At 38.6% G+C, this 72,089-nt stretch overlaps 2 protein-coding genes across 2 annotated transcripts; one reads left to right on the top strand and one right to left on the bottom strand.

Moving 5' to 3' along the window:
• Positions 1 to 25,183: 25,183 nt before the first annotated feature.
• LOC133542163 (uncharacterized) lies at positions 25,184 to 36,732 on the bottom strand. The gene is made up of 5 exons (XM_061886042.1): positions 36,552 to 36,732; positions 31,864 to 31,977; positions 26,275 to 26,412; positions 25,546 to 26,177; positions 25,184 to 25,466 (listed from the first exon to the last, which is right to left on the bottom strand). Exons 3-4 carry the CDS (start codon positions 26,316 to 26,318, stop codon positions 25,613 to 25,615), a joined length of 609 nt encoding a protein of 202 aa, XP_061742026.1. The 5' UTR covers positions 26,319 to 26,412; positions 31,864 to 31,977; positions 36,552 to 36,732; the 3' UTR covers positions 25,184 to 25,466; positions 25,546 to 25,612.
• Positions 36,324 to 61,273, top strand: osr1 (odd-skipped related transcription factor 1). Its single transcript, XM_061886041.1, has 3 exons — positions 36,324 to 36,595; positions 51,896 to 52,591; positions 60,652 to 61,273. The coding sequence occupies exons 2-3, from the start codon at positions 51,924 to 51,926 to the stop codon at positions 60,782 to 60,784; spliced, it is 801 nt and encodes a 266-aa protein (XP_061742025.1). The 5' UTR covers positions 36,324 to 36,595; positions 51,896 to 51,923; the 3' UTR covers positions 60,785 to 61,273.
• Positions 61,274 to 72,089: the final 10,816 nt, after the last annotated feature.

Below are 72,089 nucleotides of genomic sequence, written 5' to 3'. Positions count from 1 at the left end.
CTCTGGTTTGCTGTGGAACACGAGCCTCCTCCCGCACACCACTAGTAAAAAAGTGTGACAGACACCCTCGGACGCTCAGCTGGACGGCCACAAATGTTTTCCTTTCCCACCAGCGATGGGAGCCTCGCATGCGTTCATTTTGTTTGAACAGAAGTAGAAAATGCAAAGCATATGTTACAGCTTTTATTTTCCCAGCAGATTTTCTCATGTCAAAATAATAAAACATTTAAAGAGCTGGCCCTAAAAAGAAAACACTTACAGGAGTGTGATGAAGGATGCCAGAGAAACGACACAAAAAGGAGCAACATATGACATTTATGTTGTGGAGGGGGGATACGGGTGTGGATAAAGATGTAACTTTCATTTTCATCAGCAAGGTTTCACAATTGCAATGTTTTTAAAGCCCTGATGGACACTTTTGTGTCTGCAATTAAAAAAAAAAAAGAGTGACATTTTTAAAGAGAGGAAGAGTTCAACTCAATAAAAAAAAATATATAAAAACCATAAATGATTGTTTCTAAATATAGATGTGGGACTGACCTCACCTACACCTGCGACACCTCACCATTTAGGTATGGACACTACACTGTATTGTCAAAAGTATTTGGCCACCTGCCTTGACTCACATATGACCTTGAAGTGCCATCCCATTCCTAACCCATAGGGGTCAATATGACCTTGTGCAGCTGGTACAGCTTCAACTCTTCTGAGAAGGCTGTCCACAAGGTTGCAGAGTCTGCAACCTTGTCTAGGTTGGTAGAAGCTGGGGATCAAACCAGGAACCCCTCAGGTTGCTGGCACAGCCACTCTCCCAACCGCGCCACACTGTCCCTCATCTTAGTTTGGGCTTGGTAAAAAGAGGGGAGCTTACCGGTAGCCACTTGGATGTGTTCCTGTGTCGCCATGTTGCTGCTCTGCTGCCATGTTGCTGCTCTGCTGCCATGTTGCTGCTTTGCTGCCATGTTGCTGCTCTGCTGCCATGTTGCTGCTTTGCTGCCATGTTGCTGCTTTGCTGCCATGTTGCTGCTCTGCTGCCATGTTGCTGCTCTGCTGCCATGTTGCTGCTCTGCTGCCATCAGCTGCTCTGCTGCCATGTTGCTGCTCTGCTGCCATGTTGCTGCTCTGCTGCCATGTTGCTGCTTTGCTGCCATGTTGCTGCTCTGCTGCCATGTTGCTGCTCTGCTGCCATCAGCTGCTCTGCTGCCATGTTGCTGCTCTGCTGCCATGTTGCTGCTCTGCTGCCATGTTGCTGCTCTGCTGCCATGTTGCTGCTCTGCTGCCATCAGCTGCTCTGCTGCCATGTTGCTGCTCTGCTGCCATGTTGCTGCTCTGCTGCCATGTTGCTGCTCTGCTGCCATGTTGCTGCTCTGCTACCATGTTGCTGCTCTGCTGCCATGTTGCTGCTCTGCTGCCATGTTGCTGCTCTGCTGCCATGTTGCTGCTTTGCTGCCATGTTGCTGCTTTGCTGCCATGTTGCTGCTCTGCTGCCATGTTGCTGCTCTGCTGCCACGTTGCTGCTCTGCTGCCATCAGCTGCTCTGCTGCCATGTTGCTGCTCTGCTGCCATGTTGCTGCTCTGCTGCCATGTTGCTGCTTTGCTGCCATGTTGCTGCTCTGCTGCCATGTTGCTGCTCTGCTGCCATGTTGCTGCTCTGCTGCCATCAGCTGCTCTGCTGCCATGTTGCTGCTCTGCTGCCATGTTGCTGCTCTGCTGCCATGTTGCTGCTCTGCTGCCATGTTGCTGCTCTGCTGCCATCAGCTGCTCTGCTGCCATGTTGCTGCTCTGCTGCCATGTTGCTGCTCTGCTGCCATGTTGCTGCTCTGCTGCCATCAGCTGCTCTGCTGCCATGTTGCTGCTCTGCTGCCATGTTGCTGCTCTGCTGCCATGTTGCTGCTCTGCTGCCATGTTGCTGCTCTGCTACCATGTTGCTGCTCTGCTGCCATGTTGCTGCTCTGCTGCCATCAGCTGCTCTGCTGCCATGTTGCTGCTCTGCAACACCCGCCACAAAGTCCTGAGCAGACAAACTTTTATGGAGTGTTGGTGTGAGCTGACAATTAGTCTGATTGTGCTCACCTGTGTGCTCCACTGTGGAGAGGTGAGGATGATGTCATCAGTACACGCTCATAAGCCAACTACCCCAACATCATCACCACAACACATATTGAAGGTGTCTGTTACTACATGATATATATACTTGCGGTGTGTATATTGTATATATTACATATTGTTATGAAAGTGTCTGTTACTACATGATATATATACTTGCAGTGTGTATATTGTACATATTACATATTGTTATGAAGGTGTCTGTTACTACATGATATATATACTTGCAGTGTGTATATTGTATATATTACATATTGTTATGAAAGTGTCTGTTACTACATGATATATATACTTGCAGTGTGTATATTGTATATATTACATATTGTTATGAAGGTGTCTGTTACTACATGATATATATACTTGCAGTGTGTATATTGTATATATTACATATTGTTATGAAGGTGTCTGTTACTACATGATATATATACTTGCAGTGTGTATATTGTATATATTACATATTGTTATGAAGGTGTCTGTTACTACATGATATATATACTTGCAGTGTGTATATTGTATATATTACATATTGTTATGAAAGTGTCTGTTACTACATGATATATTACTTGCAGTGTGTATATTGTACATATTACATATTGTTATGAAGGTGTCTGTTACTACATGATATATATACTTGCAGTGTGTATATTGTACATATTACATATTGTTATGAAGGTGTCTGTTACTACATGATATATATACTTGCAGTGTGTATATTGTACATATTACATATTGTTATGAAGGTGTGTGTTACTACATGATATATATACTTGCAGTGTGTATATTGTATATATTACATATTGTTATGAAGGTGTGTGGTACTACATGATATATATACTTGCAGTGTGTATATTGTACATATTACATATTGTTATGAAGGTGTCTGTTACTACATGATATATATACTTGCAGTGTGTATATTGTACATATTACATATTGTTATGAAGGTGTCTGTTACTACATGATATATATACTTGCAGTGTGTATATTGTACATATTACATATTGTTATGAAGGTGTCTGTTACTACATGATATATATACTTGCAGTGTGTATACTGTATATATTACATATTGTTATGAAAGTGTCTGTTACTACATGATATATATACTTGCAGTGTGTATATTGTACATATTACATATTGTTATGAAGGTGTCTGTTACTACATGATATATATACTTGCAGTGTGTATATTGTACATATTACATATTGTTATGAAGGTGTCTGTTACTACATGATATATATACTTGCAGTGTGTATATTGTACATATTACATATTGTTATGAAGGTGTCTGTTACTACATTATATATACTTGCAGTGTGTATATTGTACATATTACATATTGTTATGAAGGTGTCTGTTACTACATGATATATATACTTGCAGTGTGTATATTATATATATTACATATTGTTATGAAGGTGTGTGTTACTACATGATATATATACTTGCAGTGTGTATATTGTACATATTACATATTGTTATGAAGGTGTCTGTTACTACATGATATATATACTTGCAGTGTGTATATTGTACATATTACATATTGTTATGAAGGTGTCTGTTACTATATGATATATATACTTGCAGTGTGTATATTGTACATATTACATATTGTTATGAAGGTGTCTGTTACTACATGATATATATACTTGCAGTGTGTATATTGTACATATTACATATTGTTATGAAGGTGTCTGTTACTACATGATATATATACTTGCAGTGTGTATATTGTATATATTACATATCGTTATGAAAGTGTCTGTTACTACATGATATATATACTTGCAGTGTGTATATTGTACATATTACATATTGTTATGAAGGTGTCTGTTACTACATGATATATATACTTGCAGTGTGTAAATTGTACATATTACATATTGTTATGAAGGTGTCTGTTACTACATGATATATATACTTGCAGTGTGTATATTGTATATATTACATATTGTTATGAAGGTGTCTGTTACTACATGATATATATACTTGCAGTGTGTATATTGTATATATTACATATTGTTATGAAAGTGTCTGTTACTACATGATATATATACATGCAGTGTGTATATTGTACATATTACATATTGTTATGAAGGTGTCTGTTACTACATGATATATATACTTGCAGTGTGTATATTGTACATATTACATATTGTTATGAAGGTGTCTGTTACTACATTATATATACTTGCAGTGTGTATATTGTACATATTACATATTGTTATGAAGGTGTCTGTTACTACATTATATATATACTTGCAGTGTGTATATTGTATATATTACATATTGTTATGAAGGTGTGTGTTACTACATGAAATATATACTTGCAGTGTGTATATTGTACATATTACATATTGTTATGAAGGTGTCTGTTACTACATGATATATATATACTTGCAGTGTGTATATTGTACATATTACATATTGTTATGAAGGTGTCTGTTACTACATGATATATACTTGCAGTGTGTATATTGTACATATTACATATTGTTATGAAGGTGTCTGTTACTACATTATATATACTTGCAGTGTGTATATTGTACATATTACATATTGTTATGAAGGTGTCTGTTACTACATTATATATACTTGCAGTGTGTATATTGTACATATTACATATTGTTATGAAGGTGTCTGTTACTACATGATATATATACTTGCAGTGTGTATATTGTATATATTACATATTGTTATGAAGGTGTGTGTTACTACATGATATATATACTTGCAGTGTGTATATTGTACATATTACATATTGTTATGAAGGTGTCTGTTACTACATGATACATATATACTTGCAGTGTGTATATTGTACATATTACATATTGTTATGAAGGTGTCTGTTACTACATGAGATATATATTTGCAGTGTGTATATTGTACATATTACATATTGTTATGAAGGTGTGTGTTACTACATGATATATATACTTGCAGTGTGTATATTGTATATATTACATATTGTTATGAAGGTGTGTGGTACTACATGATATATATACTTGCAGTGTGTATATTGTACATATTACATATTGTTATGAAGGTGTCTGTTACTACATGATATATATACTTGCAGTGTGTATATTGTACATATTACATATTGTTATGAAGGTGTCTGTTACTACATGATATATATATACTTGCAGTGTGTATATTGTACATATTACATATTGTTATGAAGGTGTCTGTTACTACATTATATATATACTTGCAGTGTGTATATTGTACATATTACATATTGTTATGAAGGTGTCTGTTACTACATGATATATATACTTGCAGTGTGTATATTGTACATATTACATATTGTTATGAAGGTGTCTGTTACTACATGATATATATACTTGCAGTGTGTATATTGTACATATTACATATTGTTATGAAGGTGTCTGTTACTACATGATATATATACTTGCAGTGTGTATATTGTACATATTACATATTGTTATGAAGGTGTCTGTTACTACATGATATATATACTTGCAGTGTGTATATTGTACATATTACATATTGTTATGAAGGTGTCTGTTACTACATGATATATATACTTGCAGTGTGTATATTGTACATATTACATATTGTTATGAAGGTGTCTGTTACTACATGATATATATACTTGCAGTGTGTATATTGTACATATTACATATTGTTATGAAGGTGTGTGTTACTACCTGATATATATACTTGCAGTGTGTATATTGTATATATTACATATTGTTATGAAGGTGTGTGGTACTACATGATATATATACTTGCAGTGTGTATATTGTACATATTACATATTGTTATGAAGGTGTCTGTTACTACATGATATATATACTTGCAGTGTGTATATTGTACATATTACATATTGTTATGAAGGTGTCTGTTACTACATGATATATATATACTTGCAGTGTGTATATTGTACATATTACATATTGTTATGAAGGTGTCTGTTACTACATTATATATATACTTGCAGTGTGTATATTGTACATATTACATATTGTTATGAAGGTGTCTGTTACTACATGATATATATACTTGCAGTGTGTATATTGTACATATTACATATTGTTATGAGGTGTCTGTTACTACATGATATATATACTTGCAGTGTGTATATTGTACATATTACATATTGTTATAAAGGTGTCTGTTACTACATGATATATATATACTTGCAGTGTGTATATTGTACATATTACATATTGTTATGAAGGTGTCTGTTACTACATTATATATATACTTGCAGTGTGTATATTGTACATATTACATATTGTTATGAAGGTGTCTGTTACTACATGATATATATACTTGCAGTGTGTATATTGTACATATTACATATTGTTATGAAGGTGTCTGTTACTACATGATATATATACTTGCAGTGTGTATATTGTACATATTACATATTGTTATGAAGGTGTCTGTTACTACATGATATATATACTTGCAGTGTGTATATTGTACATATTACATATTGTTATGAAAGTGTCTGTTACTACATGATATATATACTTGCAGTGTGTATATTGTATATATTACATATCGTTATGAAAGTGTCTGTTACTACATGATATATATACTTGCAGTGTGTATATTGTACATATTACATATTGTTATGAAGGTGTCTGTTACTACATGATATATATACTTGCAGTGTGTATATTGTACATATTACATATTGTTATGAAGGTGTCTGTTACTACATGATATATATACTTGCAGTGTGTATATTGTATATATTACATATTGTTATGAAGGTGTCTGTTACTACATGATATATATACTTGCGGTGTGTATATTGTATATATTACATATTGTTATGAAAGTGTCTGTTACTACATGATATATATACTTGCAGTGTGTATATTGTACATATTACATATTGTTATGAAGGTGTCTGTTACTACATGATATATATACTTGCAGTGTGTATATTGTATATAATACATATTGTTATGAAAGTGTCTGTTACTACATGATATATATACTTGCAGTGTGTATATTGTATATATTACATATTGTTATGAAGGTGTCTGTTACTACATGATATATATACTTGCAGTGTGTATATTGTATATATTACATATTGTTATGAAGGTGTCTGTTACTACATGATATATATACTTGCAGTGTGTATATTGTATATATTACATATTGTTATGAAGGTGTCCTGTTACTACATGATATATATACTTGCAGTGTGTATATTGTATATATTACATATTGTTATGAAAGGTGTCTGTTACTACATGATATATTACTTGCAGTGTGTATATTGTACATATTACATATTGTTATGAAGGTGTCTGTTACTACATGATATATATACTTGCAGTGTGTATATTGTACATATTACATATTGTTATGAGGTGTCTGTTACTACATGTATATATACTTGCAGTGTGTATATTGTACATATTACATATTGTTATGAAGGTGTGTGTTACTACATGATATATATACTTGCAGTGTGTATATTGTATATATTACATATTGTTATGAAGGTGTGTGGTACTACATGATATATATACTTGCAGTGTGTATATTGTACATATTACATATTGTTATGAAGGTGTCTGTTACTACATGATATATATACTTGCAGTGTGTATATTGTACATATTACATATTGTTATGAAGGTGTCTGTTACTACATGATATATATACTTGCAGTGTGTATATTGTATATATTACATATTGTTATGAAAGTGTCTGTTACTACATGATATATATACTTGCAGTGTGTATATTGTACATATTACATATTGTTATGAAGGTGTCTGTTACTACATGATATATATACTTGCAGTGTGTATATTGTACATATTACATATTGTTATGAAGGTGTCTGTTACTACATGATATATATTCTTGCAGTGTGTATATTGTACATATTACATATTGTATGAAAGTGTCTGTTACTACATGATATATATACTTGCAGTGTGTATATTGTACATATTACATATTGTTATGAAGGTGTCTGTTACTACATGATATATATACTTGCAGTGTGTATATTGTACATATTACATATTGTTATGAAGGTGTCTGTTACTACATTATATATATACTTGCAGTGTGTATATTGTATATATTACATATTGTTATGAAGGTGTCTGTTACTACATGATATATATACTTGCAGTGTGTATATTGTACATATTACATATTGTTATGAATGTGTCTGTTACTACATGATATATATACTTGCAGTGTGTATATTGTACATATTACATATTGTTATGAAGGTGTCTGTTACTACATGATATATATACTTGCAGTGTGTATATTGTATATATTACATATTGTTATGAAAGTGTCTGTTACTACATGATATATATACTTGCAGTGTGTATATTGTACATATTACATATTGTTATGAAAGTGTCTGTTACTACATGATATATATACTTGCAGTGTGTATATTGTATATATTACATATTGTTATGAAAGTGTCTGTTACGACATTATATATACTTGCAGTGTGTATATTGTACATATTACATATTGTTATGAAGGTGTCTGTTACTACATGATATATATACTTGCAGTGTGTATATTGTACATATTACATATTGTTATGAAAGTGTCTGTTACTACATGATATATATACTTGCAGTGTGTATATTGTATATATTACATATTGTTATGAAAGTGTCTGTTACTACACTATATATACTAGCAGTGTGTATATTGTACATATTACATATTGTTATGAAAGTGTCTATTACTACAACATATATATATACTTGCAGTGTGTATATTGTACGTATTACATATTGTTATGAAAGTGTCTGTTACAACAAAATGCATATATACTTGCAGTGTGTATATTGTACATATTACATATTGTTATGAAAGTGTCTGTTACTACATGATATATATACTTGCAGTGTGTATATTGTACATATTACATATTGTTATGAAGGTGTCTGTTACTACATGATATATATACTTGCAGTGTGTATATTGTATATATTACATATTGTTATGAAAGTGTCTGTTACTACATTATATATACTTGCAGTGTGTATATTGTACATATTACATATTGTTATGAAGGTGTCTGTTACTACATGAGATATATACTTGCAGTGTGTATATTGTACATATTACATATTGTTATGAAGGTGTGTGTTACTACATGATATATATACTTGCAGTGTGTATATTGTACATATTACATATTGTTATGAAGGTGTCTGTTACTACATGATATATATACTTGCAGTGTGTATATTGTACATATTACATATTGTTATGAAGGTGTCTGTTACTACATTATATATATACTTGCAGTGTGTATATTGTATATATTACATATTGTTATGAAGGTGTCTGTTACTACATGATATATATACTTGCAGTGTGTATATTGTATATATTACATATTGTTATGAAAGTGTCTGTTACTACATTATATATACTTGCAGTGTGTATAATGTACATATTACATATTGTTATGAAGGTGTCTGTTACTACATGATATATATACTTGCAGTGTGTATATTGTACATATTACATATTGTTATGAAGGTGTCTATTACTACATGATATATATACTTGCAGTGTGTATATTGTATATATTACATATTGTTATGAAAGTGTCTGTTACTACATGATATATATACTTGCAGTGTGTATATTGTACATATTACATATTGTTATGAAAGTGTCTGTTACTACATGATATATATACTTGCAGTGTGTATATTGTATATATTACATATTGTTATGAAAGTGTCTGTTACTACATTATATATACTTGCAGTGTGTATATTGTACATATTACATATTGTTAAGAAGGTGTCTGTTACTACATGATATATATACTTGCAGTGTGTATATTGTACATATTACATATTGTTATGAAGGTGTCTGTTACTACATGATATATATACTTGCAGTGTGTATATTGTACATATTACATATTGTTATGAAAGTGTCTGTTACTACATGATATATATACTTGCAGTGTGTATATTGTATATATTACATATTGTTATGAAGTGTCTGTTACTACATTATATATACTAGCAGTGTGTATATTGTACATATTACATATTGTTATGAAAGTGTCTGTTACTACAAAATATATATATACTTGCAGTGTGTATATTGTACATATTACATATTGTTATGAAAGTGTCTGTTACTACATGATATATATACTTGCAGTGTGTATATTGTACATATTACATATTGTTATGAAAGTGTCTGTTACTACATGATATATATACTTGCAGTGTGTATATTGTATATATTACATATTATTATGAAAGTGTCTGTTACTACATTATATATACTTGCAGTGTGTATATTGTACATATTACATATTGTTATGAAGGTGTCTGTTACTACATGATATATATACTTGCAGTGTGTATATTGTACATATTACATATTGTTATGAAAGTGTCTGTTACTACATGATATATATACTTGCAGTGTGTATATTGTATATATTACATATTGTTATGAAAGTGTCTGTTACTACATTATATATACTAGCAGTGTGTATATTGTACATATTACATATTGTTATGAAAGTGTCTGTTACTACAAAATATATATATACTTGCAGTGTGTATATTGTACATATTACATATTGTTATGAAAGTGTCTGTTACAACAAAATGCATATATACTTGCAGTGTGTATATTGTACATATTACATATTGTTATGAAAGTGTCTGTTACTACATGATATATATACTTGCAGTGTGTATATTGTACATATTACATATTGTTATGAAGGTGTCTGTTACTACATGATATATATACTTGTAGTGTGTATATTGTATATATTACATATTGTTATGAAAGTGTCTGTTACTACATTATATATACTTGCAGTGTGTAAATTGTACATATTACATATTGTTATGAAGGTGTCTGTTACTACATGAGATATATACTTGCAGTGTGTATATTGTACATATTACATATTGTTATGAAGGTGTGTGTTACTACATGATATATATACTTGCAGTGTGTATATTGTACATATTACATATTGTTATGAAAGTGTCTGTTACTACATGATATATATACTTGCAGTGTGTATATTGTACATATTACATATTGTTATGAAGGTGTCTGTTACTACATGATATATATACTTGCAGTGTGTATATTGTACATATTACATATTGTTATGAAGGTGTCTGTTACTACATTATATATATACTTGCAGTGTGTATATTGTATATATTACATATTGTTATGAAGGTGTCTGTTACTACATGATATATATACTTGCAGTGTGTATATTGTATATATTACATATTGTTATGAAAGTGTCTGTTACTACATTATATATACTTGCAGTGTGTATAATGTACATATTACATATTGTTATGAAGGTGTCTGTTACTACATGATATATATACTTGCAGTGTGTATATTGTACATATTACATATTGTTATGAAGGTGTCTATTACTACATGATATATATACTTGCAGTGTGTATATTGTATATATTACATATTGTTATGAAAGTGTCTGTTACTACATGATATATATACTTGCAGTGTGTATATTGTACATATTACATATTGTTATGAAAGTGTCTGTTACTACATGATATATATACTTGCAGTGTGTATATTGTATATATTACATATTGTTATGAAAGTGTCTGTTACTACATTATATATACTTGCAGTGTGTATATTGTACATATTACATATTGTTATGAAGGTGTCTGTTACTACATGATATATATACTTGCAGTGTGTATATTGTACATATTACATATTGTTATGAAAGTGTCTGTTACTACATGATATATATACTTGCAGTGTGTATATTGTATATATTACATATTGTTATGAAAGTGTCTGTTACTACATTATATATACTAGCAGTGTGTATATTGTACATATTACATATTGTTATGAAAGTGTCTGTTACTACAAAATATATATATACTTGCAGTGTGTATATTGTACATATTACATATTGTTATGAAAGTGTCTGTTACTACATGATATATATACTTGCAGTGTGTATATTGTACATATTACATATTGTTATGAAAGTGTCTGTTACTACATGATATATATACTTGCAGTGTGTATATTGTATATATTACATATTGTTATGAAAGTGTCCGTTACTACATTATATATACTTGCAGTGTGTATATTGTACATATTACATATTGTTATGAAGGTGTCTGTTACTACATGATATATATACTTGCAGTGTGTATATTGTACATATTACATATTGTTATGAAAGTGTCTGTTACTACATGATATATATACTTGCAGTGTGTATATTGTATATATTACATATTGTTATGAAAGTGTCTGTTACTACATTATATATACTAGCAGTGTGTATATTGTACATATTACATATTGTTATGAAAGTGTCTGTTACTACATGATATATATACTTGCAGTGTGTATATTGTACATATTACATATTGTTATGAAAGTGTCTGTTACTACATGATATATATACTTGCAGTGTGTATATTGTATATATTACATATTGTTATGAAAGTGTCTGTTACTACATTATATATACTTGCAGTGTGTATATTGTACATATTACATATTGTTATGAAGGTGTCTGTTACTACATGATATATATACTTGCAGTGTGTATATTGTACATATTACATATTGTTATGAAGGTGTGTGTTACTACATGATATATATACTTGCAGTGTGTATATTGTACATATTACATGTTGTTATGAAAGTGTCTGTTACTACATGATATATATACTTGCAGTGTGTATATTGTACATATTACATATTGTTATGAAGGTGTCTGTTACTACATGATATATATACTTGCAGTGTGTATATTGTACATATTACATATTGTTATGAAGGTGTCTGTTACTACATTATATATATACTTGCAGTGTGTATATTGTATATATTACATATTGTTATGAAGGTGTCTGTTACTACATGATATATATACTTGCAGTGTGTATATTGTACATATTACATATTGTTATGAAAGTGTCTGTTACTACATGATATGCATACTTGCAGTGTGTATATTGTACATATTACATATTGTTATGAAGGTGTCTGTTACTACATGATATATATACTTGCAGTGTGTATATTGTATATATTACATATTGTTATGAAAGTGTCTGTTACTACATGATATATATACTTGCAGTGTGTATATTGTACATATTACATATTGTTATGAAAGTGTCTGTTACTACATGATATATATACTTGCAGTGTGTATATTGTACATATTACATATTGTTATGAAAGTGTCTGTTACTACATGATATATATATACTTGCAGTGTGTATATTGTATATATTACATATTGTTATGAAAGTGTCCGTTACTACATTATATATAATTGCAGTGTGTATATTGTACATATTACATATTGTTATGAAGGTGTCTGTTACTACATGATATATATACTTGCAGTGTGTATATTGTACATATTACATATTGTTATGAAAGTGTCTGTTACTACATGATATATATACTTGCAGTGTGTATATTGTATATATTACATATTGTTATGAAAGTGTCTGTTACTACATTATATATACTAGCAGTGTGTATATTGTACATATTACATATTGTTATGAAAGTGTCTGTTACTACAAAATATATATATACTTGCAGTGTGTATATTGTACATATTACATATTGTTATGAAGGTGGCTGTTACTACATGATGTATATACTTGCAGTGTGTATATTGTACATATTACATATTGTTATGAAAGTGTCTGTTACAACAAAATGCATATATACTTGCAGTGTGTATATTGTACATATTACATATTGTTATGAAAGTGTCTGTTACTACATGATATATATACTTGCAGTGTGTATATTGTACATATTACATATTGTTATGAAGGTGTCTGTTACTACATGATATATATACTTGCAGTGTGTATATTGTACATATTACATATTGTTATGAAGGTGTCTGTTACTACATGATATATATGTATATATATATATATATATATATATATATATATATATATATATATATATATACATACACACACACACACACACACACACACCTATATATATATATCTATATATCTATATATATATCTATATATATATATATATATATATATATATATATATATATATATATATATATATATATATATATATGCAGTGTGTATATTGTAATTCATGTCTCTCATATGATTGTGAATGTTGGGCAAAAATCCCCCAAAACCTTGTCTAATGTATTGGACCACTTTTAAAAGTTTCCAGAACTGCTAGTAGACCTGCTGGTACTAACTAGGAAAATAAAGCATTAGCACAAGCGTGTGACTTCCTGACTTGTGTTTCATCAGGCTTGGGACGGGAGAGGATTGGAAAGTCAGATTGTGGGTGGATGCTCTTCTGGCTCGGCTTAGGTTCGCACAGAAATGTGTTATTTCCCCGGAATGCAGCAGTACAGTTCTCTGGGGGTCTTGCATAAACCAGGACTGTCTCCGCACATACTTACTAGCATCAGTAATGCTTCCACAGCCTTTAGCTGCGACATGGAAGGTGCTTATCCTTGCAGACTCACAGCAATGTTGCATTCAAGTCATTATTGCTCTCGATCCAATGTTGCATTCAAGTCATTATTGATCTCAATCCAATGTTGCATTGAAGTCATTACTGCTCTCAATCCAATGTTGCATTCAAGTCATTACTGCTCTCAGTCCAATGTTGCATTCAAGTCATTACTGCTCTCAATCCAATGTTGCATTCAAGTCATTACTGCTCTCAGTCCAATGTTGCATTCAAGTCATTACTGCTCTCAATCCAATGTTGCATTCAAGTCATTACTGCTCTCAGTCCAATGTTGCATTGAAGTCATTACTGCTCTCAATCCAATGTTGCATTGAAGTCATTATTGCTCTCAGTCCAATGTTGCATTGAAGTCATTATTGCTCTCAGTCCAATGTTGCATTCAAGTCATTATTGCTCTCAATCCAATGTTGCATTCAAGTCATTATTGATCTCAATCCAATGTTGCATTCAAGTCATTACTGCTCTCAATCCAATGTTGCATTCAAGTCATTATTGATCTCAATCCAATGTTGCATTCAAGTCATTACTGCTCTCAGTCCAATGTTGCATTCAAGTCATTATTGCTCTCAATCCAATGTTGCATTCAAGTCATTATTGATCTCAATCCAATGTTGCATTCAAGTTATTACTGCTCTCAATCCAATGTTGCATTCAAGTCATTACTGCTCTCAGTCCAATGTTGCATTCAAGTCATTACTGCTCTCAATCCAATGTTGCATTCAAGTCATTACTGCTCTCAGTCCAATGTTGCATTCAAGTCATTACTGCTCTCAATCCAATGTTGCATTCAAGTCATTACTGCTCTCAGTCCAATGTTGCATTGAAGTCATTACTGCTCTCAATCCAATGTTGCATTGAAGTCATTATTGCTCTCAGTCCAATGTTGCATTGAAGTCATTATTGCTCTCAGTCCAATGTTGCATTCAAGTCATTATTGCTCTCAATCCAATGTTGCATTCAAGTCATTATTGATCTCAATCCAATGTTGCATTCAAGTCATTACTGCTCTCAATCCAATGTTGCATTCAAGTCATTATTGATCTCAATCCAATGTTGCATTCAAGTCATTACTGCTCTCAGTCCAATGTTGCATTCAAGTCATTATTGCTCTCAATCCAATGTTGCATTCAAGTCATTATTGATCTCAATCCAATGTTGCATTCAAGTTATTACTGCTCTCAGTCCAATGTTGCATTCAAGTCATTATTGCTCTCAATCCAATGTTGCATTCAAGTCATTATTGCTCTCAATCCAATGTTGCATTCAAGTCATTATTGCTCTCAATCCAATGTTGCATTCAAGACATTATTGCTCTCAATCCAATGTTGCATTCAAGTCATTATTGCTCTCAATCCAATGTTGCATTGAAGTCATTACTGCTCTCAGTCAAATGTTGCATTGAAGTCATTATTGCTCTCAGCAAATGTTGCATTGAAGTCATTACTGCTCTCATTCCAATGTTGCATTCAAGTCATTATTGCTCTCAATTCAATGTTGCATTGAAGTCGTTATTGATCTCAGTCCAATGTTGCATTGAAGTCATTACTGCTCTCAGTCAAATGTTGCATTGAAGTCATTATTGCTCTCAGTCCAATGTTGCATTCAAGTCATTACTGCTCTCAGTCCAATGTTGCATTGAAGTCATTATTGCTCTCAGTCCAATGTTGCATTCAAGTCATTATTGCTCTCAGCAAATGTTGCATTGAAATCATTACTGCTCTCAGTCCAATGTTGCATTCAAGTCATTATTGCTCTCAATCCAATGTTGCATTCAAGTCATTATTGATCTCAATCCAATGTTGCATTCAAGTCATTATTGCTCTCAATCCAATGTTGCATTCAAGTCATTATTGCTCTCAATCCAATGTTGCATTCAAGTCATTATTGCTCTCAATCCAATGTTGCATTCAAGTCATTATTGCTCTCAATCCAATGTTGCATTCAAGGCATTATTGCTCTCAATCCAATGTTGCATTGAAGTCATTATTGCTCTCAATCAAATGTTGCATTCAAGTCATTATTGCTCTCGGTCCAATGTTGCATTGAAGTCATTATTGCTCTCAATCCAATGTTGCATTCAAGGCATTATTGCTCTCAATCCAATGTTGCATTGAAGTCATTATTGCTCTCAATCAAATGTTGCATTCAAGTCATTATTGCTCTCAATCCAATGTTGCATTGAAGTCATTATTGCTCTCAATCAAATGTTGCATTCAAGTCATTATTGCTCTCAATCCAATGTTGCATTCAAGTCATTATTGCTCTCAATCCAATGTTGCATTCAAGGCATTATTGTTCTCAATCCAATGTTGCATTGAAGTCATTATTGCTCTCAATCAAATGTTGCATTCAAGTCATTGTTGCTCTCGGTCCAATGTTGCATTGAAGTCATTATTGCTCTCAATCCAATGTTGCATTCAAGACATTATTGCTCTCAATCCAATGTTGCATTAAAGTCATTATTGCTCTCAATCCAATGTTGCATTCAAGTCATTATTGCTTTCAATCCAATGTTGCATTCAAGTCATTATTGCTCTCAATCCAATGTTGCATTCAAGTCATTACTGCTCTCAATCCAATGTTGCATTCAAGTCATTATTGCTCTCAGCAAATGTTGCATTGAAATCATTACTGCTCTCAGTCCAATGTTGCATTCAAGTCATTATTGCTCTCAATCCAATGTTGCATTCAAGTCATTATTGATCTCAATCCAATGTTGCATTCAAGTCATTATTGCTCTCAATCCAATGTTGCATTCAAGTCATTATTGCTCTCAATCCAATGTTGCATTCAAGTCATTATTGCTCTCAATCCAATGTTGCATTCAAGTCATTATTGCTCTCAATCCAATGTTGCATTCAAGGCATTATTGCTCTCAATCCAATGTTGCATTGAAGTCATTATTGCTCTCAATCAAATGTTGCATTCAAGTCATTATTGCTCTCGGTCCAATGTTGCATTGAAGTCATTATTGCTCTCAATCCAATGTTGCATTCAAGGCATTATTGCTCTCAATCCAATGTTGCATTGAAGTCATTATTGCTCTCAATCAAATGTTGCATTCAAGTCATTATTGCTCTCAATCCAATGTTGCATTGAAGTCATTATTGCTCTCAATCAAATGTTGCATTCAAGTCATTATTGCTCTCAATCCAATGTTGCATTCAAGTCATTATTGCTCTCAATCCAATGTTGCATTCAAGGCATTATTGTTCTCAATCCAATGTTGCATTGAAGTCATTATTGCTCTCAATCAAATGTTGCATTCAAGTCATTGTTGCTCTCGGTCCAATGTTGCATTGAAGTCATTATTGCTCTCAATCCAATGTTGCATTCAAGACATTATTGCTCTCAATCCAATGTTGCATTAAAGTCATTATTGCTCTCAATCCAATGTTGCATTCAAGTCATTATTGCTTTCAATCCAATGTTGCATTCAAGTCATTATTGCTCTCAATCCAATGTTGCATTCAAGTCATTACTGCTCTCAATCCAATGTTGCATTGAAGTCATTATTGCTCTCAATCCAATGTTGCATTCAAGACATTATTGCTCTCAGTCCAATGTTGCATTCAAGACATTATTGCTCTCAATCCAATGTTGTATTCAAGTCATTATTCCTCTCAATCCAATGTTGCATTCAAGTCATTATTGCTCTCAATCCAATGTTGCATTCAAGTCATTATTGATCTCAATCCAATGTTGCATTCAAGACATTATTGCTCTCAGTCTAATGTTGCATTCAAGACATTATTGCTCTCAATCCAATGTTGCTTTCAAGTCATTATTTCTCTCAATCCAATGTTGCATTCAAGTCATTATTGCTCTCAATCCAATGTTGCATTGAAGTCATTATTGATCTCAATCCAATGTTGCATTCAAGACATTATTGCTCTCAGTCCAATGTTGCATTCAAGACATTATTGCTCTCAATCCAATGTTGCATTCAAGTCATTATTTCTCTCAATCCAATGTTGCATTAAAGTCATTATTGCTCTCAATCCAATGTTGCATTGAAGTCATTATTGCTCTCAGTCCAATGTTGCATTCAAAACATTATTGCTCTCAATCCAATGTTGTATTCAAGTCATTATTTTTTTCAATCCAATGTTGCATTCAAGTCATTATTGCTCTCAATCCAATGTTGCATTCAAGTCATTATTGATCTCAATCCAATGTTGCATTCAAGACATTATTGCTCTCAGTCTAATGTTGCATTCAAGACATTATTGCTCTCAATCCAATGTTGCTTTCAAGTCATTATTTCTCTCAATCCAATGTTGCATTCAAGTCATTATTGCTCTCAATCCAATGTTGCATTGAAGTCATTATTGATCTCAATCCAATGTTGCATTCAAGACATTATTGCTCTCAGTCCAATGTTGCATTCAAGACATTATTGCTCTCAATCCAATGTTGCATTCAAGTCATTATTTCTCTCAATCCAATGTTGCATTCAAGTCATTATTGCTCTCAATCCAATGTTGCATTGAAGTCATTATTGCTCTCAGTCCAATGTTGCATTCAAAACATTATTGCTCTCAATCCAATGTTGCATTCAAGTCATTATTTCTCTCAATCCAATGTTGCATTCAAGTCATTACTGCTCTCAGTCCAATGTTGCATTCAAGTCATTACTGCTCTCAGTCCAATGTTGCATTGAAGTCATTACTGCCCTCAGTCAAATGTTGCATTGAAGTCATTATTATTATTATGGGGACGGCGTGGCGCAGTGGTAGAGTGGCCGTGCGCAACCCGAGGGTCCCTGGTTCAAATCCCACCTAGAACCAACCTCGTCACGTCCGTTGTGTCCTGAGCAAGACACTTCACCCTTGCTCCTGATGGGTGCTGGTTGGCGCCTTGCATGGCAGCTCCCTCCATCAGTGTGTGAATGTGTGTGTGAATGGGTAAATGTGGAAGTAGTGTCAAAGCGCTTTGAGTACCTTGAAGGTAGAAAAGCGCTATACAAGTACAACCCATTTATCATTTATATTGCTCTCAGCAAATGTTGCATTGAAGTCATTACTGCTCTCAATCCAATGTTGCATTGAAGTCATTATTGCTCTCAATCCAATGTTGCATTCAAGTCATTATTGCTCTCAATCCAATGTTGCATTCAAGACATTATTGCTCTCAGTCCAGTGTTGCATTGAAGTCATTATTTCTCTCAATCCAATGTTGCATTGAAGTCATTACTGCTCTCAGTCCAATGTTGCATTCAAGTCATTACTGCTCTCAGTCCAATGTTGCATTGAAGTCATTATTGCTCTCAATCCAATGTTGCATTCAAGTCATTATTGCTCTCAATCCAATGTTGCATTCAAGTCATTATTGATCTCAATCCAATGTTGCATTCAAGTCATTATTGATGTCAATCCAATGTTGCATTCAAGTCATTATTGCTCTCAATCCAATGTTGCATTCAAGTCATTATTGCTCTCAATCCAATGTTGCATTCAAGTCATTATTGATCTCAATCCAATGTTGCATTCAAGTCATTACTGCTCTCAATCCAATGTTGCATTGAAGTCATTATTGCTCTCAATCCAATGTTGCATTCAAGTCATTATTGCTCTCAATCCAATGTTGCATTCAAGACATTATTGCTCTCAGTCCAATTTTGCATTCAAGACATTATTGCTCTCAATCCAATGTTGCATTCAAGTCATTATTTCTCTCAATCCAATGTTGCATTCAAGTCATTATTGCTCTCAATCCAATGTTGCATTCAAGTCATTATTGATCTCAATCCAATGTTGCATTCAAGTCATTATTGCTCTCAATCCAAGGTTGCATTCAAGTCATTATTGATCTCAATCCAATGTTGCATTCAAGTCATTACTGCTCTCAATCCAATGTTGCATTCAAGTCATTATTGCTCTCAATCCAATGTTGCATTCAAGTCATTATTGATCTCAATCCAATGTTGCATTCAAGTCATTATTGCTCTCAATCCAATGTTGCATTGAAGTCATTATTGCTCTCAATCCAATGTTGCATTCAAGTCATTATTGCTCTCAATCCAATGTTGCATTCAAGACATTATTGCTCTCAGTCCAATGTTGCATTCAAGGCATTATTGCTCTCAATCCAATGTTGCATTCAAGTCATTATTTCTCTCAATCCAATGTTGCATTCAAGTCATTATTGCTCTCAATCCAATGTTGCATTCAAGTCATTATTGATCTCAATCCAATGTTGCATTCAAGTCATTATTGCTCTCAATCCAATGTTGCATTCAAGACATTATTGCTCTCAGTCCAATGTTGCATTCAAGACATTATTGCTCTCAATCCAATGTTGCTTTCAAGTCATTATTTCTCTCAATCCAATGTTGCATTCAAGTCATTATTGCTCTCAATCCAATGTTGCATTGAAGTCATTATTGATCTCAATCCAATGTTGCATTCAAGACATTATTGCTCTCAGTCCAATGTTGCATTCAAGACATTATTGCTTTCAATCCAATGTTGCATTCAAGTCATTTTTGCTCTCAATCCAATGTTGCATTGAAGTCATTATTGCTCTCAGTCCAATGTTGCATTGAAGTCATTATTTCTCTCAATCCAATGTTGCATTCAAGTCATTACTGCTCTCAGTCCAATCTTGCATTCAAGTCATTACTGCTCTCAGTCCAATGTTGCATTGAAGTCATTATTGCTCTCAATCCAATGTTGCATTCAAGTCATTATTGCTCTCAATTCAATGTTGCATTGAAGTCATTACTGCTCTCAGTCCAATGTTGCATTGAAGTCATTATTGCTCTCAGCAAATGTTGCATTGAAGTCATTACTGCTCTCAGTCCAATGTTGCATTCAAGTCATTATTGATCTCAATCCAATGTTGCATTCAAGTCATTATTGCTCTCAATCCAATGTTGCATTCAAGTCATTATTGCTTTCAACCCAATGTTGCATTGAAGTCATTATTTCTCTCAATCCAATGTTGCATTCAAGTCATTACTGCTCTCAGTCCAATGTTGCATTCAAGTCATTATTGATCTCAATCCAATGTTGCATTCAAGTCATTATTGCTCTCAATCCAATGTTGCATTCAAGTCATTATTGCTTTCAACCCAATGTTGCATTGAAGTCATTATTTCTCTCAATCCAATGTTGCATTCAAGTCATTACTGCTCTCAGTCCAATGTTGCATTCAAGTCATTATTGCTCTCAGTCCAATGTTGCATTGAAGTCATTACTGCTCTCAGTCCAATGTTGCATTGAAGTCATTACTGCTCTCAGTCCAATGTTGCATTCAAGTCATTACTGCTCTCAGTCCAATGTTGCATTGAAGTCATTACTGCTCTCAGTCCAATGTTGCAATGAAGTCATTATTGCTCTCAGTCCAATGTTGCATTGAAGTCATTACTGCTCTCAGTCCAATGTTGCATTCAAGTCATTATTGATCTCAATCCAATGTTGCATTCAAGTCATTACTGCTCTCAGTCCAATGTTACATTGAAGTCATTACTGCTCTCAGTCCAATGTTGCATTGAAGTCATTATTGCTCTCAGTCCAATGTTGCATTGAAGTCATTACTGCTCTCAGTCCAATGTTGCATTGAAGTCATTATTGCTCTCAATCCAATGTTGCATTCAAGTCATTATTGCTCTCAGTCCAATGTTGCATTCAAGTCATTACTGCTCTCATTCCAATGTTGCATTGAAGTCATTATTGCTCTCAGTCCAATGTTGCATTCAAGTCATTATTGCTCTCAGTCCAATGTTGCATTGAAGTCATTACTGCTCTCAGTCCAATGTTGCATTGAAGTCATTATTGCTCTCAGTCCAATGTTGCATTCAAGTCATTACTGCTCTCAGTCCAATGTTGCATTGAAGTCATTATTGCTCTCAGTCCAATGTTGCATTCAAGTCATTACTGCTCTCAGTCCAATGTTGCATTCAAGTCATTACTGCTCTCAGTCCAATGTTGCATTCAAGTCATTACTGCTCTCAGTCCAATGTTGCATTGAAGTCATTATTGCTTTCAGTCCAATGTTGCATTGAAGTAATTACTGCTCTCAGTCCAATGTTGCATTCAAGTCATTATTGATCTCAATCCAATGTTGCATTCAAGTCATTACTGCTCTCAGTCCAATGCTGCATTGAAGTCATTACTGGTCTCAGTCCAATGTTGCATTGAAGTCATTATTTCTCTCAGTCCAATGTTGCATTCAAGTCATTATTGCTCTCAGTCCAATGTTGCATTGAAGTCATTACTGCTCTCAGTCCAATGTTGCATTGAAGTCATTATTGCTCTCAGTCCAATGTTGCATTCAAGTCATTACTGCTCTCAGTCCAATGTTGCATTGAAGTCATTACTGCTCTCAGTCCAATGTTGCATTGAAGTCATTATTTCTCTCAGTCCAATGTTGCATTCAAGTCATTATTGCTCTCAGTCCAATGTTGCATTGAAGTCATTACTGCTCTCAGTCCAATGTTGCATTGAAGTCATTATTGCTCTCAGTCCAATGTTGCATTCAAGTCATTACTGCTCTCAGTCCAATGTTGCATTGAAGTCATTATTGCTCTCAGTCCAATGTTGCATTCAAGTCATTACTGCTCTCAGTCCAATGTTGCATTGAAGTCATTACTGCTCTCAATCCAATGTTGCATTGAAGTCATTATTGCTCTCAATCCAATGTTGCATTCAAGTCATTATTGCTCTCAGTCCAATGTTGCATTGAAGTCATTACTGCTCTCAGTCCAATGTTGCATTAAAGTCATTATTGCTCTCAGTCCAATGTTGCATTGAAGTCATTATTGCTCTCAGTCCAATGTTGCATTCAAGTCATTACTGCTCTCAGTCCAATGTTGCATTGAAGTCATTACTGCTCTCAGTCCAATGTTGCATTGAAGTCATTACTGCTCTCAGTAAATGTTGCATTCAAGTCATTACTGCTCTCAGTAAATGTTGCATTCAAGTCATTACTGCTCTCAGTCCAATGTTGCATTCAAGTCATTACTGCTCTCAGTCCAATGTTGCATTCAAGTCATCACTGCTCTCAGTCCAATGTTGCAGAGTCCACGGTGACAACAAACTCTGACAGCATATTGTGAGTTGGGATTGCACACATTCTTTTAAGCCAGGGGTGTCCAAACTTTTTCCACTGAGGGCCGCACACTGAAAAATCAAAGCAAGCGGGGGCCATTTTTATCATTTTTATTTTAAAAACCAATACAATATATGTATAAAAATTATACATTTATGCCTCCACTCAATTATGAACCCGGGGACCCCAAAAGGTTTTGGTCAAAAGAAATATTAAAAATGTGTCATTATTCAGTACTATTATTTTTATTCATATTCAAGTTTTAAATGTCTAGATCAACATTAGGAAAAAAAATGGAAAAAACACAAAATATGCAATATTTTCACCCAATAACTTTTTTAGATGGAATATTTGAGATTATATAATAATTGGAGCCTTAATTTTGGATTTTGATTCATTATTATTTTTTGAGCAATGACACTTAAAAACTTCAAATCCAGGCTCGGGATCTTTCTGTGTGGAGTTTGCATGTTCTCCCCGTACTCCGGCTTCCTCCCACCTCCAAAGACATGCACCTGGGGATAGGCCCCTCCCACCTCCAAAGACATGCACCTGGGGATAGGCCCCTCCCACCTCCAAAGACATGCACCTGGGGATAGGCCCCTCCCACCTCCAAAGACATGCACCTGGGGATAGGCCCCTCCCACCTCCAAAGACATGCACCTGGGGATAGGCCCCTCCCACCTCCAAAGACATGCACCTGGGGATAGGCCCCTCCCACCTCCAAAGACATGCACCTGGGGATAGGCCCCTCCCACCTCCAAAGACATGCACCTGGGGATAGGTTGATTGGCAACACTAAATGGTCCCTAGTGTGTGAATGTTGTCTGTCTATCTGTGTTGGCCCTGCGATGAGGTGGCGACTTGTCCAGGGTGTACCCTGCCTTCCGCCCGATTGTAGCTGAGATAGGCGCCAGCGCCCCCCGCGACCCCATAAAAGGGAATAAGCGGTAGAAAATGGATGGATGGATGGATGGACACTTAAAAACAAATCACACTAAAATAATTGGGGATTCAAAAGTGTTCTACTCAAAAAGTGTTAAAAATTAAATTATACATTTTTTTTTACTGTTTACTTTTAGCACAATAATCTCGAGATCAACTTCAGATCTATTCGTCAATTTTAAGTTTTATTGTTGTTTATGTTTTTTGTTTGTATGTTTTAGTACCTTCTTTAAAAAAAAAAAACAGCTCAGTTTTTTTATATGCAACATTTCCCCCCAAAATATCTCAAAGTGTAATATTTAATGTGACATAATTGAAGGTTAATAATTCATAATGACATAGATTTTGCTTCATTATTAAAAAAAAAAAAGAAAGAAACAGCCTGCATGGCAGCTTCGTGTTATTAAATCATTACAATATTATATATATATATATATATATATATATATATATATATATATATATATATATATATATATATATATTGATACCTTGAAAGTAGAAAAGCGCTATACAAGTATAACCCATTTACCATATATATAATAATCAACAATAATACTATAAATAAACTGGAGAATGGCATGTGACTAATTCAAAAGTGTGTGTGTGATTAGCTGCAGTGTTTTACCAAATGTTGAAGGAGGAGAAGGAACAAGGCAGGAAGGCAGTCTGTGAGCTGGCGGAGATAGTCAGGGAGAATGGCGAGGCGTCAGAGGTCCGTGTCAAAGCAGAGGCCGAGGATGAAGGGAAGCAGTCCAGAATCCACAGGGGAACAACAAGGAGAACTCGGGAAAGCACTGCGGGAGGACAACATGGACATTAGACACGGAAAGAAGAGCGAGTACGTAGGGTAGAAGCCAGACAAGGGGTGCTTACTAGGTACAGACGACTAAGTTCCAGCCAGGATCATTGGGTCCACTGGTTTTTATACCGCTTGCACTCATTAGTCCCGTGGTGCAGATTGCTGACCGCCCACAGCCTTGTCGGCATGTGGGCGTGACGTGGCCAGTGACGTGGCCAGTGACGTGGCCAGTGACGTGTCCAGTGACGTGTCCAGTGACGTGGCCAGTGACGTGGCCAGTGACGTGGCCAGTGACGTGGCCAGTGACGTGTCCAGTGACGTGGCCTGTGACGTGGCCAGTGACGTGGCCAGTGACGTGCCCAGTGACGTGGCCAGTGACGTGTCCAGTGACGTGTCCAGTGACGTGTCCAGTGACGTGTCCAGTGACGTGGCCAGTGACGTGTCCAGTGACGTGGCCAGTGACGTGGCCTGTGACGTGGCCAGTGACGTGTCCAGTGACGTGGCCAGTGACGTGGCCTGTGACGTGGCCAGTGATGTGGCCAGTGACGTGGCCAGTGACGTGGCCAGTGACGTGGCCAGTGACGTGTCCAGTGACGTGGCCAGTGACGTGGCCAGCGCGTGTCTCAGCGCGCTGCCAACGGAGGTGCTGGCAGACCCAGCAGCCGAAGAAAAGTGAGTTGGAGCCTGCGCCGTGACAGGCATATTGCTTTAAACAAAAGAAGTCTTTTTAGCTGCACTCGCCTTCTTCTGTTCTCCTTCTCCCATTCCCTTTTAAGTGATTAAACAACATGATTTTTACCCACCTGTCGTCTGCTGCATCTTGAGGTCTTGTGGCCAAAGCTGCCATCCAAGGTCGTGACACACAGGGAGGTCAGAACAGTTCCTTAGCAACGGACTGCCATTCAAGACCATTACATAACAACTTCCTGTTCAGCGAGAGTCTGTGGACACAGAGGAGTCCCAGTCACCAGAAACCATGTCAGAGAATGAAAGATGTAGGAAAGGTAATTAAAAGTAATCCTTAAAGGAATGCCCTTTCGCACCTAAAAAACAGGTTTTGATCTTTGGTTTCCTTCGTTCATACAGAAGTGAACTGTACGTATGTTTTTAAATCCACCAAAGTTTGAACTTTGAGAGTGTTTAAATGAGAGAAATGTGAGAAAATGTTAAAGCTTGTCTAGTAAAAGTTTATAAAGTGTGTGTTTAGGGTTTTACAGATTTAAATATATATAAGAAAGGAAAACACATTCATGAATTTAATTTTTTTAATTTCCAATTTGGCCTTCTGTAGTTCCTCTGTTGATTTGTTAAACTAAAAGTACAAAGAAAGTGAATGATAGCAAGATCATTTAGCAATTTTTTGTTGTTGTTGCAAATCTTGTTTTTGTTTGATTGCACACACACACACACATACACCCACACACACATATATATATAAATATATATATATATATATTTATATATATATATATATATATATATATATATATGTACATACATACATACATATATATATATATACATACTGTATATATATATATACATACATGCATAATATACATATACACTGTATATATATATATATATATGTACATACATACATACATATACACACATATATATATATATATATACATACATACTGTATATATATATACACATACATGCATAATATACATATACAATATACAATATATATATATATATATATATATATATATATATATATATATATATATATATATATATATATATATATCCATAGTTACATGGGAAGAATACCAGCAATCTTGGATTACAATAATTTTGCGTCATTTGTCACGTCGGGGTCGCATCTTTATACGGGGTTGTTCTCCCGGGATGCAGATGGACAACTCCGGACAAAGCGTGAAGGCAGGGTATGATTTATTGCTCATAAATCATACACCATAGATACAAACAGACAAAAACTGAACACAAGGGATGCGTGCCGATCACACAGGACGCTAAGGTAACCACTAAGCACAGGAATCATAGACGCTAAGGTAACCACTTAGCACAGGAATCATAGACGCTAAGGTAACCACTAAGCACAGGAATCATAGACGCTAAGGTAACCACTTAGCACAGGAATCATAGACGCTAAGGTAACCACTTAGCACAGGAATCATAGAAGCTAAGGTAACCACTTAGCACAGGAATCATAGACGCTAAGGTAACCACTTAGCACAGGAATCATAGACGCTAAGGTAACCACTTAGCACAGGAATCATAGACGCTAAGGTAACCACTAAGCACAGGAATCATAGACGCTAAGGTAACCACTTAGCACAGGAATCATAGACGCTAAGGTAACCACTTAGCACAGGAATCATAGAAGCTAAGGTAACCACTTAGCACAGGAATCATAGAAGCTAAGGTAACCACTTAGCACAGGAATCATAGACGCTAAGGTAACCACTTAGCACAGGAATCATAGAAGCTAAGGTAACCACTTAGCACAGGAATCATAGAAGCTAAGGTAAACACTAAGCACAGGAATCATAGAAGCTAAGGTAACCACTTAGCACAGGAATCATAGAAGCTAAGGTAACCACTTAGCACAGGAATCATAGAAGCTAAGGTAACCACTTAGCACAGGAATCATAAAGTAGGAAACCAGAATACCAACCTAACAGTTGCAAATGCAAACATTGAAGCCGGACAGAGTGTGGCGAGCAAGGTGAATAAATAGCTCTCTGATTAGTGCCCGGCAGCAGGTGAGTGTGCCAACCACTAACCAGAGGCAGGTGAACCCAATGGAACCCCATGGAAACCAAAACAAACCCAGAGGTGCACAAAGCAGGAACTAAGGGAGTCCAGAACTAACAGAACATAACTAAACAAAACATGATCCGGGCCACGGATCATGACATCATTAAAGCACTTTGATTTAAACGTGTTAAAAAGTGCTCCAAATTTGAAAGTTGAGATGCATCTTTAAAAAAAACTTTTTTTTGTACATGCCTAAAGACCTAAGCCCCTGACCTTCACCGATCCTAAACGTGCTCCTGTACGGAGCTGCCAGAAGTCGACAAACTGCCTCGAGTAGAAAGGTGGACTTTAGGGGTCAATTTAGTTTGTGAGTTAACGAGCTAAAAGCCAAGGACAAACGCTGACAACCACAGTGCTAACTATCAGTTATCCCTCAAGTAACTCACATACGAGGTAGCAACACAACTGCAACCATGTTATCCCTGAAGTAACTCACGTACGAGGTAGACATGTTGCGCCCTGGTCTGCGTGCCGGGGGGTCGAGTATTTTGGACATTTTTCGGAGGCGCTGTGAAATATTCCCAGGAAGAAAAAAGTGTCAGACTTGCCAAAAGTGGATTCCAATGGTCAATGTTCAACCAATAGTTACAATGCATTTTGTAAGAACACATCCCCAAGTAGTTCAACATACTCATGTTAGCATAACTCAAAGAAGATGTGGTGGCCCCACAAATACTACAATTAACCTTCTGCTGTTTGGCCTCCTGGAGCCATGTGGAGCCCATCAGCTCCACTGGAAATATGGCTTTGATACCTGAAGGTAGCAGCGACTAGCCGGCAGAGCCAGGCGCTCGCTCTGGGTCAATTATACCCACGACTTGAAGGTAGACAACTGGAGATTGAAGAGCAGCTCCTGGTTGATTTTGGATGTTTGACTGCAATCCATGCTGAGATCCTGTGGTGGTATCTCAGAACATCACCAGTGTGATTGATCACCCTCAGCCCAGCCGGATAAGCTTCACTTATTAGTCTGACTCAATAAAAAGTACTTTCAAACCAACTCTCTGCACAATGACTCGTTTTTTGAAATCACAGGCGTTCATCAAAATGATTCAAGAAGAATGAGAGAGAGAATATTTTGTAATTAAATATAAAACAATGCACTTTAACAACTAAATGTTCTCACAAACTGTACTGGTAAGGGTACCTTTTAAAATGTTTTTGTTTATAGCCTTACTCACCATGGAGACTTTCAGAAAGGCTAATCCTGTCAATGTTGTTGCTATCTCTTAAATATAATCACATTTTAGTCGTACATTTCACCGTGACATTATTCATCATCTACTGACAGAACCTGATATCAAACTGGATGTATGTCACCGCATACATATATACACATACTTATATACACATACATATACTTATACACACATACATATATACACATACATATATACACATACATATATACACATACATATATACACATACATATATACACATACATATATACACATACATATACATACATATTAGGGCTGTGAATCTTTGGGTGTCCCACAATTCGATTCAATATCGATTCTTGGGGTCACGATTCGATAATATATCGATTTTTTCGATTCGATTCGATTCTCGATTCAAAAGGATTGTGTATTCATTCAATACATAGATTTCAGCAGGATCTACCCCAGTCTGCTGACATGCTAACAGTGTAGTAAATTTTTTTTTTTTTTACTTTTATAATTGTAAAGGACAATGTTTTATCAACTGATTGCAATAATGTAAATTTGTTTTAACTATTAAACGAACCAAAAATATTATTTATTTTATCTTTGTGAAAACATTGGACACAGTGTGTTGTCCAGCTTATGAGATGCCATGCAAGTGTAAGCCACTGTGACACTATTGTTCTTTTTTTTTAATTTTTATAAATGTCTAATGATAATGTCAACGAAAGATTTTTTATCACTGCTATGCTGAAATGATAACTAATATTGATACTGTTGTTGATAATATTCATTTTTGTTTCACTACTTTTGTTTTGTTCTGTGTGGTGTTTGTGTCTCCTCTCAATTGCTCTGTTTATTGCAGTTCTGAGTGTTGCTGGGTCAGGTTTGGTTTTGGAATTGGATTGCATTGTTATGGTATTGTTGTGTACTGTTTTGTTGGATTGATTTGAAAAAAAAGAAAAGAAAAAAAAATTACAATAAAAATAAATAAATGGATTTTTGAAAAATTAGAATCGATTCGGAATTGCACAACGTAAATGATTCGATCCGTATTCGAATCGATTTTTTCCCACACCCCTAATATATATATATATATATGTATATGTATATATATATATATATATATATATATATATATATATATATATATATATATATATATATACATACATCTACACATATACATTTGCGATCAAAAGTATAGGTACACTTGTAAAGAACATGATGTAATGGCTGTCTTGACTTTCCAATCATTTCTTACCGTTTTGTGATGTAGTGATTGGAGCACATACTTGTTGCTCACTAAAAAACATTCACGAAGTTTGCTTCTTTTATGAATTTATAATGGCTCTACTGGAAATGTCAGCAATCAAAAGTATACATACAACAATGTTCATATTTGCTTCCATGTCCCTTGGCAAGTTTACCTGCAATAAGGCGCTTTTGGTAGCCATCCACAAGCAAATGGCAAGCTTCTGCTTGAATTTTTTACCACCCATCTTGACTTGTTTCTTCAGCATTGTCCACACGTTTAAGTCAAGACTTTGGGAAGGTCATACTAAAACCTTCATTCTAGCCTGATTTAGCCATTCCATCCACAAGCTTCTGCTTACATTTTTCATCACTAAATTACTGCAGTTTCGCACACAGACTCGGTGTGCGAAATTATTCTCAGCATTTGACTCATCATCCTTGATCAGCCCCCTGGGAGGTGAGGGGAGCAGTGAGCAGCAGCTGTGGTCACCCCAATTCCAAGCCGTGATGCTGAGTGCCAAGCAGGGAAGTCACGTCTCCCGTTTTTATAGTCTTTGGTATGACTCGGCCCGGGTTTGAACTCACAACCTACCCATCTCAAGTCCACATGAGTAGGTTGGTGGTCGTTAAGTTAAGTTAAAAGTTAAAGGTAACGTACCAATGATTGTCAAACACACACACACACACACACACACACACACACTAGGTGTGACAAAATGATTCTCTGCATTTGAGCCATCACCCTTGTTCACCCCCTGGGAGGTGAGGGGAGCAGTGAGCAGCAGCGGTGATTTATTTGGTGATTGGTAAGTGCTGTTGTGAGCTCCATGCTGTCGTGCTAATTAGATAAGAGGATATTTTGTTTATCTTACTTCTGTTGTGATTGGACAATATGACAACAACAATGCTAGTGCTAAGTAGTTGACTATTGTGTTATGTTCTCATCAATCTTTGCCTCCATCAGCCGTGTCCTAACAGCTGATACATAAAGCTGATCCTTTGGGGAAGTAGTCCTCCAACAGGTGGCAGCCTTTATTCACTCTAGTCACTTCCTGCTACTTCCCACATAATGAGCATGTGCAACAGTCCCAGTGTGTAATGTTGATGATGTACCATCCCAGTCATCTCTTCACTACATCCACACATTAAAGAGTGTGGCTCAGACCCAGGACTGACCTTCATATTCCATGTCCTCGCAGGCGTGTCATCAGGGAATGTTGCACAGAGCCAAGGTCTGGTCCACTTAAGTCCAGCACGCCGTGTGCAATATTCTTTTTAGGCCAAGTACCCCTGAAACCACAGAAGCAGTTTAAGTTGGAAACAAAAAAAAGAGGATTTGATTTATTACTTTGCAAACAGAGCTACACTGTAAAAAAAATATATATATATTTTTTTATGGTTAATTTACTCTGGGATGAGATGGCGACTTGTCCAGGGTGTACACCGCCTTCCGCCCGATTGTAGCTGAGATAGGTGCCAGCGCCCCCCGTGATCCCAAAAGGAAATAAGCGGTAGGAAATGGATGGATGGATGGGTTAATGTACTCTAAATTTCTACTGTAATTTTTCCATTTTTTTTTAAATATGTAGAATTGAAGCCTGTTATTTTAAGTAATATGCCAGTAAGGACAAACTATGTATATTTCTTTTTTTTTTTTTTTCTTACAGAAAAATACCAAATTAATTATACATACATTTTCTGTTTTCTCAAATTACTTTTAAATTCATGTAAAATTACAGTAATTAACTTTCATTAAATATGTACCTTGTTATATAAAAGTCTATGTCCATACTAACAATCTAACAGTTTTATATGTCATTTTAAGGTAAATCTTATTTTTTCAATATTTATGTGTATTTTTACATTCAAGTTGAAAAATATTTATAGCCATATTTGCTCCTACTAACAATTTTGTCACGTCGGTAACGCATTTTGTATTCTCGTTGAGTCCCCCCAAGATGCACGAGGACCAGGACAAGCAGGGATTGCAGGTAGGAGCTTGGTTTAAGACACAAAAGTAAAAGAACACTGGTGTAAAGCAGGCAAAAGAAAAGGCGTGCCTGCGCACGGAAAACTAACGTTAACTAGCATCCAGTCCAAAGGGTCCAAAGTAACGTGCCGATCGCACGAGAAGCTAAGACGTTACTTAGCACAAGTTTTCAAAACGCTCACAAAAAACTGAATAGAATAATCACTATTGATAATGAACAATACCAATAATTGACCTCTATTATCAACAATACAGTTGTTCAAATGCAACAATACATATATGTCATGATAAGTAGAAAAAAAGAGGTGAAGAAAGAGAAGCCAGCTATATTAACCTTGCAGATTGTTATAGTCACAACAGGTTAAGTTTGAAATGAACAGTAACCACGACCATAGTGTTTCTCATCTTCTTTATCTAATTGCTGTCGTCTCAACGTGTTTGGGCGAGGAAGACAGAGGGGGAAATTGTGGGGACAAGAGGGGTTTAAGACACAGAGACAACAACAACAACAATAGAACAACATCAGCAAATAAGATATGTACAAATAAGATGATAAAAGTGATAGCAAAGAAGCAGTTAGTGAAATAAATAATAATACAGAAATGACTATGAGCATTATTCAGTTCGCGAACGTACTGACACAGGGAACTGACTGTGTCGCGACGTGAATCCCGTTCGCGAACGTACTGACGCAGAGAACTGACTGTGTCGCGAAGTGAATCACGTGAATCACGTTGGCGAACGTACTAACACGGGGAACTGACTGTGTCGCGACATGAATCTTGTGAATCACGTTCGCGAACGAACAGACACGGGGAACTGACTGTGTCGCGACGTGAATCACGTTCGCCAAATGTACTGACGCAGAGAACTGACTGTGTCGCGAAGTGAATCACGTGAATCCCGTGAATCACGTTCGCGAACGTACTGACACAGGGAACTGACTGTGTCGCGACGTGAATCCCGTTCGCGAACGTACTGACGCAGAGAACTGACTGTGTCGCGAAGTGAATCACGTGAATCACGTTGGCGAACGTACTAACACGGGGAACTGACTGTGTCGCGACATGAATCTTGTGAATCACGTTCGCGAACGAACAGACACGGGGAACTGACTGTGTCGCGACGTGAATCACGTTCGCCAAATGTACTGACGCAGAGAACTGACTGTGTCGCGAAGTGAATCACGTGAATCCCGTGAATCACGTTCGCGAACGTACTGACACAGGGAACTGACTGTGTCGCGACGTGAATCCCGTTCGCGAACGTACTGACGCAGAGAACTGACTGTGTCGCGAAGTGAATCACGTGAATCACGTTGGCGAACGTACTAACACGGGGAACTGACTGTGTCGCGACATGAATCTTGTGAATCACGTTCGCGAACGAACAGACACGGGGAACTGACTGTGTCGCGACGTGAATCACGTTCGCCAAATGTACTGACGCAGAGAACTGACTGTGTCGCGAAGTGAATCACGTGAATCCCGTGAATCACGTTCGCGAACGTACTGACACAGGGAACTGACTGTGTCGCGACGTGAATCCCGTTCGCGAACGTACTGACGCAGAGAACTGACTGTGTCGCGAAGTGAATCACGTGAATCACGTTGGCGAACGTACTAACACGGGGAACTGACTGTGTCGCGACATGAATCTTGTGAATCACGTTCGCGAACGAACAGACACGGGGAACTGACTGTGTCGCGACGTGAATCACGTTCGCCAAATGTACTGACGCAGAGAACTGACTGTGTCGCGAAGTGAATCACGTGAATCCCGTGAATCACGTTCGCGAACGTACTGACACAGGGAACTGACTGTGTCGCGACGTGAATCCCGTTCGCGAACGTACTGACGCAGAGAACTGACTGTGTCGCGAAGTGAATCACGTGAATCACGTTGGCGAACGTACTAACACGGGGAACTGACTGTGTCGCGACATGAATCTTGTGAATCACGTTCGCGAACGAACAGACACGGGGAACTGACTGTGTCGCGACGTGAATCACGTTCGCCAAATGTACTGACGCAGAGAACTGACTGTGTCGCGAAGTGAATCACGTGAATCCCGTGAATCACGTTCGCGAACGTACTGACACAGGGAACTGACTGTGTCGCGACGTGAATCCCGTTCGCGAACGTACTGACGCAGAGAACTGACTGTGTCGCGAAGTGAATCACGTGAATCACGTTGGCGAACGTACTAACACGGGGAACTGACTGTGTCGCGACATGAATCTTGTGAATCACGTTCGCGAACGTACTGACGCAGAGAACTGACTGTGTCGCGACGTGAATCACGTTCGCGAACGTACTGACGCAGAGAACTGACTGTGTCGCGAAGTGAATCACGTGAATCACGTTGGCGAACGTACTAACACGGGGAACTGACTGTGTCGCGACATGAATCTTGTGAATCACGTTCGCGAACGTACTGACGCAGAGAACTGACTGTGTCGCGACGTGAATCCCGTGAATCACGTTGGCGACGTTCAGTCACTGCCAGCTGACAGACAGCGAGATCTGCCACTGGGGAAGCTGTTACTGACTGACTCGTGATTCGCTGAACTGCACACATTTTTTATTCTATTTTTCATATCGTGTTTATTATATGCCGCTTTTAGAGTGATCATAATTGTTTAAAAAAAAAACACATTGGATGTGATATAAAAGGAAGAGTGATTTTTATTACATTTTTAATATATGTATGTTTTATTAGAAACATAACATGTCAAAATAATAAAATGTAATGTGAAAAAAGAAAATTGTAACACATTTTAGAATCGTTTCTATCTTGTCAGATCCACTATGAATTGTTAAAATAAATATAATGTAATAATGTGGAAAATAATTGCATTTCAAACACATTCAAGACTATATTTCAATTTTGTCGTCGAGTCAAATGTTAAAATGTAAAAATAATAGATAGATAGATAGATAGATAGTACTTTATTGATTCCTCCAGGAGAGTTCCTTCAGGAAAATTAAAATTCCAGCAGCTGTGTACAGAGTTGAGATCAATTAAAAAAAAAAAAAAAAAAAAAAAAAAGGAAATAATGGGGGTTTTAAAGGAAACAAAATAGAGAAATATTACAAAATGAATAAAAACAATGGGAATAACAATATAACAGTAAAATAAGAATATAACAAGACAAATGTACAATAATACCATTTGTAAATTTCTATGTAATTTTTACCGCTTTAAAAAACGTTTTATTTATTTATTTTGTTTTCAGATCCATTTTAAAAGGTCATGGACACCTCATCATGGAGAGGACACAAAAAAAAAGAAGAAGGAAAAAAATGAAAATAATATTTGTCGCAAATTTTAAAATAAATTGTTATTATCTTGTCAGATTCACACACATTGAGATCTGCCGCTGGGGAAACTGATACTGACTGACTGATACTGACCTGACTGATACTGACTGACCATGACTAGCCGACCTGAAGTGATTCGGTGAACGAATCTTTGGAACGAATCAATTTAAGCAACTGATTCTAGTGATTCAGTCTAGTCTAATGAACTGCCGATCCCATCACTATTCCAAGTCAGTGTTAGTCCCCCCCCCCCCCGCATCAGAATGACATCGATCTCGACATCAATCATCCCGTATCGGCCGCAGTTACCGGTGTTGGTGGGTTGGCGGAGTGACTCGCAGGAGGAGCGTGTGGGTCCGAGCGCGATAAAGAGAGGAGGCGAGGAGCGGGCCGACATCACACCGCGGTGCCTGTCTGCCTGTCCTCCAGTCCTCCTGTCCGCCTGTCCTCCCGTCCGCCTGTCCTCCTGTCTGCCTGTCCTCCTGTCTGCCCGTCCTCCTGTCCTCCTGTTAGGGAGGAAGCAGCATGCCGGCGTCCCATTGAAGCTCACCTTTCCCCCGCAGAAGCTCGCTCACTCCACTCTGTTTTGGCGGGGTAAGTCTCTTCTTTGGACTTTCATACACCTTCACGGGTCCGCTTTGTTTTGGAATACATTTTGTGTGACAAGTGAAGTTTTATTCCTACTTTGACGCAGACGCGCCTCTGGAACCTAACAACAACAATAACACACTTCCGCCTCATCAACCAATCACATTCGCGCTGAGGTGCATTCGCGGGATATTGTAAAACACAGATAAAACTAGGAGCATGCCACGTGATCAAAGTCGGAAGTGTTAAACATTTTTGATTATATACACAAAAATATATATCACTTATAAAACATCATTTATATTTGGATTATCGACTGAGGATGTTTGGGGACCCAGAAAACATTGTAATACTAAAAAATAAATAGAATTGAAACGATGCTGTGTCTTTTAATTCGAGTTGAGTACTTTAACGTCCATCCATTCATCCATTTTCTACCGCTTGTCCCTTTTGGCGTCGCGGGAGGTGCTGCTGCCTATCTCAGCTGCATTCGGGCAAAATGTATTCAAAGTGGTTGGCCATTTAACAATGAAATAAAAAAATGACAAAAACAACAGCAGCAGCAAAAAAAAAGAAAAAAGAAAAGTGCAACATTGTTTAATAAGATGACGGAAAACAATATTTACAAAAATTAAAAAAAATGGCCTGCAACGCATAGTTGTTGTGAAATTTGCAAAATAAGTGGAATTAAAAAATATTTCATCAACACAAAATAAATTATTCCAAATAGATAACAAATAAAGTCTGCAATTTGGTGGTGATTTGTCCAGGATGTACCCTGCCCTCCGACCGAATGCAGGTGAGTAAGGCTCCATTGACCCCCAAAAGGGACAAGCAGTAGAAAATGGATGGAATGATGGATGGATACAATGTAGAGTGTTCAAAGTGGGGGCCATTTAAGAATGAAATAAAAAAGCGACAAAAACAACAGCAGCAGCAAAAAAAAAATAAAATAAAAAAAAGCAAAATTGTTTTAATGAAATGACGGAAAACAAATATTTAAAAAAGTACAAAAATGGCCTGCAACAGATATCCAGACACGTAGGCCTTGTGTATTTTGAAAACCAAGTAGGATTAAAAAAATAGTTAATCAACACAAAGTAAATTATTACAAATAGATAAGACATAAATAAAGACTGTGATGAGGTGGTGACTTGTCATGGGTGTACCCCGCCCTCCGCCCGAATGCAGGTAAGATAGGCTCCAGCACCCCCCGCGACCCAAAAAAGGGACAAGCAATAGAAAATGGATTGAATGACGGATGGATACAATGTAGAGTGTTCAAAGTGGGGGCCATTTAACAATGAAATAAAAAAGTGACAAAAACTACAGCAGCAGAAAAAAAAAAAAGAGCAACACTGTTTTAATGAGATGACGGAATAAAATATTTTAAAAAGTAAAAAATGGCCTTCAACACATATCTGGACACATAGGCCTTGTGTATTTTGTAAACAAAGTTGAATTAAAAAATAGTTCATCAACACAACATAAATTATTACAAATAGATAATATAAATAAAGTCTGTGATAAGGTGGTGACTTGTCAAGGGTGTACGCACCCTTCTGCCCGAATGCAGCTGAGATAGGCTTCAGCGACCCCCCGCGGGACAAGCGGTAGAAAATGGATAGATAAAGTAAAGTAACAACGTCGTCTCAATTTCTGAATACAACTATTTTGCGACGTTGTTTAGAAGTCCGTAAAAAAATGTACAATCACGGTTGTATCAAGTCTGGTGCTGCCAGAGCTAACCCCCCACACCCCCAACCCAGACCACAGAGACAGGAAACCCCAAAGAACAGAGAAAATAATACAAAACTAAAAACAAGACACAGGGAAATAGACTCAGACCCTTATCTTATATTAATCAAAGAAAAATGTTAAAGCAGGTTAAAGTAGCAATGATTGTCTCACACACACACACACTAGGTGTGGCGAAATTATACTCTGCATTTGACCCATCACCCTTGTTCACCCCCTGGGAGGTGAGGGGAGCAGTGAGCAGCAGCAGTGAGCAGCAGCCGTGGCAGCGCCCGGGAATCATTTTTTGGTTGATTCAACCCCCAATTCCAAGCCCTGATGCTGAGTGCCAAGCAGGGAGGTAATGGCTCCCATATTTATAGTCTTTGGGGTTTGACCTCACAACCTAGCCATCTCAGGGCGGACACTCTATATAGAAGTATTAGTGGTTTGAATACAAATATACTATGCGCTTCCTAACTGTTTAGGTTATGTTAATTAATACATTAAATCTATAAAAAAAAATGTATTTTTTTAAAATTTACATTTAGGCTTTGATCGCAGCACACATGGCGCCGTTTCCATGCTTTTGCAGCGTCAAAACATTGATGTCTGTCTGAGTTTTGCAGCATCTTGTATTGATGGCGAGAGATTCAGAGCGTTTCCACCCGCGTCCCTCCACCGTTTGGAACTTTTCTGTAGTTTCAGCAATCCCCTGCCGATATTCTGGACTCTTCTAAAACCCACCAGTGTGTTTCCCGCTGCATCGTTTAAGGCACAGGTGTCAAAGTCAAGGCCCGGGGGCCGCATCTGGCCTGCCACCTCCTTTTTGAATGGCCTGTGAAAGCTTGCAAGTAATATGCATCAATGAAGTACTTTTACTTTCAGTCTTTTTCTACTTTGACAAGAAAAAAATACCTGTAATGCATGCATTTTTATATATGTTTTAAACTTGATCCATCTAATAATACATCTAATAATGCATAATGCAAATGTATCTAATAATGCATATCATCATAATGAGTTTTCCTTGCCCTTTTGTGGGTTCTTCCGAGGATGTTGTTGTCGTAATGATTTGTGCAGTCCTTTGAGACATTTGTGATTTGGGGCTATATAAATAAACATTGATTGATAATGCATATCATCATAATGCATATCATCATATATTCTAAACATTTTTGGGGTAAAAACATACGTAAATATCTACATAGCTGCACGATTTCAGCAAGTTATTCACCAAATTGTACACTGTAAACATGACTATATATATATATATATATCATGAGAAAAAAAACTGTAATATAATAATAATAGATTTTATTTGTAAAAAGCACTTTACATTGAGCAAACAACCTCAAAGTGCTACAGTGTATTAAAAAAATAAAAAATAAAAAAAATAATAATAAAAAGACAATAAAAATAAAAAAAAATAAAAACTAGAACAGCCTAAGTTTGCCTATATCTATAAAAAGTTTTTTTTTTATTTAAAAGAAGGTGTTTTTAAGCCCTTTTTAAGTCTGTGGTGCCCTCAGGTGGTCAGGGAGAGCGTTCCATAGACTGGGAGCGGCGGAGCAGAAAGCCATGGTTTCTCATAGTTCGTAGCTTTGTCCTGGAAGGTTGGAGAAGGTTAGCCTGTTTGGAGCGGAGGTGTGGTGTGGAGGATTTGGGGGTGAGCAGTTCTTTGAGGTAGAGGGAGGGCATTTCCACGGAGGCACTTTTGGGTTAGTAGGGCGACTTTGTATTCAAACCCGAGTGGATCAGGAAGCCAGTGAAGGGATTTGAGAGTTGGTGTGATCAGGATCCTAGCAGCACTATTCTGTAAGTAGTGCAGCTTCTGTGGCACTATGTTTACATTCACAGTAATACACTGAGAAAACAGCAACCATATTTTTTTAGGCAAAAAAAACAAAAACTGGACGCTCACCAAAATTTTACAGTAAAATAGAATGTGAGCATTTTACTGTCAATTTCTATGGTAAAATTCTGCCTTTTTTTTTTTAAAGCGCAAAGTCCACATAGTTTTTCCTCACAGTGTAGGTGAAATCTACACCTGGTAATCATGTGGTCAATCTTCATACATGGATGTTTCTTTTATCTTTTAGTCATGCTTCAAGCGGCCCTCTGAGGCAATGAAAACAAGTTTGACACCCCCTGCTTTAAGGTTTTATAACTTTCTTTTTTTTTTTTGCAACAGAGTCATCCATTGGGACTCTTTGAACTATTTGTTGAGTTAAACGCAGGTGGTGACTTTTTTTTTTTTTTTTTTGCCTTGGTGAGAAGAAGATTAATGAGCACATGAGGCACAATTAGCACATTCTGAATAAACATCAGAGAAGAAGGGGGGGGGGGGGGGGGGATGACGTCTACATTCAAAGTAAAACTTCATCCCTGCTGCTTCCATGCCTGGGCCCCCACCCCACTGTCACTAATTAATGAGGCGCTCTGCTCAATCCAATAAAGTCCATGTGTATTAGATCACAGGTCGTAAGTGAGTGAGGGGGGGCCGGGGGGGGGGGGGGGGGGGGGACACACCTTTTTAGCGGATAACAGCGGCGTCTTAAGCATGATGCTGCATTACAAGCCACATTTTAAAATGTCACCTGGAAGACGACATTCCCTCAGGGAAGGGATCTTACTATACGACAAACGCCGGTATCGATTTGATACCAAATTAACTGTATCGCCATTGCTTATACCGTATTTCCTTGAACTGCCGCCAGGGCGCTAATTATTTTAAAACCTCTTCTCACTCCGGTGTTTACCAAAGGCATGCGGTAATTATTTCAAAACCTCCCTTCACTCTGGCACTTACCAAAGGCATGCGGTAAATTTAGGCCTGCGCTTATAAATTTGAGTGTGATGTAAGGATACCATCATGAAAAGCACATTTAATAAAAAACAACGTTATTATGGTCTTACCTTTACTTATAAATGAAGTCCATGCGCAGCTCCTTCTGATCAAAAGCATCGATAACTTGTTTATAGAAGTCTTCCTTATCTTTCTTCAGTTTTAAAAGTCTCTCTGTCTCGATGGATATCTTCCTTTATTACCTCCTGCTTTGATTGAAAGTCCAGTTTAGAAAACAGTTTTATTTTAGATATGTAATCCTCCATGTTAAAAGTACAAGCAAGAGGAAAAAATAAACACATGCAGCTCACTCTTGCTGCTTGTTGTCACTTCTTCTGCAGCCGAGTAGTCGCAAGAAGGATCACTAGCGCCCTCTACCACCAGGAGGCGGGAGTCATTTAATGACTCATATTTGACACACGCAGCTACGGTATATTAATAAAACATAGCTACTTACTGTTCTTTTTAGCATATTCAATAGGTTGGACCTTAAATCCTACTGAATAGCTCTTAATCTTCTTCCCTTTATGCGATTTCAAATGATTGAAATCAGCCTCCTCCATTTTGAAAATGATGACAGGTGAAGTGTCACTCGTGACGTGACGAGTTTGACCCGGTGGCAATTCTAGGCATATGCTAATTATTTTGCAAAACGAGTTGACTCGGCGGAAATTCTAGATATGTGCTAATAAAAATAATATTTTGCAAAAGGAGTTTGACCCGGCAGGCGCATACTATAAACCCGGCGGCAATTCAAGGAAATACGGTAAGTAGAGATGTCTGATGATGGCTTTTTTGCCGATATTCCGATATTGTCCAGCTCTTAATTACCGATACTGATATATACAGTGGTGAACACATTACTCTGCCTCATTTTGTTGTGATGCCCCGCTGGATGCATTAAACAATGTAACAAGGTTTTCAAAAATAAAAAAACTCAAGTAACGGAAAAAAGAAAATCCAACATGGCACTGCAATATTCATTATTGAAGTCACAGCGTGCATTTTTTTTTAACATGCCTCAAAACAGCAGCTTGGAATTTGGGACATGCTCTTCTTAGAGAGCATTTGGAGGCTGAGGTGAGGGGTTGATTAGAGTTAGTGCTGCAAGGGATTTGGGGTATTTGTTCTGTTGTGTTACGGTGTGGATGTTCTCCCGAAATGTGTTTGTCATTCTTGCTTGGTGTGGGTTGACAGTGTGGTGCATATTTGTAACAGTGTTAAAGTTGTTTATACGGCCACCCTCAGTGTGACCTGTATGGCTGTTGACCAAGTATGACTTGCATACACGTGTGTGTGTGTGTGTGTGTGTGTGTGTGTGTGTGTGTGTGTGTGTGTGTGTGTGTGTGTGTGTGTGTGTGTGTGTGTGTGTGTGTGTGTGAAAAGCCGTAGATTTTATGTGACTGGACCGGCAGGCAAAGGAAGTGGCGCTCTGTTCTCCTCCCTACATCTGTGTACACAGCGGCATTTTTTTAAAAGTCCTAAATTTTACTTTAATAAACCGATACCGATAATTTTGAAGTTGATACCAATAATTTCCGATATTACATTTTAAATCTGGCCCTGCGATGAGGTGGCGACTTGTCCAGGGTGTACCCCGCCTTCCGCTTGATTTGTAGCTATAATAGGCTCCAGCGCCCCCCGCGACCTCGGAGGGAATAAGCGGTAGAAAATGGATGGATGGATGGATGGCATTTTAAAGCATTTATCGGCCGTTAATATCAGACTGCTGATATTATCGGCCGATAATATCAGCAGTTTGATATTATCGGACATCTCGACTTTTATAAGTCAACAGTGCAAAGCAAAAAAATGCAAAGTGCTCCAAGCACTCATTCCCCAAGCTTGTGGACAATCTAAAGCAGTGTTTTTCAACCTTTTTGGAGCCAAGGCACATTTTCCGCATTGAAAAAATGTGGAGTCTCACCCACAGCAGAAATCACACAAAAAAAAAACGGTTGATAGTAAAAAGTTGTTGTCGTAATTGTTGGATCTGACTTCAAACCATAACAATGCATGCAATGTTGATTGTCATGTCATGTTGGGATGTAATTTGTGGATGCCATCTTTGCTCCGCGGTAAGTTTTTGCTGTCGTCCAGCATTCTGTTTTTTTTTTACTTTGCAGCCAGTTCACTTTTAGTTTCGTTCTGCATAGCCTTCCCTAAGCTTCAATGCCTTTTCTTAGCAGCACTCACCTTTTGTTTATTTTTGGTTTAAGCATTAGACACCTTTTTTACCTGCACCCTGCCCACCGCTGTTTCTGACATCTACAAAGCAATTAGCTACCTGCTGCCACCTACTGATATGGAAGAGTATTACACGGTTACTCTGCTGAGCTCTAGACAGCACCGACACTCAACAACAACACATCCCACAGACTAGAATTACTGCTTTGCAAACAATATTTTTAACCCAAATAGGAGAATTTAGATCATCTCCCACAGCACACCAGTGTGCCGCGGCACAGTGGTTGAAAAACACTGATCTAAAGAACTGTATTAAAAAGGCAGCGAAAAAAGCTAACATTTGAGAAAATAAAAATAGAAGACAAAACGGAAAAAAATATCGATCTCGTCAGTCAAGTATCCATCCGATACTGATACTGTTCATAGTGTGGATATCAGGGATTGATCCACCTGCCCCGATGTTCCACACGCTGAACAATTTACAAGCACAGACAAGAAATGTGCGGGGGCGGCTAATATATGGAAATATTTTGTTTTCCTGAGAGCACTACACACAGGAAAACAGCAACAAAACAGGAAGGGCCACCAAAATAAGAGTGCAAGATAAGAAGTAAAGCACTACACACAGGAAAACAGCAACACACTCAAAATGATACACCACGACCTGTTGGAGTTTCGTTTTTTAACCTTTTCTGCCTGTGGTGTGACTCTCGATGTTTTAATGGATAAAATGTGCCTTGCCTCAAAAAGGTTGAAAACCGCTGCTATAATTGACACATGTTCCTTTTAGCAACTGAGTCCAGTTCTTCACTAAAAATGTGCTGATCTAACATGCATGTAGCCTGATAAGATTGGCGTGGAGGTGAGAGGCGGCCCAGCAGGCGCTACATCTCCCAGTCCTATATCTCCAACAGAAGGCCTAATGAGTGGATGCGGAGGTATGCAGACATGAAAGGGTTAAAGGTGAGCAGCAGCAATCCTCAATGACCCCCTGAGTGAAAGTCAATTACTTCTGGTCTTGAACAGACCTCGGGGGGATGTGTCAGCCTCATTACAACCACTTCATGCCCACTGAGTCAGGAGCACTTCCACTTCCGTCAAAAGGCCGGCCGATTAGATTAGAATTAAAGCGTGATCTTTATCAGACTTCATCAGGACCCCAATGTGGCCCCAATGTGGCCCCAATGTGGCCCACTTTATGCAGCCTCACCTTGCATAAAGTGAAATAAAGCCAATAAAGTTAACCTCCATTCCGTAGATGAAAAGGAAGTAAATCCATCACACCTTAAATTTTAGGATCTTTAATACGTGAAATACAGTAAAGTAATAGAACTGGATGTACATATGTCGTGTGATATGTTAAGGAGGGTTCTAATCTTTTTATGGCTGTTAAGTAAAGACATGAACATCTGCTTGGATCTACGTTAGCATTCATTTTGAACTCACTGTCAACAAATATATATATATATATATATATATATATATATATATATATATATATATATATATATATATATATATATATATATATATATATATATATATGTGTATGTGTATGTATGTATGTATGTATGTATATGTTGGGACGACATGGCGCAGTGGGAGAGTGGCAGTGCGCTACCCGAGGGTCCCTGGTTCAAATCCCACCTAGTACCAACCTCGTCACGTCCGTTGTGTCCTGAGCAAGACACTTCACCCTTGCTCCTGATGGGTGCTGGTTGGCGCCTTGCATGGCAGCTCCCTCCATCAGTGTGTGAATGTGTGTGTGAATGGGTAAATGTGGAAGTAGTGTCAAAGCGCTTTGAGTACCTTTGAAGGTAGAAAAGCGCTATACAAGTACAACCCATTTATATACATATATATATGTATATATGTGTATATATATGTATGTATGTATATATGTGTATATGTATACTTATACATCTATATCTATATATACAGATAATGTGTGCGTGTGTATATATATATATATATATATATTATATATACCCATACATATATACATGTGTATGTATGTATACTTATACACATATACATGTGTGTGTATCTATATATACATATATAGATAGATGTACAATGTGTGTGTGTATATATATACATACATATATATATATTAATATATTATATGTATATGTACATATTATGTGTATAAATAAATATATATATATACATATATATATATATTTGTGTGTATATATATGTGTATGTATGTATGTCTTAGATTATCCAGAGAATAGTGCTCGATACCGTGGTAGAGCGCAATAAATGTATGTGTGGGAAAAGAAAAAATCACAAGACTACTTCATCTCTACAGAACTGTTTCATGAGGGGTTCCCTCAATCCCTCAAAAGTCTCCTGATGATTGAGGGAACCCCTCATGAAACAGTTCTGTAGAGATGAAGTAGTCTTGTGATTTTTTTCCCACACATACATATATATATATATATATATATATATATATATATATATATATATATATATATATATATATATATATATATATATATATATATATATATATATATATATATATATATATATATATATATATATATATATATATATATATATATATATATATATATATATATATATATATATATATATATATATATATATACATATATTGATTGATTGATTTTGACGGCCTAAAATCATCGACTTAGCTGACGTAAAGCTGATGTTGTGAGCACAGAACCTGCACTTCCGCCAGCGGATGGCGTCTTTTACTGCGCACAACGACGACGTCGCTCGCCCATCGATGAGAAGTAAATCAAATAAAAGTAGCAATTAAGTCACATTTGAAAATTATTCTAATGTGGTCTGGATGTAATGTGCAGATATCAGATTGGAAGCACCTGTGAGCGTTTGGACGAACAAAAAGAAGTCAGATCTTGGTGATTGGAGGGCAAAGTTAATGATGTGTGAAATGCAACACGCATCTTTCACGAGTAAACGACAGCCATAATAAAAAGTAAAAAACAAAAACATAAATCAGTGAAAACAGGTGTGCGAGTGCAAAACGTGAGACATTTGCGTGACATGAGGACAGGTGAAAATTAACGGGTAGTCATGGTAACAAAACAAACCAGGAAGTGCAAAAACAGGAACCGAGTGTCCAAAAAACCAAAGATGATCACACAGACATGACAGTGGTTTTGTTGGATCGGCCCTTTTACTGCCTTTGCAAACAATCAAGGTACATGAATAAACATTTACAAAGTCTTACTGTGCAAATAACTCATTTGCGTCCTTTAGTCCAGTGCGGCTAATGTATGGGAAATATTTGTTTTCTTTTCAAATCTAGTGGGAGTGGCTTATTTATAGGTGCACTTTATAGTCAGGAAAACATGGTAATTCAGTCAGATCAAGGTGTGCTCTCTGGTGTGATATGACGTGTTCAAATTGTTGATATATTCCATGCATTATCCATCCATCCATCTTCTTCCGCTGATCCGAGGTCTGGCCGTGGGGGCAGCAGCCTAAGCAGGGAAGCCCAGACTTTCCTCTCCCCAGCCACTTGGTCCAGCTCTTCCCGGGGATCCCGAGGCGTTCCCAGGCCAGTCGGGAGACATAGTCTTCCCAACGTGTCCTGGGTCTTCCCCATGGCCTCTTATCGGTTGGACTGCAGTAAACAACTTCCTAGGGAGGCGTTCGGGTGGCATCCTGACCAGACGGCCGAACCACCTCATCTGGCTCCTCTCCATGTGGAGGAGAAGCGGCTTTACTTTGAGTTCCTCCCGGATGGCAGAGCTTCTCACCCTATCTCTAAGGGAGAGACCCACCACCCGGCGGAGGAAACTCATTTTGTCCTTTCGGTCAAAACTCAAAGCTCAAGACCATAGGTGAGGATGGGAACGTAGATGGACCGGTAAATTGAGAGCTTTGCCTTCCGGCTCAGCTCCTTCTTCACCACAACAGATCGATGCAGCGTCCGCATTACTGAAGACGCCGCACCGATCCCTCACAATCCACTCTGGCCTCACTCGTGGACAAGACTCCGAGGTACTTGAACTCCTCCATTTGGGGCAGGGTCTCCTCCCCAACCCAGAGATGGCACTCCACCCTTTTCCAGGGGCGAGAACCATTGACTCGGACTTGGAGGTGCTGATTCTCATCCCGGGCGCTTCACACTCGGCTGCGAACCGATCCAGTGAGAGCTGAAGATCTTGGCCAGATGAAGCCATCAGGACCACATCATCTGCAACAAGCAGAGACCTAATCCTGTGGCCACCAAACCGGATCCTCTCAACGGCCTTAATGCGCCTAGAAATTCTGTCCATAAAAGTTCTGAACAGAATCTGAGATTTCATGCATTGGTACGTTTAAAATGGTTTGCTGCCAGTCGAGTGGAATGTGTGTTCGTGTTCAGGGAGCTGGCGTGCTTGCTGTCAATCACAGTCCAACTGGAACAAAGACACGTTATTGTCTTGTGATTCCTGCGCTTATCAAACCTGATTTCAGCGCCGACGGGCATGTGCTGAACGCCGCTGTTCCCTCACAGCGCCTTGAACAGCTCCAGGCATGTTTCTGGGAGCCAGAAAGGCTCAGCTGCAGAAGGCAGGTCTTAATAATCCGACACATTTACAGACGCACGCCTTTGTTTCTGTTTCTCGCTGGGCTTTAAAACAAAAGCTGACGTTGACAACGTGTGTTAGGCCTTCTGTTTTCCGTAAGATCAGCATGGTATGTCACCAGGTGTTGGGGCAACACAGCAATGAGAAGGAGACAAGGTTTTACGGAAGGCCGCATTTTAATTGTCCCTTTCAGTCAGTGCGTCCTTTCACTATGCTAATGCTTCACCTCTTGGAACTGTTGGGTTGTGGGTCAAACTTCCCTAATGGGCAGATCAGGACAGCCTGTCCAACAGTTTTATCAGCGGTCTTAGCTGGATGTGTATTAGCCTCACAGAGAGTGTCATCCCACCCCTATTAAAAAAACGGGGGATGGGTTTCAGTATTTGAACCCCTGCTGGAAAATGTAACCCCTGACCAAGACACGAACTGTCCTGGACTTTAACGGTAGGTTCATTTCAACCTGATATCCACACATCTATCAAAAAAGAGCCTTTAATCCAAGTTGACCTATGAAGGTTCTCATCTATCAAGGTGGTTGTCATCTTAGGGCCTTGAATCGTCCACCAACTGGTCTGCTTGGTTTGTCTTGGAAGACATTTCACCTCTCATCTGAGTAGACTTCATCAGTACATGATCATAGACTCAGATTGTTACATCTAGTCTTACACTTAGTTTGTTTCATCTAGTCTTAGACTCAGATTGTTTCATCTAGTCTTAGACTTAGATTGTTACATCTAGTCTTAGACTCAGATTGTTACATCTAGTCTTGGACTTAGATTGTTTCATCTAGTCTTCGACTTAGATTGGTCACATCTCGTCTTAGACCTAGATTGTTACATCTATTCTTGGACTTAGATTGTTACATCTTATCTTGGACTTATATTATTGCATCTAGTCTTGGACTTAAATTGTTACATTTAGTTTTAGAATTAGATTGTTTCATCTAGTCTTGGACTTAGATTGTTACATCTAGTTTTAGACTTAGATTGTTACATCTAGTTTTAGACTTAGATTGGTCACATCTAGTCTTAGACTTAGATTGGTCACATCTAGTCTTAGACTTAGATTGGTCACATCTAGTCTTAGACTTAGATTGGTCACATCTAGTCTTAGACTTAGATTGGTCACATCTAGTCTTAGACTTAGATTGGTCACATCTAATCTTGGATTTAGGTTGTTACATCTAGTCTTGGACTTAGTTTGTTACATCTAGTCTTGGACTTAGATTGTTACATCTAGTCTGGGACTTGGATTGTTACATCTAGTTTTAGACTTACATTGGTCACATCTAGTCTTAGATTGGTCACATCTAATGGCCCTGCGATGAGGTGGCAACTTGTCCAGGTTGTAACCCCACCTTCAGCCTGATTGTAGCTGAGATAGGCACCAGCGCCCCCCGCGACCCATAAGGGAATAAGCGGTAGAAAAATGGATGGATGATCACATCTAGTCTTGGACTTAGATTGGTCACATCTAGTCGTAGACTTAGATTGGTCACATCTAGTCGTAGACTTAGATTGGTCACATCTAGGCATAGACTTAGATTGGTCACATATAGTCGTAGACTTAGATTGGTCACATCCAGTCTTAGACTTAGATTGGTCACATCTAGTTTTAGACTGTTCACATCTAGTCTTAGACTTTGATTGTTACATCTAGTCTTGGACTTCGATTGGTCACATCTAGTCTTAGATTTAGATTTTTACATCTAGTCTTAGACTTAAATTTTTTCCCACTCCAGACTGGGCTCTCTTAGGAGGCCAGTCTAGATTGTACTTTTTTTTTACTCATCCTTTCCCAGTGTTTACCTTTTCCCCATCTTTTATGGGGCGCCTTGTGGCGACCCATCATCGTTCCTGTTCTGTAACCCTGTGCACTCTATGTCTAATCTTGAATGGGTTTGTACTGTAAACAAAGTTTTGTTGTACTTGTGCAATGACAATAAAGACCCATCCTATCCTAAGCTAGATTGGTCACATCTAGTCCAACAGTAGGTACCAAACCTCCAAATATTTATACTCCAAAAACCAGGAGGGTGTGCCTGGGCAAGGATGGTTTTGCCCTATTGTAGTGACGGTGAGGCTGGACGGATAGTTCAAAAGAGGAAACTATGTCAAGGTTGAAAAACTATCCCTGAACAGAGGTGGTGGTCTGCAACACCACCTGTTCGCATATACAACACCGTCCTTTCAACCATTCCTAAAAGATTCTGCAACTTAGCCGCTAACAAATAACAGGAGTTAGAAACATTCTGCTCCCAGAAGGTGACCAGACTGCCATTTGTGACTTTTGTTTGAAACTGAATGGAACGTTTCCGTGGGGGATTCCGACTATTTTGGACTGATAGTAGTCGATCCAAAGCGAAGGTTCTGCCACACAATACCTCAATGCTACCGAGGCAAAATTGCACTTCAACGACTGTTGTTGGCTTTGACAGTTAAGATTGTTTGTTTGCATCAAAACAGTTGTTCTTTCTCACTTCCTTAGGGCAAAACCATCCTTGACTAGGCACACCATCCTGGTTTTTGGAGTATAAATATGTGGGGTTTTGTTTGGCACCTACCGTTGGACTTGATATGACCAATCTAAGTCTATGACTAGGTCTGACCAATCTAAATCTAAGATTTGATCCGACCACTCTAAGGCTAAGACTAGAAGTGACCAATTTAGGTCCAACACTAAATCTGAACAATCTCAGTCTATGACTAGTAGGTCTGACCAATCTAAATCTAAGACTTGATCAGACCAATCTAAATCTAAGACTTGATCCGACCAATATAAGTCTAAAACGAGATGTTTGGAAATAGACATCAATATGATATTAATACATATGCATATATTAATAAATATACAAATACAAATGTGATATACATTTGTATATCATTGTATATTTATTTATTTATTCATCATATACAAATACATGATTTTTATAAATAAATGTGGATTTGTAAATATATTTTTGAGATCTGAATATAAATATGCTTGATTTTGAATTTGTATTTGTATTGAATTTGCATTTGTGGTCGATTTGTGGTTTTGCTTTTGTGTCGATGAGACATTCCTCCCACAAACCACATTTACAAATAAATGTGACCTACACACTCCCCTGAACAACCAGCAGAGGGCACTGCAGCCAGAGCGGTCTGGGTCACAGAGCATTATATGCAAAATGCCCTGTTCTCTGCACAAAAACGATTTTTTTTAGGTAAAAATTTAATAAATCGATTTAAACTTTGGATGGATCCATCCATTTTCTACCGCTTATTCCCTTTCGGGGTCGCGGGGGGCGCTGGCGCCTATCTCAGTTACAATCGGGCGGAAGGCGGTGTACACCCTGGACAAGTCGCCACCTCATCGCAGGGCCAACACAGATAGACAGACAACATTCACACACTAGGGACCATTTAGTGTTGCCAATCAACCTATCCCCAGGTGCATGTCTTTGGAGGTGGGAGGGGCCTATCCCCAGGTGCATGTCTTTGGAGGTGGGAGGGGCCTATCCCCAGGTGCATGTCTTTGGAGGTGGGAGGAAGCCGGAGTACCCGGAGGGAATCCACGCATTCACGGGGAGAACATGCAAACTCCACACAGAAAGATCCCGAGCCTGGATTTGAACCCAGGACTGCAGGACCTTCGTATTGTGAGGCAGACGCACTAACCCCTCTGCCACCGTGAAGCCACTTTGGATAGAATCGTTCTAAAATACAGACATCGTCCATGAATTGTATACCAATCAAATCATTGTTCAAAGGAATCCCTATTGACAACATTGAGGGCTCTGTGTATAGGTTTTCCAAAAAGTTTCCAAATGTCCCCAAAGCTGACTTTCCAGCCAAAACCTTCAATGACCTCTGACCAGGTCCACTGCTGATCTTAGTTTTTGGTCTTGAATTGTATCAAAGTAGCAGAAAACTACAGGACTTGACTTAATCTACTGTTGTTTTCTGCTTCTTCCAGACCGCATACTGGCTGTCTTGTCAAGGCCATGGGCAGCAAAACCTTGCCAGCTCCAGTCCCTCTCCACCCATCTCTCCAGCTGTCTGATTACTCCCTTCTGCAGAGCTCCACGGGGATCCAGCTGCCAGCAGACCACTTCCACAGCATCTACAGCTTTAGTGCCCTGCATGCTATCCAGCTCCACCAATGGAGCCCTGGTTTCTTTCCCGTGGCGCTGCCTCGTTGCACCATGTCAAAGTTGCCGGCCCACTTCTCCTCCGTGGCCTCCATTCCTATCTTCCCCTACCTCCTGCAGCCCAAGCAGGACTCAGCAGGGCTGCTGCAAAGCTTGAAGAAGAAGCCTCGCTTCGACTTTGCCAACCTCGCCACGGCAGCCACCCAGGAAGATCATCTGAAAGCAGAGGACCTGAGCATGGCAGGTGTTGCCGCCGCCGCCGCAGCCGCTTCGTCCCACCACCCCAGTTCACCTGGGTGCCTTCTGGATGTGGCCAAGTTCTCCTCTCCGGAGCGCAAGTCCACTCGAGGCCGGCTACCCTCCAAGACCAAAAAGGAGTTTGTTTGCAAGTTCTGCGGCCGCCATTTTACAAAATCCTACAACCTGTTGATCCACGAGAGGACGCACACGGACGAGAGGCCGTACACCTGTGATATCTGCCACAAAGCCTTCAGAAGGCAGGACCACCTCCGAGACCACAGGTGAGAACTTGGCTTTGCCGCAATATTTTGAGCTTATTTTTCCTTAACTAATTCGCAATGCCGGTTCATAGCTGGAGAGGAATGCAGAGCCTCAAACTTCAGTCCTTACAACTTTCTCAGCATCTCCTGCTTTTTGCGTAACACAGATACAAAAAATCGACAAAACATTTATAAAGCGCTGACATAGATCCTTGCGATTGGTATAGAATGTCAATTTTCTTGCGACATTATCTTGCAAGGCTAAACATTTATTTGTCATAGCTCGGTGAGAGAGGGGTTCGTGCGTGTGCCTCACAATACAAGGGTCCTGGGTTCGTTCCTGGGCTCAGGATCTTTCTGTGTGGAGTTTGCATGGCTTCCCCGTGACTGCGTGGGTTCGACTCCGGCTTCCTCCCACCTCCAAAGACATGCACCTGGGGATAGGCCCCTCCCACCTCCAAAGACATGCACCTGGGGATAGGTTGATTGGCAACACTAAATGGTCCCTAGTGTGTGAATGTGAGTGTGAATGTTTCCCGCCTCTCTGTGTTAACCCTGCGATGAGGTGGCGACTTGTCCAGGGTGTACGCCGCCTTCCTCTTGAATGCAGCTGAGATAGGCTCCAGCACCCCCTGCCATCCCGTAAGGGACAAATGGTAGAAGATGGATGGATGGATGGATTTTTTGGGGATAGTGTTTCACACCAATTTGCACCATGACTAGGGAAGGTTGTTTGGCTTCAAAGACAGGACCAGCTCAATTGTCCACAGGCAATGTGTCAGAAAACAGCCACAAATGAGGCTTGGGGAAAGAACTGAGCAAAAGCTAGGACTCGAGAATGTATCTGCAAATAAAAGGTGCAGTAAGTGGAGGACAAGAATGGTAGAGGCCAAGATGAAAGTTAACGTTTTGTTGCCGGCCGGAGTCACTGTGCTTTTAGACGGCCTTTTGTCGGGAACTGGGTGTCTTGTTGCTTTGTTAAGGGATCTTAAAGGGAAAACAAAAAGGGCTCCACCGTTAATCAACATCCATCCATCCTTTTTCTACCGCTTGTCCCTTTCGCGGTTGCAGGGGCTGCTGGAGACTACCTCAGCTGCATTCGGGCGGAACATCAAGGTTTTAATTAGTGCGATAAATAACCGCAAGAGTCTCTTTATTTTCTTCTCCACCGTCACCGCCATTTGAGCGACAGACATGTTCGCCAATCAGAATTTATTTTGCCTTTCCGTTTCTTTAAACGACGTCCCACTCCCAGCATCACTCTCAGCACCTGCACGTGTTTGACTGAACGCAGTGAGCACTCTTTTCAGTCATCCACAATCTTTGTCCCAGTGGGCGGAGAGAGAGGCGCCAGCTTTACACACACACGCACACACACACACACACACACACACACACACACACACACACACAGGAAGGACAAGAGAGCCTCCTTACTGGTGAGTCGCCAGTGAGAAGTGTCGCACAGTAACACAATTATGATGACAAAGCCAAATGTCCCATGGTGGGAATATTTCAGCTTCATCTTGGATGGGCAATATACGCCCATCAACACGGATGATCGAGCAAGTATGACGTGATATCAATAAACTAAAAGACGACATTTAAAATTGTATTGTTTTTTATTTATTTAAGGTACATTTTTGATTACATAAATTTGTATAATTTTGTTTTAATGTTTGTATGTTTGTTTAGTTATCAGTATAATAACTTTTTATCAGATTAAAAAAGTTATTCATATCGTTTTAAATTGTTACTTGCGTTATATATTAGGGTTACATGACAATATAAACACTAAATATGTGTGTGTGTGTGTGTGTATAATATATATATATATATATATATATATATATATATATATATATATATATATATAATATATCAGGGGTCGGCAACCCGCAGCTGCGGAGCGGCATGCGGCTCTTTGGCCACTCTGATGTGGCTCAGCTGCACAATCGCCGACCCCCCTGATTGTTACGTGGTGATTCCGGTTCTCGGAACCTCTTCCGGACCTCACCCGGGGTCATCATTCTTCGATTTTCACTCGGACAACAATATTGAGGGCGTGCCGTGATGGCTTCACTTTTAGTGCCCTCTACATTTTGAGGCGTTTCACAAATTAAAGAAGACAATGGGAGCCACAACCATTCTTGCGAATATCTGCTTGTGGTCACCCATATAACAGTAATAAAGGCGTGCTATGAGGCCATTGCCTTTGACACCTTCTACAACATGTACAGACATCTTGTCAGTCCAGTCACATGTTGTATGTGGCTTCTGCAGATACACGACTGCAAGGCATACTGGGTGACACAGAGTACACTGAAGGTTGTGATATATCAATCAATCAATCAATGTTTACTTATATAGCCCTAAATCACTAGTGTCTCAACAACTTTAACACTCTTACTAATATGCACCACACTGTGAAGCCACACCAAACAAGAATTACAAACACATTTCGGGAGAACATCCTCACAGTAACACATTATAAACGCAACATAATAATTACCCAGAATGCCATGCATCCATGACCCATTTCAGACCCCCGTGCCCCAAACCCCGCCCACCTCAACCGACGCATGGAAGGGGGGTGGGGAGCGGGTTTTGGTGCTAGCGGGGGGGTGTAATATAGCCTAAAAGAGTCATGGATGCATAGCATTCTGTGTAATTATTATGTTGTGTCTATAATGTGTTACAGTGCGGATGTTCTCCAGAAATGCGTTTGTCATTCTTGTTTGGTGTGGCTTCACAGTGTGGTGCATATTAGTAAGAGTGTTAAAGTTGTTTATATCACAACCATCAGTGTACTCTGTACCACCAAGTATGCCTTGCAGTCGTGTATCTGCAGAAGCCACGTACAACATGTGACTGGACTGACAAGATGTCTGTACATGTACATGTACATGTTGTACATGTTGTACATGTTGTAGAAGGTGTCAACATGTGACTGGACTGACAAGATGTCTCTACATGTTGTAAAAGGTGTGTTTTTTTTTTTTTTTTTCCCCCTTGGCCTCAGTCTGCACCCCCACTCCAGGGCCTAGGCTAAGACCGATTTTTTAATTTTATTTTAAATGATAAATGATAAATGGGTTGTACTTGTATAGCGCTTTTCTACCTTCAAGGTACTCAAAGCGCTTTGACACTACTTCCACATTCACACACACATTCACACACTGATGGAGGGAGCTGCCATGCAAGGCGCCAACCAGCACCCATCAGGAGCAAGGGTGAAGTGTCTTGCTCAGGACACAACGGACGTGACGAGGTTGGTACTAGGTGGGATTTGAACCAGGGACCCTCGGGTTGCGCACGGCCACTCTTCCACTGCGCCACGCCGTCCCTTTTAATCTTCTATTTTTTTCTCCCCCCCACCCCCTTGTTTACCTGTATGTCATCTTTTTTGTAAGGGGCGCTGGAAGCCGGCAGACCCGTCAGCGATCCTGTTCTGTCTCCCTGTAATGTTTGTCTGATCTTGAATGGGATTGTGCTTAAAATTGTAATTTTCCTGAAGGAACTCTCCTGACGGAATAAATAAAGTACTATCTATCTATCTATCTATCTATCTATCTATCTATCTATCTATCTATCTATCTATAAAGGCAATGACTTCATAGCACGCCCTTATTACTGTTATATGGGTGACCGCCAGCAGATATTCACGAGAATGACGAGAATGATTGCGGCTCCCGTTGTCTTCTTTAATTTGTGAAATGCGTCAACATGGCTCTTTGAGTGGTAAATATATATATATATATATATATATATATATATATATATATATATATATATATATATATATATATATATATATATATATAATGTGTGGAAGAATATGATTACTGACTGACGGTCTAAAATTAAAATGTATTATCAGTTGTATGCATTTCTATGTGTAAATGCAATTATCTCAACACCATGCAGAGTGGAACAATACAAACTAAAGATCAGAGTGACACAATCTCTCTGATTAATTATTGTATCTGAAGTATTTAACAGCAAAAATAATATCTGTGCTGCATGACAGTGTTTATCCAAACTCAACTTGTAACGTTCAGTAGTTTTTTTAACAACAATGGGAGACCGGGCTTTCCGCTCTGCCGCTCCCAGTCTCTCCCTGACCACATGAGGGTACATCAGACTGTGAATGCTTTTAAAAAAGGCTTAAAATCCCTTCTTTTTTTTAAAACAAAAAGCCTTTTTTATATATATGCGTACTAGTTCCAGCTATTAGGCTTTATTTTTATTATCTTTTTATTTAATTTAATTTTTTTATTAATACACTGTAGCACTTTGAGGTTGTTTGCTCAATATAAAGTGCTTTTTACAAACACAAATCTATTATTATTGTTTTTAAGTTGGGAGTGCTACTGAGACATATACTATGTGGTAAAAACTAAACGGTACTGTTCAGTTGTAAAGATCAATAGGACGATCCGGTTCATAATCACCTTCCAACATTGCAGTGGATACTTTTGCATTGAACAGTGTCAGTACAGAGGGTGTAGGCTAGTATGTCACTTCTCCTTTAACTTCATCTAGTGTGGGTCCGTCATGAGTGGATGCCGAACGTAGCTACTGTAAATTGCAGACTATAAGCAGCACTTTTTTTCCTACACTTTCAACCCTGTGGTCTTTATAACAATGCGGCTGATTCATGGATATTTGTTTGCTGACCGCCGTAATGCAAGTAGTTTTCAAAATAAACCTTTTGGACGAGTTCGCTCACTGCAGGTTCTTCCATTTAGTGCTTTCAACCGAGAGTAGCAGTGCTGTTCCTCTAGCCGTCTATAACGTTTCTACTTGTATGGATTCGTAATTCATCGCTCCAAGCAAGGGTGGTCAGTTTTACAATATAACTAAAACCGTTTATACTTACTAAAGCGTCCCATGTGTGACGCCTGTAGGAGTGTTTTCATGCTTATTTGTACGTGCCGTCGTAATGTAATCAAGCTAGCGTCGTTAGCATTAGCTAATATGCTAACACATTGCTATTGTTAACTTACTGTACAACTGCATTATTTTTGTATTTTTCCCCTTTCACAAATTCCTCAGTAAATTCACCAAGACGTCACTGTGGAGTTATTGAGTCTGTTTAGCAGATTGATTGAAACTTTTATTAGTAGATTACACAGTACAGTACATATTCCGTACAATTGACCACAAAATAGTAACACCCAGATAAGTTTTTCAATTTATTTAAGTCGGGGTCCACGTGAATCAAGTCATGGTGTAGATGATTGGATGGGTCTATGACGATGACTTCTGTTTTGTTTGATCAGCCGTTTTACTGCCTTGTTACAGACACCGTATGGAAACTGTTACGGTACAATTAAGGTAAATAAACATTGAAAGAATATTTCTGAATAAATAACAACTTTTTCAACGTATATTTTGTAAAAAAGGCTCAAACTATATTTGTTTTATAACCATGTTTTTAATTGTTTATTGTATGTTTTCACAAGCTCGGAAGAGATAGTAATAGTAATGACAATAATAATAAATAAACTAAATAAAGAAAAAAAAAACGGGGACCTCAGACAGATGTCGACTTAGCTGCATTCTGAATGGCCTGAGAGAGATTTAACAACCAACAAGCACACAAAAGGCTCATCAACCACTCACAACCCGGACTATGTCTTGAAGACTTATGAACTCTACTCCCGATCCCTGTCCAGCTAGCCTCAGATGGGGTCCCGAGGCTGTATCTTGAAAGTAAACAAACAAAAGTGTTGTATCCGCGTGACTGTGAGGGTTGAAGACGTAGCGAGACTCGAAGCCACGTCCAAATCCGAGGGCCGTATTTTCAACACTCCGTCATGGCACTACTTTCTCAGGGTCAAGGGGGAGGGCTGAGGCTGAACAGTTCCATTGCCAGCAAAACAGGCCCAGAGCATAATGCCACCACCATGCTTGACGGTAGGCATGGTGTGCTGGGATTCACCTTTTCTCCTCCAAACATATTGCTGGGTGTTGTGGCCAAACAGCTCCATTTTTGTTCCTTCTGACATCACATGGACAAAGACAAGACCTTCTGGAGGAAAGTTATGTGGTCAGATGAAACGAAATGGAGCTGTTTGGCCACAATACCCAGCAATATGTTTATGGGAGAAAAGGTGAGGCCTTTCATCCCAGGAACACCAGGCCTACCGTCAAGCATGGTGGTGGTAGTATTATGCTCTGGGCCTGTTTTGCTGCCAATGGAACTGCTGCTTTAAATGGGACGATGAAAAAGGAGGATTAGCTCCAAATTTGTTAACACTTGGACTATGAGGTGGTTGTGAACTTGGACCGGAGATGGCATGAAGGTAAAGACAGCTTCTATTTTCTAACACTAACTACAAAAAAAGGAATAAACAAAAGGCGCTCACAAGGAGGTAAAAACACTTGGCTATGAAACAAAACTCGCACTAAGGCAAAACTATGAACAGAAAACAAAAACTTGCACTGTGGCATAAATAACGAGAAAACTTACTTGGAACGGAACGAGAACAGGACATGGATCATTGGCATGGATTACAAGGTGCGTAGCAGGTGATGGAGGGTGATGTTGCCAGGGTGAACAACAGAAACAGACAGGCTTAAATAATACTGTGGTGATTAGTGAAAACAGGTGTGAGACATGAGGACAGGTGAAAACTAATGGGTAGTCATGGTGATAAAACAAACCAGGAAGTGCAAAAACAGGAACTGAGTGGCCTAAAAACAAACAGAACATGACTAAAACAAAACATGATTACATAGACATGACAAAATTGTTCAGGACAAGCTAAAGTCATCAGGGGGGAGCTTGGGTCTTGGGCACAGTTGGGTGTTCCAACAGGACAAACACACCTCAAAAGTGGTAAAGGAATGGCTAAATCAGGCAAGAATGAAGGTTTTAGAATGGTCTTCCCAAAGTCCTGACTTAAAGGCGTGGACAATGCTGAAGAAACAAGTGTATGTACACCTTTGATTGTGACTGTACGTACAAATAATGATATACTGTGTGTGCTTTTCATAATACATTTATTTGATTACAAAGTGACTTTAATTTGTAATCCAGAGAATGAGAACTGTGTTGTGGGTAGTGGGTAGTGCCATAACTAACCTGTGTGGGTAGTGGGTAGTGCCAGAACTAACCTGTGTGGGTAGTGGGTAGTGCCAGAACTAACCTGTGTGGGTAGTGGGTAGTGCCAGAACTAACCTGTGTGGGTAGTGGGTAGTGCCAGAACTAACCTGTGTGGGTAGTGGGTAGTGCCAGAACTAACCTGTGTGGGTAGTGGGTAGTGCCAGAACTAACCTGTGTGGGTAGTGGGTAGTGCCAGAACTAACCTGTGTGGGTAGTGGGTAGTGCCAGAACTAACCTGTGTGGGTAGTGGGTAGTGCCAGAACTAACCTGTGTGGGTAGTGGGTAGTGCCAGAACTAATCTGTGTGGGTAGTGGGTAGTGCCAGAACTAACCTGTGTGGGTAGTGGGTAGTGCCAGAACTAACCTGTGTGGGTAGTGGGTAGTGCCAGAACTAACCTGTGTGGGTAGTGGGTAGTGCCAGAACTAATCTGTGTGGGTAGTGGGTAGTGCCAGAACTAACCTGTGTGGGTAGTGGGTAGTGCCAGAACTAACCTGTGTGGGTAGTGGGTAGTGCCAGAACTAACCTGTGTGGGTAGTGGGTAGTGCCAGAACTAACCTGTGTGGGTAGTGGGTAGTGCCAGAACTAATCTGTGTGGGTAGTGGGTAGTGCCAGAACTAACCTGTGTGGGTAGTGGGTAGTGCCAGAACTAACCTGTGTGGGTAGTGGGTAGTGCCAGAACTAACCTGTGTGGGTGGTGGGTAGTGCCAGAACTAACCTGTGTGGGTAGTGGGTAGTGCCAGAACTAACCTGTGTGGGTAGTGGGGAGTGCCAGAACTAACCTGTGTGGGTAGTGGGTAGTGCCAGAACTAATCTGTGTGGGTAGTGGGTAGTGCCAGAACTAACCTGTGTGGGTAGTGGGTAGTGCCAGAACTAATCTGTGTGGGTAGTGGGTAGTGCCAGAACTAACCTGTGTGGGTAGTGGGTAGTGCCAGAACTAACCTGTGTGTCCATGTGTTCCACGGTGCAGGTACATCCATTCCAAAGAAAAGCCCTTCAAGTGCCAGGAGTGCGGGAAAGGCTTCTGTCAGTCCAGAACTCTGGCGGTCCACAAAACATTACATGTGCAGCTGAAGGAAATGAAGCCCGCCAAGGTGAAGTGATCCCTTCCCTCCCAGGAAAGGAGACGAGGACACTGGATGTTTACCAAAGACAACAATCTCCCACAAAGCAAGCGTGGTGGAGGACCTTCCAAAGTCTTCCACCTTGGATGGAACGCTGCTCAAGGAAGAACCAGATCTTCAAGAGGAGATAGTCATTCCCCGGCCAGTGAGTATGTCAGCAGGAATGTGAAATGGACTTTAGCAGCAACAGAACCAAAGAATCAGGTGGCCTGGTCCAAATACCACATTGCACAGACTCTGGACTTGGGACTTTTGAACCGTGCAAGCAAATGGTGTGCCGGCCCTCGCACCAAAGACAACTTTGTCAGGCCTCGCTCACATTCCAATGTTACTTTTCTACAAATGCATCATAACATCAAATGTATTTTTGCACTTTAATCTGATTTTTGATTATAACATGTATCACTGGATTTTACAAACCTATTTTCAAAATGAATAATCATTTCTAAATAAACTATTTTACTGTAATCTGTGTTGAACTTCTTGAACAGAATGTCATCCAGGAACCTTTGACCGGGGCGCATGTCACTCATTTGGACAAAACTGGGGAACAATGTTCTGCAGTCTTACATTAAGAATGTCAGTTTTGGATAAACAATCATAATCCCCCGGCAAGATCTAGACCAAGTGGCTGGGGACTGGACTCTCACTACTATGTTAGATCCACTATGGACTGGACTCTCACTATTATGTTAGATCCACTATGGACTGGACTCTCACACTATTATGTTAGATCCACTATGGACTGGACTCTCACTATTATGTCGGATCCACTATCGACTGGACTCTCACTATTATGTTAGATCCACTATGGACTGGACTCTCACACTATTATGTTAGATCCACTATGGACTGGACTCTCACTATTATGTTAGATCCACTATGGACTGGACTCTCACACTATTATGTTAGATCCACTATCGACTGGACTCTCACACTATTATGTTAGATCCACTATGGACTGGACTGTCACACTATTATGTTAGATCCACTATGGACTGGACTCTCACTGTTATGTTAGATCCTAAATGGACTGGACTCTCACTGTTATGTTAGATCCACTATGGACTGGACTTGTCACAGTGTGTTTGTGACAAACCCTAAGATACAGAGAAGGTGGCAGGCATTGTGCAGGGAAACATAATTTATTCTTTAAAAATGAAAAAACACAAACCAGGAAGTAGGAACAACCAAACTGGAAAACAGGAAACAGGATCCAACAAACAGGAACTAGGAACACATAGACGGAAAACACTCCACGGCATACATGAACAGCGACAAGTAACAGGTAGGACCTACAAGTATTGATGACAATAATCCAGCCCAGAGGGGAGGAACAAGACTTGTCTAAATAGCAACTGGCTGATTGACACCAGGTGTGGCACCGCCGTGCCATTCAGCCACAGCTGAGGGGGAAAAACACTCAGCGATAACATCAGGAAAAAAAAGACACAATAAGAGCACTGACAGGAAATAAGACAAACACAGAGAAAAAACTAAAACATGACCAAACTGTCAGGTACAAACCTGAAAGGACTCTCACTATTATGTTAGATCCACTATGGACTGGACTCTCACTATTATGTTGGATCCACTATGGACTGGACTCTCACACTATTATGTTAGATCCACTATGGACTGGACTCTCACACTATTATGTTAGATCCACTATGGACTGGACTCTCACACTATTATGTTAGATCCACTATGGACTGGACTCTCAAACTATTATGTTGGATCCACTATGGACTGGACTCTCACTATTATGTTAGATCCACTATGGACTGGACTCTCACACTATTATGTTAGATCCACTATGGACTGGACTCTCACACTATTATGTTAGATCCACTATGGACTGGACTCTCACTATTATGTTAGATCCACTATGGACTGGACTCTCACACTATTATGTTAGATCCACTATGGACTGGACTCTCACTATTATGTTAGATCCACTATGGACTGGACTCTCACACTATTATGTTAGATCCACTATGGACTGGACTTTCACACTATTATGTTAGATCCACTATGGACTGGACTCTCACTATTATGTTAGATCCACTATTGACTGGACTCTCACTATTATGTTAGATCCACTATTGACTGGACTCACACTATTATGTTAGATCCACTATGGACTGGACTCTCACACTATTATGTTAGATCCACTATGGACTGGACTCTCACTATTATGTTAGATCCACTATGGACTGGACTCTCACACTATTATGTTAGATCCACTATGGACTGGACTCTCACACTATTATGTTAGATCCACTATGGACTGGACTCTCACACTATTATGTTAGATCCACTCCACGTCCATTACACTGGTTGCCCGGGGTGGGGGGGGGGGGGCTTGTGCAGCCCTTTGAGACACTCGTAATGTTGGGCTACATAATTAAACATTGATTAACTCATTGAATCCATTCTATCGCTTTGTTACAGTTTTTGCTCCTGTCCGCTTTTAGTGGGAAGGTCATACTCTGTGGTGCACGGCAGCCATGTTGTTAATGTTGGTCTTTAAAGTAAGTAAACAGGTGAGAAGTAAGTAAACACGTGAGAAGTAAGTAAACAGGTGAGAAGTAAGTAAACAGGTGAGAAGTAAGTAAACACGTGAGAAGTAAGTAAACAGGTGAGAAGTAAGTAAACAGGTGAGAAGTAAGTAAACAGGTGAGAAGTAAGTAAACAGATGAGAAGTAAGTAAACAGGTAAGAAGTAAGTAAACAGGTGAGAAGTAAGTAAACAGGTGAGAAGTAAGTAAACAGGTGAGAAGTAAGTAAACAGGTGAGAAGTAAGTAAACACGTGAGAAGTAAGTAAACAGGTGAGAAGTAAGTAAACAGGTGAGAAGTAAGTAAACAGGTGAGAAGTAAGTAAACAGATGAGAAGTAAGTAAACAGGTAAGAAGTAAGTAAACAGGTGAGAAGTAAGTAAACAGGTGAGAAGTAAGTAAACAGGTGAGAAGTAAGTAAACAGGTGAGAAGTAAGTAAACAGGTGAGAAGTAAACAGGTGAGAAGTAAATAAACAGGTGAGAAGTAAGTAAACAGGTGAGAAGTAAGTAAACAGGTGAGAAGTAAGTAAACAGGTGAGAAGTAAGTAAACAGGTGAGAAGTAAGTAAACAGGTGAGAAGTAAGTAAACAGGTGAGAAGTAAACAGGTGAGAAGTAAATAAACAGGTGAGAAGTAAGTAAACAGTTGAGAAGTAAGTAAACAGGGGAGAAGTAAGTAAACAGGTGAGAAGTAAGTAAACAGGTGAGAAGTAAGTAAACAGGTGAGAAGTAAGTAAACAGGTGAGAATTAAGTAAACAGGTGAGAAGTAAGTAAACAGGTGAGAAGTAAGTAAACAGGTGAGAAGTAAGTAAACAGGTGAGAAGTAAACAGGTGAGAAGTAAATAAACAGGTGAGAAGTAAGTAAACAGTTGAGAAGTAAGTAAACAGGTGAGAAGTAAGTAAACAGGTGAGAAGTAAGTAAACAGTTGAGAAGTAAGTAAACAGGTGAGAAGTAAGTAAACAGGTGAGAAGTAAGTAAACAGTTGAGAAGTAAGTAAACAGGTGAGAAGTAAGTAAACAGGTGAGAAGTAAGTAAACAGGTGAGAAGTAAACAGGTGAGAAGTAAATAAACAGGTGAGAAGTAAGTAAACAGTTGAGAAGTAAGTAAACAGGTGAGAAGTAAGTAAACAGGTGAGAAGTAAGTAAACAGGTGAGAAGTAAGTAAACAGGTGAGAAGTAAGTAAACAGGTGAGAAGTAAACAGGTGAGAAGTAAATAAACAGGTGAGAAGTAAGTAAACAGGTGAGAAGTAAGTAAACAGGTGAGAAGTAAATAAACAGGTGAGAAGTAAGTAAACAGTTGAGAAGTAAGTAAACAGGTGAGAAGTAAGTAAACAGGTGAGAAGTAAGTAAACAGGTGAGAATTAAGTAAACAGGTGAGAAGTAAGTAAACAGGTGAGAAGTAAGTAAACAGGTGAGAAGTAAGTAAACAGGTGAGAAGTAAGTAAACAGGTGAGAAGTAAGTAAACAGGTGAGAAGTAAGTAAACAGGTGAGAAGTAAGTAAACAGGTGAGAAGTAAGTAAACAGGTGAGAATTAAGTAAACAGGTGAGAAGTAAGTAAACAGGTGAGAAGTAAGTAAACAGGTAAGAAGTAAGTAAACAGGTGAGAAGTAAGTAAACAGGTGAGAAGTAAGTAAACAGGTGAGAAGTAAACAGGTGAGAAGTAAATAAACAGGTGAGAAGTAAATAAACAGTTGAGAAGTAAGTAAACAGGTGAGAAGTAAGTAAACAGGTGAGAAGTAAGTAAACAGGTGAGAAGTAAGTAAACAGGTGAGAAGTAAGTAAACAGGTGAGAAGTAAGTAAACAGGTGAGAAGTAAACAGGTGAGAAGTAAATAAACAGGTGAGAAGTAAGTAAACAGTTGAGAAGTAAGTAAACAGGGGAGAAGTAAGTAAACAGGTGAGAAGTAAACAGGTGAGAAGTAAATAAACAGGTGAGAAGTAAGTAAACAGTTGAGAAGTAAGTAAACAGGGGAGAAGTAAGTAAACAGGTGAGAAGTAAGTAAACAGGTGAGAAGTAAATAAACAGGTGAGAAGTAAGTAAACAGTTGAGAAGTAAGTAAACAGGGGAGAAGTAAGTAAACAGGTGAGAAGTAAGTAAACAGGTGAGAAGTAACTAAACAGGTGAGAAGTAAGTAAACAGGTGAGAAGTAACTAAACAGGTAAGAAGTAAGTAAACAGGTGAGAAGTAAGTAAACAGGTGAGAAGTAAGTAAACAGGTGAGAAGTAAACAGGTGAGAAGTAAATAAACAGGTGAGAAGTAAGTAAACAGTTGAGAAGTAAGTAAACAGGTGAGAAGTAAGTAAACAGGTGAGAAGTAAGTAAACAGGTGAGAAGTAAGTAAACAGGTGAGAATTAAGTAAACAGGTGAGAAGTAAGTAAACAGGTGAGAAGTAAGTAAACAGGTGAGAAGTAAGTAAACAGGTGAGAAGTAAGTAAACAGGTAAGAAGTAAGTAAACAGGTGAGAAGTAAGTAAACAGGTGAGAAGTAAGTAAACAGGTGAGAAGTAAGTAAACAGGTGAGAATTAAGTAAACAGGTGAGAAGTAAGTAAACAGGTGAGAAGTAAGTAAACAGGTGAGAAGTAAGTAAACAGGTGAGAAGTAAGTAAACAGGTAAGAAGTAAGTAAACAGGTGAGAAGTAAGTAAACAGGTGAGAAGTAAGTAAACAGGTGAGAAGTAAGTAAACAGGTGAGAAGTAAGTAAACAGGTGAGAAGTAAACAGGTGAGAAGTAAATAAACAGGTGAGAAGTAAATAAACAGTTGAGAAGTAAGTAAACAGGTGAGAAGTAAGTAAACAGGTGAGAAGTAAGTAAACAGGTGAGAAGTAAGTAAACAGGTGAGAAGTAAGTAAACAGGTAAGAAGTAAGTAAACAGGTAAGAAGTAAGTAAACAGGTGAGAAGTAAGTAAACAGGTGAGAAGTAAGTAAACAGGTGAGAAGTAAACAGGTGAGAAGTAAATAAACAGGTGAGAAGTAAGTAAACAGTTGAGAAGTAAGTAAACAGGTGAGAAGTAAGTAAACAGGTGAGAAGTAAGTAAACAGGTGAGAAGTAAACAGGTGAGAAGTAAATAAACAGGTGAGAAGTAAGTAAACAGTTGAGAAGTAAGTAAACAGGTGAGAAGTAAGTAAACAGGTGAGAAGTAAGTAAACAGGTGAGAAGTAAGTAAACAGGTGAGAAGTAAGTAAACAGGTGAGAAGTAAACAGGTGAGAAGTAAATAAACAGGTGAGAAGTAAGTAAACAGTTGAGAAGTAAGTAAACAGGTGAGAAGTAAGTAAACAGGTGAGAAGTAAGTAAACAGGTGAGAAGTAAGTAAACAGGTGAGAAGTAAGTAAACAGGTGAGAAGTAAACAGGTGAGAAGTAAATAAACAGGTGAGAAGTAAGTAAACAGTTGAGAAGTAAGTAAACAGGTGAGAAGTAAGTAAACAGGTGAGAAGTAAATAAACAGGTGAGAAGTAAATAAACAGGTGAGAAGTAAGTAAACAGTTGAGAAGTAAGTAAACAGGTGAGAAGTAAGTAAACAGGTGAGAAGTAAGTAAACAGGTGAGAAGTAAGTAAACAGGTGAGAAGCAAGTAAACAGGTGAGAAGTAAGTAAACAGGTGCGAAGTAAGTAAACAGGTGAGAAGTAAGTAAACAGGTGAGAAGCAAGTAAACAGGTGAGAAGCAAGTAAACAGGTGAGAAGAAGTCCCACTCAGTATTATCAGCAGTAAAACCAGGATATCATTGTCATTGAATGGAGGCCAAGGTTCATAACCAAAGTGACAAGTGACTCAATCAAAAGCACAAAGCCACTTCAATTCAAGTCCAAGTCTGCAGCACGTAAACAAAATGTGTGTGTGAATGTGTGTGTGTGTGTGTGTGTGTGTGTGTGTTGGCACGTGTCGGACAAGAGGAAGGCTTACAGGTCCATGGCGGATACTGAGTGTTCCACTGGCCGTTTTTCTTATGAGCAGAAAGTCATCAGTCTGTCGGCGAGGTCCAGAGTAGCCAGGAAAAGACACACACAGCTGGACTGTGTACGTGACACAACATCTGTCCAGACCATGGCACCTGGGACAGTCCATGCAGGGGACAGCCTGCTCACAGACCTCATCTCAGACCCTCGCAGGTCAGGATCACTTCGGCAAACGTGCAAATTGGACATTGGACATTGGACAGTGTATCAGTGACATCATTCAGTTTTATTGTGGATCTAACATAATAGTGTGGGAGTCCAGTCCATAGTGGATCTAACATAATAGTGTGAGAGTCCAGTCCATAGTGGATCTAACATAATAGTGTGAGAGTCCAGTCCATAGTGGATCTAACATAATAGTGTGAGAGTCCAGTCCATAGTGGATCTAACATAATAGTGAGAGTCCAGTCCATAGTGGATCTAACATAATAGTGTGAGAGTCCAGTCCATAGTGGATCTAACATAATAGTGTGAGAGTCCAGTCCATAGTGGATCTAACATAATAGTGAGAGTCCAGTCCATAGTGGGGCCAGCAGGATATCATCTTGAGTGGAGACAGGTCAGGAGCACAGAGACGTCTCCAACTGATGCACAGATGAGTGGTCCACCCTGGGTCCCGAATTTTGACAGCTAGCACTTTATCTGCAGGCCATGCAAGCAACCTGAGGGTTCCTGGTTCAATCCCCACCTTCTAAAAACCCTCGAGACGTCTTTTGTGTCCTTGAGCAAGACACTTCACCCTTGCTCCTGATGGGTCCTGGTTAGGGCCTTGCATGGCAGCCATCAGTGTGTGAATGTGTGTATGTGTGTGTGTGTGTGTGTGTGTGTGTGTGTAAATAGTGTCAAAGTGCCTTGAAGGTAGAACAGTGTATGTTTTTTCTTACCACTGAACAGGACCACTTCTGCGCTGACCTCGGCTTTACCTCCGTGTCCTTTGGGCCGAAGGGAAATGTCAGTCACTGCTACTGTCCTATTTGAATGATTTACGGGTGTTGGGGGGTAGAAAACAGGTAAGGCCACCTTCAAACAGTAGACGTCGCTCCGGGCAGATGACACCTTTATGGCTTCCCACCGGCAGGGTGAGACAGAGGCTGGCAGGATGAGAGTCCAGCCGGCTGACAGACCCTCAGTCCTCTGGGACCTGCTGGCGGACTGCAGGCTTCCTCTCACCACCAGTGCAGGGAAGGAACTGCACACACACACACACACACACACACACACACACACACACACATACACACACACACACACACACACACACACACACACACACACACACACACACACACAGAGCACTACAGCGGGAGTTGCTTCCTTCAATGGTTTTGGTGGATAAAATGTTAGTTTTTTATTTTTTTTAACACATTTCCTAAAACTCAGGTCACTTTTTCCAAAACTCTTCTCAAAATGAGCACAACAGAAGTAGAAATGGACCAAAGTGAGGATCAATGATCATTATTTTGGCACAAAATGCATTCAATGACTCCATCTTTTCTCACTTCCACAAAACAACCTGCAAAACTCGGCGTACTCATAAACTAATTTGCACATACTGGATTTCCTTGAATTGCCGCCAGGTATATAGTATGCACCTGCCTGGAATTACTGCCAGATCAAACTCGTTTCGCAAAATATTATTTTTATTAGCGCAAGTCTAGAATCAAACTGGTCACGTCACGAGTGACACTTCACCTCTCATCATTTCCAAAATGGAGGAGGCTGATTTCAATCATTTGAAATCGCATAAAGGGAAGAAGATTAAGAGCTATTCAGTAGGATTTAAGGTCCAAGCTATTGAATATGCTAAAAAGAACAGTAAGCAGCTATGTTTTATTAATATACCGTAGCTGCGTGTGTCAAATATGAGTCATTAAATGACTCCCGCCTCCCGGTGGTAGAGGGAGCTAGTGATCCTTCTTGCGACTACTCGGCTGCAGAAGAAGTGACAACAAGCAGCAAGAGTGAGCAGCGATCGTTTGTTTTTTCCTCTCGCTTGCACTTTTAACATGGAGGATTACATATCTAAAATAAAACTGTTTTCTAAACTGGACTTTCAATCGAAGCAGGAGGTAATAAAGGAAGATCTCCATCAAGACAGAGAGACTTTTAAAACTGAAGAAAGATAAGGAAGACTTCTATAAACAAGTTATTGATGCTTTTGATCAGAAGGAGCTACCCATGGACTTCATTTATAAGTAAAGGTAAGACCATAATAACGTTTTTTTTTTATTAGATGTGCTTTTCATGATGGCATCCTTACATCACACTCAAATTTTTAAGCGCAGGCCTAAATTTACCATATGCCTTTGGTAAGTGCCGGAGTGAGAAGAGGTTTTAAATTAATTAGCGCCCCGGCGGCAATTCAAGGAAATACGGTAAATGGTAAATGGGTTAGAACAGGGGTCGGGAACCTTTTTGGGGTTAAGACTGCTGACTCGAAATGAAAAGTACTGTGTTCAAACCCCATTCTGGTTGATGGTATTTTGTTCTACTTCTATAATACTTTACTAAACCAGGAGTCCTTGATTATATTTGTGTACGGAACACAATCATCTGTTCACAAGACCCAGGTTAGTCCAGGGGTTAAGACTGCTGACTCTGAATGAAACGTACTGGGTTCAAACCCCATTCTGGTTGATGGTATCTTGTCCTACCTCTATAAAACTTTACTGAACCAGGAGTCCTCGATTATACTTGTGTATGGAACACAATCGTGTCATTTCAAAACCCAGGATAGACCAGTGGTTAAGACTGCTGACTAGGAATGAGAGTTAGTGTTTTCGAATCCCACTCTAGATGATTGTGTTTTGTTCTACCTCATTATATTTTACTGAAACAGGAGTCCTCGATGACATTTGTGTATGTGAAAAAAAAAACTTTCACAAGAGCCAGGATAGCCCAGTGGTTAAGACTGTTGAATTAAAACGGGAGTTACCGAGCTCGAATCCCACTCTGTTTAGCAATATTTAATTCACCTCATCATACTTTAGTGCGCCAGGGGGTTGTAGATAGCATTTGTATATGGAAAGAAATCTATTTTTCACAAGACCCATGATAGTCCAGGGGTTAAGATTGCTGACTCGGAAGGAAAGGTAGTGGGTTCAAATCCCACTCTGGTTGGTGGTCTTTTGTTCTACCTCATCATACTTTACTGAAACAGGAATCCTCGATTACATTTGTGTATGAAAAAAAATTGCACTTTCACAAGACCCAGGAAAGCCCAGTGGGTAAGGCTGTTGACTCTGGTGGAAAGGTGCTGGGTTCGAATCTGGCTTGGGTTGACATGTAATTTACAAAACAGGTTGGAAGTGACTGGTTGACATATATTGTGACTGTGTCACTTCTCTCATGTAATGTAAAAATAATAATTTAACTAACTTTTTTTTTTATCCAATTACAATTTACCTATTTTATTTTAACTGTACCCAGGAGAGCTCATTGGTCAACGCTCTTTATTATTAACTTTTTACTCCTATTCCCACCCACCTCAGGAATTACACTCACTCGCACACACTCATTCTCACACACACACACACACACACACACACACACAGGTAACCCCTGAGGTGTCATCTTTGACGATTTATTTTTGATTATTATTATCTTTAGTGTTGACTTAATTTTTGAACTATATGTTAGTCAAACAAGTAGCACATAACATTACTCTGTGTGGGGGAGAAGAAACACCCCACAATGTATGTCGTTTTGACGCCATACAGCCAAATTACTGAGTCCCTGTATGGGATTTGAACTCAGTACCTCTGTATCCGGAGCCCACAGTGTTGACCATTGAGCTATCCTGGGTCCCATTAAGACCTGGTTTTCGCTCATATACAAATGTAATCAGTCAACTATGATCAGGGCGAAACTAAAACCAAACTCCTTCAAGTTGTGGATTTGAACCCAGTAGTACTGTGTGACAGGCTGCACTCTTAACCATTGAGATATCCTGAGACCTGCTAAGATATGGTTTCCGCTCATATACAAATGTAATCAGTCAACTATGATCATGGCGAAACTAAAAACTAAATTTTCCGAGTTGTGGATTCGAACCCAGTAGTACTGTGTGACAGACAGCACTCTTAACCATTGAGCCATCCTGATTCTTGTAGAAATGCAGCGGGTCCAATGGAATCATTATTTCCGCTCATATACAATTGCAATCATTTAACATTGATAGGTGAAACAAAAAGTTGGTTATGGACTTGAACCCACTTTCACTGACTGGGAGGTAGCAGTCTTAAACATTAAGCTATCCTTAGTCTTGCTATAGCTGTAGTCTGGCTCATTCACTAATGTAATCGTGACATATGTCGCCGTAAACTATGATTGAGGTTGAAAAAAATGTTGAACCTAAGTTACATATCAGACCAATTGGGATACAAACCCAGCACCCCTGTATTGGGAGCCCACAGGGTTGACCATTGAGCTATCCTGGGTCCCATTGAGATTTGGTTTTCGCTCATATACAAATGTTATCAGTCAACTATGATCCAGGCGAAATAAAAAACAAGATGTTGCAAGTTATGGATTTGAACCCAGTAGTACTGCATGAGAAATAGCAGTCTTAACCATTGAGCTACCCTGAGTCTTGCTAAAATGTGATTTTGACAGTAATTTGTTCTATCTCTATCATATTTTACTGAGCCAGGAGTCCTCGATTACATTTGTGCAAGGGTAGGGAACCTATGGCTCTAGAGCCAGATGTGGCTCTTTTGATGACTGCATCTGGCTCTCGGATAAATCATAGCCGACATTGCTTAATGCGAT

Source organism: Nerophis ophidion, linkage group LG24 (genome assembly GCF_033978795.1).
Source record: "Nerophis ophidion isolate RoL-2023_Sa linkage group LG24, RoL_Noph_v1.0, whole genome shotgun sequence".
NCBI classification, from domain to species: domain Eukaryota; kingdom Metazoa; phylum Chordata; class Actinopteri; order Syngnathiformes; family Syngnathidae; genus Nerophis; species Nerophis ophidion.
This window is presented reverse-complemented; position numbering and strand designations above follow the sequence as displayed.

What these genes read in the sequence shown, in the direction of transcription:
- LOC133542163 (XM_061886042.1), bottom strand. Translation starts at nt 26,318, where the DNA reads ATGGCAGCTTTGGCCACAAGACCTCAAGATGCAGCAGACGACAG. An exon ending in CAAGATGCAGCAGACGACAG is followed by an intron (nt 26,178 to 26,274) that starts GTGGGTAAAAAT and finishes TTTTGTTTAAAG; the next exon opens with CAATATGCCTGTCACGGCGC.
- osr1 (XM_061886041.1), top strand. Translation starts at nt 51,924, where the DNA reads ATGGGCAGCAAAACCTTGCCAGCTCCAGTCCCTCTCCACCCATCTCTC. An exon ending in GACCACCTCCGAGACCACAG is followed by an intron (nt 52,592 to 60,651) that starts GTGAGAACTTGG and finishes TCCACGGTGCAG; the next exon opens with GTACATCCATTCCAAAGAAA.